This window comes from Peromyscus eremicus, unplaced genomic scaffold, assembly GCF_949786415.1.
Source record: "Peromyscus eremicus unplaced genomic scaffold, PerEre_H2_v1 PerEre#2#chr22_unloc_1, whole genome shotgun sequence".
NCBI lineage: Eukaryota > Metazoa > Chordata > Mammalia > Rodentia > Cricetidae > Peromyscus > Peromyscus eremicus.
In genome coordinates this window covers 4018511-4074959 of record NW_026734286.1, presented here as the reverse complement: position 1 = coordinate 4074959, position 56449 = coordinate 4018511, and the positions used below count along the sequence as shown (strand labels likewise).

The 56449-nt window shown below is 47.3% G+C and overlaps 1 protein-coding gene across 1 annotated transcript; it reads left to right on the top strand.

Moving 5' to 3' along the window:
* Positions 1-29129: 29129 nt before the first annotated feature.
* Positions 29130-54231, top strand: LOC131900598 (ultra-long-chain fatty acid omega-hydroxylase). The gene is made up of 12 exons (XM_059251897.1): positions 29130-29351; positions 32206-32350; positions 40088-40141; positions 40959-41086; positions 41267-41391; positions 43922-44189; positions 47643-47709; positions 47827-47956; positions 50941-51074; positions 52284-52348; positions 52933-53015; positions 53444-54231. Exons 1-12 carry the CDS (start codon positions 29130-29132, stop codon positions 53619-53621), a joined length of 1599 nt encoding a protein of 532 aa, XP_059107880.1. The 3' UTR covers positions 53622-54231.
* Positions 54232-56449: the final 2218 nt, after the last annotated feature.

Genomic DNA, 56449 nt, shown 5'->3' with positions numbered 1-56449 from the left:
CCCCATGCAGTGTATCATAACATTGGTGCCACACGTGTCTTTTGGGCTTTAAGCCCTCTGGCCCCTGCCCCAATGCGATGGCATATGGGGACAGCGGTGCCCACTCAATTCCACTGCCCAAAGCCTTTGGTGGTACGATGGTCCATTGGCTATCTTGCACCATTATCGTTGGCCCTTGCTGACCCTCTGGGACACTGGAGGTCAGTCCGCTGTCCCTTAATAACTCACTGTGGAAAATGCACCTACTCCCTCCTATCCAGGCGCCTCTGGTCCACTCGGAACCAAGCCTCTTCCCCCCTGACAGCCCATAGACTAGCCGCAGAAATGTCTGTTTGCTTGAGTGTATTTCTGCTGCTGCCACTACCACTGCGGCTCATGCTGTTGGGTCAAGTCAGGTGGAGCGTAGCCCCTGCCCCCACCTCGGCCACTCACACCATGCCATAGCCCAAGGGGTCCCTCTCTCCACTAGGCTGCACTGCTACTCTATTTCCCGTTCCCCTCCACAGCCCCGCCTCTGAGCTCCAATGCATTAACTGTAAAAGTTTCCCAAAAAACTTCCCTCCGTCTTCCTTTCACAAAGTCTGTTTCCTATGTGCGGATTGATACGGCCATCTATATTTCTTTCTGACTGACTTTTAAATGCCTCAGTTTATATGTTCCTTATCTTTTCAGTTTATTTTGCAAAACAAAACAAAACAAAAAATACCCCACATGACCATCACAGTCACCACATTTGATAAGGGCTGTTATGTGGTCAGGCAGACGCCATCTTTGCTAAGGTCAAAGGGGGACAGGTCATATGACCTCACCACCATCTTTACTAAGGGCACCAGGAAGTCCCTTCCTGACTCAGTTGTGGGCAGGGGCAGCAAGATCCTATGCCGGGATAATGGGATAATGTAGCAACAATAATGCTTAAGAGATTTTAAATCTTTTTAAAATGCCACATGCTTTATTTTGGGTATTGCAAGAAGACATTCGAGAGATCTTGAACCTTTCCTTGGGAGTAGTCTTTAGGTCTCTTGATAAATGGTTCAGGATATAAATACCAGTTATACATACTTTTTTTTTTTTTAACACAAATCTGTAATTCCGCTAGAACTCAAGGGTATGAGTCTATTTCTACTGTTTTGCAGACACCCATTGTCTGCTCTCCTATGATATGGATTTCAGTACTGATTGATAATACTAATTAATCTAAAACTTTTATTTCTTTTTATAAAATAAGAATTCATATAAACTTCAGAAGATCAAAAGAAGCCATTGGATCCACTTCACAGAGGTCAAACGACCTCCAGATAAATGAGTTTCCTCACGTGTCTATTCCTGAGGATGGTTATTTTCTCCCTCCTGGTCTCCCTTTCCCAATCACTAAGACATGGGACAAAAGGTTCCAAATAAATTCATAAATTTTAACTCTCGGCTCTAGTATATTTCAGCAGGCTGGCAGAAACATTGAAGCAACAGTTGTGGACCACAACATGCAGTGCTTTACCTGCTACAGATGCCAGCAGACACTCTTGTCTATGTGATGCGGACCAGCCCAGACAAACATAATTGTTCCCTGTCTCTACAGCTAGGTCAGATGACCACGTACTTTTGAATAAATATCCCATTTCCTGGGCTCCCTCCTTGCCTTTGACTAGCCAGGGTCCTGAGCACCTGTGCCCTATTTCAGCTTGAAGCAGCTATGGAGGAGAATATGTCATCCTGTACTCCCTGTTCCCAGGGCGGGCTTCAGGGCTAAGTTCAGAATGAAACCCCTGGCATAGGGAACCGAATTAGCTACCTAATGACCATTGATATACCAAGAAACTGGACCCAATATTGCAATAAGATAAGACACTTGACCTTCTTAATGCAGAACAAAAGAGGTATTACATAACTTTGAGAAGTTATTTCTACATAAATTATTCAGGATTATAATCTGGCTGTACTCAAAGATCAGAGCTATGGCTACAGGGCCTTAAAATGTGTAATAGATTCAGATATCATTGCCATCATCTTAAAAAATGTCTCTCCTTGCTCAAGGTCTGTTCAGGCTTAAGAATGTGAGCCTCCCTGTCCTTGCTAACTTCATTAAACTGTAGCTAACTGGGAAACCTGTATATTGAGATTTAAGTCATATATATGCTCTCAAAGTTATAAATACATCTAACAGATTTTATTCCCCCAGTCTTCAAACACCTTTAGAGATCTGAGAATATGACATTTAGTATAAAAGCTTTTATGATAGAGAGACATGTCAGCTCCTGGCAGCATCCTGTATCTTCTCCAAGAAGGTAGATAGATGGTCACGAAGAACTTCCACCTGGAAGCTTATGGCAAGGTCAGCCATGAAGTGAAAAGTTGAGATCCTGTTCAGGTTGTGAATAAGTGGAACAATGGAGGACTGATTGCCCCTTACTGCAAAGTCAAGTGGGTCAGTTTCCCCAAATTTCTACTCCACAGAAAAAAATCTGTCAATCTTCTGGGCCTATCAGCTGAACAACTGCTGCCTTTGGGGCTTCTGTCTCCCAACAACCATGGAGAGACTTGGGATTGCTGCCCAGGTAGCTGGAAAGCTGTCTCACTTCTTAAATTTATCCTTCTCAGATCTGATTGTGTTTGATGGCAAGGGTGGATCAGTTTAATAGCCCCAGTCCCAAGATTACTAGCAGCTCATTAATAAGTTTCCTATTAAAATTACAGACAGGTGGGGCTGGAGAGATGGCTCAGAGGTTAAGAGCACTGGCTGCTCTTCCAGAGGTTCTGAGTTCAATTCCCAGCAACCACATGGTGGCTCACAACCATCTGTAATGAGATCTGGTGCCCTCTTCTGGCCTGTAGGCAATACATGCAGGCAGAACACTGTATGCATAATAAATAAATCTTAAAAAAAAAAATTACAGACAGGTATGCCTCATTCAAAGACTTCATGGTACAGAATAGGCTGGTTTCAGATATAACTTCAGAGGTTCAAAGTTTTAATACTGATAAATGCAGCTTTGATAAACTGATAGAACACTGACTACAAAGAGTTCTTAAGAGTCCTTAAATTTCTATAGATTTTTAACCCCTTGGCTATGATGTAAATTCATTCCAGCTGTCTTACAGATGCCTGTAGGTTCTTGGGAAAAGTTCAGCCACTGAATCAAGAAATCTGGTCTGATGAAAACTTACAGTCTCCAGAGCCCATTTTTGACCCCACCTATTTTTTTTAGCATATTTTGCAGATTCACTGTTCCTGCCTGACCTCCAGAGAAATGGCAGATGCCGTGGCTTCTGTACTCCTGATTTGGCATGCCATTTCCCCCCAGGCTCCTGGAACACCACTGCTGCAACCTGCCTTCCCAGCTTCCTGAGATCTTTCGCCATGCATGACTCCCCGTTCCCCCCTCCCCACTTCACCCCTTGTCAGCTTGAAGAGTCTTGGGAATTCAGTGCCCTTGTTCCCCCCACTTGCTTCCATAACTCACCTCTTTTTATAATAATCAAAATGGAGGAATGTTAATATTCTGACCCACCCCTTGAAATCCCACCCCCTGGGGCCACCCTGAATCCTGACGTAAAAGTCTCATTTTAAGGAACCCCCCTCTTCCTCTCTCTTCTCCTCTCTTTCTTTCTCACCCTGAGGTGTGCACACCTCCTCTTCTCTTCTCTTCTCTTCTCTTCTCTTCTCTTCTCTTCTCTTCTCTTCTCTTCTCTTCTCTTCTCTTCTCTTCTCTTTTCTTCTCTCTCCTCTCCTCTCCTCTTCTCCTCTCTTCCTCTCTCCTTTCTGTCTTTCTGTCTCTTTATCTCTATATTATAATAAACTCTTTCCATGAGGATGCAGCGTCTGGGTTGTGAATGAATGTCTACCACCACCACCACCACCACCACCACCACCGCCGCCCACCGCCCAGCATCTGCCCAGCATCTGCCCAGCATGCCAGCATGCTTTCTTGCCTGCTGTCACTGTGTGCCAGGCAGAAGCAGGAGGGAAATGGTTAGCAGGAAAAGGCACTTGGAGCCCCCTGAGGATCTGGTATCCATATAAGAGTTCATCATCAAAGGCAGTGAGGGCAGGAACTTGCAAGGACAGGAACCTGAGGCAGGAGCTGATGCAGAGGCCATGGAGGGTGCTGCTTATTGATTGCTTTCCATGCCTGGCTCAGCCTGCTTTCTTATAGAAACCGGGACCAGCAGCCCAGGGACGGCACCACCCACAGTGGGCTGGGGCTCTCCCATCAATCACTAATTAAGAAAATGCCCTACAGGCTTGCCTACAGCTGGATCTGTGTTCTCTCTCTCTCTCTCTCTCTCTCTCTCTCTCTCTCTCTCTCTCTCTCTCTCTCTCTCTCTCTCTCTCTCTCTTTGTCTCTCTCAGTAACTGCTGAAGACCCTTGATCCAGGGTCTGGGACTGGTAAAAATAACTCTTAGCTGTTTCTATCCTCCAGGGTGTTTCTTTCTTTCTTTCTTTTTTCTCTTTCTTTTTCAAGACAGGGTTTCTCTGTGTAGCCCTGACCATCCTGGAATTCACTCTACAGACCAGGCTGGCCTCGAACTCAGAGATTCATCTGCCTCTGCTTCCTGAGTGCTGGGATTAAAGGCGCGTGCACCACCACCACCACCACCACCACCACCACCACCACCACCACCACCACCACCACCACCACCCAGTTCAGGGTGTGTTTATTAAGCAGATTTACTTTGTTTCAGTGTTCTGTTTTAATCTATTGTGAAACCCAGGGCTTCATATATACTGTGGAAGTGATCTACCACCAAACCACTCCCCTAGCTCATAATCTTTTAAAAAAGTAATAAATTGAGGGGCTGGAGAGTTGGCTCAGCTGTTAGGAGCACTGGTTACTCTTGCAGAGGACTGGGGCTCCGTTCCCAGCACCCACATGGTGGCTCACAACCATCTGTAACTCCTTCTGGCCTTCTCAGGCACTGCATGCATGTGGTGTACAGACGTACCTGCAGGCAAACACTCATATACATGCAAAATAGATAAAATCTCAAAAGTAATCGAATCGGGCATGGTCTTGCATGTAATGCCTGCACTCGGGAGGCTGAGGCAGGAGGATCATCAGTTCAGGGCCAGTATGGGCTATAAAGTGAGACACTGACTTAAAAAGCAAAATGGTGGGGGCTGAAGAGTTGGTGCAGGGTTAAGAGCATTTGCTGCTCTTGCAGAGGACCTGGTTCAGTTGCCAGCACCCACGTGGTGGTCGCAACTCCAGTTCCAGGGGAATCTGACACCTTCTGAACTCCTCAGGCACCAGGCACGCACACAGTATATAGACTGTGTGCAGGCCCAACACCCGTAAACATAAAATTAGAAAGAAAAAGGACTTAAGCAGGTAAAGTACGTGGCACCAAATCTGATGACTGGAGTCTGGTCCCTGGGAGAGAACCAAGTCCCATGGGTTGTCCTCTGACCTCCATGCACACTTGTGTCTTCTCCCACATACATACATACATACATATATATATATATATATATATATATATATATATATATATATACACACACACATATAGAAATAAATAAATAGATGTAAGAAAAAAAAAAGAGAGAGAGAAACAAGGAGTTTGGAGCTAGATGTAGCAGCACAGGCCTGTATTCCCAGAACTTGGGAGGTGGAGGCAGGAGGGTCAGACATTTAAGACCAGCCTGGACTACATGAGGCACTGTTTCAAAAACCGAAAGAAAAACATATCATTAGTTTTTATGACTGGTTATTGTTCTGGTGAAGCTCCACCTCAGCCCCTGGCACCCTGGCATCCCTATACCCAAAGAGTCTGGAATGTTCTGGTGGAAGATCCACCTCAACTCCCCTCTCCCATCTCTTTCCCCAAACCTGCCCCTTCAAGACCTGCCAAACACAGCTCCTCTCCCAGAGATGCTCAAGACCACTCCCACAGGGTATTTAAGCTGCATTCCCCCAAAACAGACACGTGGTTTTCCAGTCTCTCATCCCCGTCTCCTCTCTAGTGGGCTGGAGAATCATCCGGGAATGCTTTACCCATTAAACCGGGGCTGTTTCTAATTTGATCTGATTTGGGTTGCTGTGTCAGTAGAGAGTTTTATTGGGGTGCAAAAAAACCCTTTCAGTTACTATTCTGCATCCAGATGAGCTGCTTTCCTTTTTTCTTTGATGGGTCACTTAATTTCTCCATCTTTTTATTGATCATGCTTAGTGCTACTATGAGTAGGAAAGTGAACATGTGTTGTCAGTTCTTTGGGGTCTGTACTTAGGAGTGGAATCTCTGAGTGACAGGATAACTCTGTGCTCAACTTCTGGAACCCTTGCTGTACCACTTTCCCTTCCCACCAACAGTGTCAGAGGAGGGCAGACTCTTGTTGTTGTTGTTTTGTTTGTTTGTTTGGAGACAGGGTTTCTCTGTGTAACAGCCCTAACTGTCCTGGAACTAGCTCTGTAGACCAGGCTGGCCTTGAACTCACAGAGATCCGCCTGTGCTGGGATTAAAGGCGCGCGCCACCACAGCCCAGCTGAGGAGGGCAAACTCTTGCTCAGCTTTGGGAGTCCTGGGAAATACCTTCTTCCTTGGTTTTTAAAGTTACATTTATTTACTGGAAGAGGAGTACCATTGTCAGTGTATCGTTGGTTAGAGGACAGCTTGCGGGAGCTGACTCTTTTCTTCGTCATGTGTGTCCTAGTTAGGGTTACTATCGCTATGATGAAGCAACATGACCAAAAGCAAGTTAGGGAGGAAAGGATTTACTTGGCTTACACTTTGGTATTGCTGTTCATTATTAAGGGAAGTCAGGACAGAAACTCAAACAGGGCAGGAACCTGGAGGCAGGAGCTGATTCAGAGGTCATGGCAGGGGTGCTGCCTACTGGCTTGCTCAGCCTGCTTTTTATTTTAAAATAGAACCCAGGACCACCAGCCCAGAGTAGCGCCCTTCCCCATGAATTACTACTTTAGAAAACCTCCTACAAGCTTGACTACAGCCTGATCTTATAGAGGGATTTTCTCAGTGGAGGATTCTTCTTCTCTGATGATTCAAGTTTATGTCAAGTTGACATACACTAGCCAGCATAACGTGGGTCATGGGGATCAAACTCAGGCCTTCAGCCTTGTCAGCGAGTATCTTACCATTGAGCCATCGTTTTTACCTAAAAAAAAAAAAATACTTTTTAAAGATTTTTTTTTTGAGAGAGAGAGAGTCTCTTTATGTAGCCTGCTGACTTAGAATTCACTATCTAGACCAGTCTGCCCTTGCCTCTCACATTTTTAAGATAAAAAATTCTTTAATGATGTTGCTTTGTGGTAGAGTATGTGTGTGCACATGCGTACAGTGCCTGTCAGGTCAGAAGAGGAGCTGAAGTTACAGGTGGTTGTGGGTTGCTTGCACTGAGCGCAGTGAACTGAGCCTGGATCCTCCTCCCGAACTGTGAGTGCTCTTAACTGCTGAGCCATCTCTCCAGATCCTGGAAAGACCTTTTAAAAAATTAATGGTGCTGGGATAGTAGCACAGGCCTTTAATTCCATGGAAGGCAGAGGCAGATGGATCTCTGGGAGTCTGAGGCCAGCCTGGTCTACAGAGTGAGTTTCAGGACAGCCAGGTCTACACAGTGAGACCTTGCCTCAAGCATTATTTTTAAACGAATTCTTTGAACTTCATTCATGTATATACTACACTTTGAGCATATTCATCCCTCCATCTCACTCTCAGCCCTTTCTTCCCAACAGTTTCCCCTCTCACTTTCTTGCTTTTTTATGATATAATAGGGGCTTCTTGTATAAGCCTGGGTCAGGGGGTGTCATTTTCTGGAGCACTGACTGGCCCCTGCTGTGCTCTGCTTCTGGAGTCCACACAGCTGTCCTGAACCATCTCCTAAGTCTAGTGATTGTTTCTGGCTCATCCAGTTCTGTGGTCTTGCTCTCATCCTGTCTCCTTTCTTTTGCCCACCCCCATTCTGTGAAGTGGGAGGTGACCAATGTGAACCCCTCTGTGTTCGTCTGGTGGCTTTCGCATTGGGTTCAACTAAGAGGGAGCCACTGCAGGCTTTAGGGGGAAGGAGAAAAACGAGGGGCCCATGGATCCTTCTGTGACCCGGTGAAGGCCCAGGGTCCTTGTGATAGACCATTCCTGTGATGTCACCTGTCACTGCCTTGCTTAACCTCCGCCCCCAGTCCTGCCTCTGCCTGTCCTCACTGTAAGTGTCACCCACACTCGTCTCTGTGCACAACTCTGTCTTCCCCCTTCACCCAAGTGACCCTCCACCCACTCCCGTGTTGTCTACTTTCACCCCAGTGAGGTGACTCACTCTCACATGCGTCCTGCTGCCTACCTGAACATCCCACGGCCCTTGTGGACTGAAGGTGACGGAGTTAGAGTTTTCCTTAGTACTGCTGACACTTGTGACATTAGTCTCTGTTGCTGGGGGTGTGCTGTGTGTGGTAGGACACTGGATGGCATCTCTGCTCTCCGAAGGATGACATGCCTGTGGCACCTTTTACCCCAGTGTGATGACCAAAAGTATCAGGAGATACTGCCCGTGCCTGCTAAGCTGGCACAAATCGATTCCCAAGCTCAAAGGGCCAGTATTTGCTCCATGCCAGATGCAGGGCTGAACGCTCTGCAAGCATCACCTCATGTCACTGTCCGTTTTATCTGTAGAAGGATGGGTGGCCCAGAGCAGCTGCGTGACTTTCCTAACACCACACAGCCAGGAAGCCTACTGCCGGTGCCTCTGCACCCAGACTGTTAGGTTTATTCCTCTTCCCTGGTGTTCATCTCTCTGTGTCTTCCAGTCCCACATCCAGCCTGTGATGGAGGTGGCTAAAGGTCCTGGGCTTCAGTCCCAGCAACTCCCCTGCCTGCCCCCGCGCCGCCGCCGCCCCCCCACCCCCCAGGTCTCCATTAGCCATTTTCAGCCACTGGAAATATCCTTCTCAAACTCTCTGCCTTTGGAAACTTATGTGTCTTCCATGTCCCCAGTAAGGTCTTCCTTAGCACCGTCAGCAAAACTAAAATCACACAAGTAAAAAGATAAGTAGGTTCTAGTATGTTTTAAAACTAGGCAAGCAGTATGGGGGCACTTTTGCTCAGACACTGTCTGTGACTCCCCATTGCCCACCAGACCAAGCAGCATCCACTGAAATTGACCCTCAAGGCTCCCGGGCCCTTCCAGCCTCTTCAACTCTCACACCCCAGGCCAGGAAAAGCTACCAGCCCCGGGCTGTACCTTCAGGTTTCTTTGTGCCTGAGCCCCACCCCCTCTGGCGAACAGGTTGAAATTCAACCCCTCCCCACAGACCTAGCTCTAATATCACCTGCTTCAGGCCACCTGGTCTGCCCTCCCTTCTGTGGTTTCCAAGCAGAAAGCTTCGATTATTTCTAACTCTTGCTCTTCACTTCGAATCCCCACCTTCCCAGGGCAGAGTGAGAGAGGCTGACTGGAGAGAGAAGGGAATATTTGAAGTGGAGGCCAAGTGTTAGTTAGTTAGTTAGTCTTCAGTTAGTTCTCCCCGCTCTCTGCCAGCGGGCCCACGTCAGCTGCCTGCCCACCCCAGCCATGTGCTCTGTCTCACATCTAAGGGTGGGGCTGACTGGATACCTGTGGGGCAAATGGGCTGGCCAAGGACAACATCCCGGTGCAAGGTCACGGTGCCTGTGAGTGGGCGGGTTGTGCTGAGGTGGGAGCTGAACAGTCTAATGCCTCTGGAGACTCTCCCTTCATCTTTTTTGTTTTCATTTATTCATTTAAAATTTTATACTTTTTAGATTTGTTATTTATTTTATTTTGTATACATGAGTGTTTTTGCCTGCATGCATGTTTGGGCATCATGTGCGTGCCTGGTGCCCTCAAGTTCAGAACAGGGTGCTGGATCGCCCGGAACTGGAATTACAGATGGTTGTGAGCTGTCACGTGGGTGCTGGGAACCCAGCTCGAGTTCTCTGCAAGAGCAACAGATGCTCTTGACGTCTGAGTCATCTCCGCTTTCTATATTTATTTAAGTGCTGTGTGGATCACAGCGGTCTGTGGTGGGCCTGTAGAAGTCAAAGGACAACTTGTGGGAGTTGGTTTTCTCTTTCCATCACGTGGGTCCTGGGGATTGAACTCAAGAAGTCATGCTTGGTGGCAACTGCCTTTAACCGGATGAGTCATCTGGTTGCCCCTTTACCTTTTTTTTTTTTTCTTTTAAAAAATTATTACTCTTACTTACAGATTTTTTTTATCATTTTTGATTGTGTGTGTGTGTGTGTGTGTGTGTGTGTGTGTGTGTGTGTGTCTGCACATGAGTGCAGGGCCTCTGGCCTCCTATGCCCTGGAACTGGATTTACATACAGGCAATAGTGAACAGCCAGTACTTTAAATGTCCGAGCCATCTTTCCAGCACCCCTTTTCTCCAACACTCCCTCCCTTTTATACATATTGCAACAGTTATAAATAAATAAATACCACACACACACACACACACACACACACACACACACACACACACACATTTCGACAGGGTTTCTTTCCTTAAGTTGCTCAGGCTGGTCTGGAATTTGCAGTCCGCCTGTTACCAAGCGGTGCTGGGATAACGGAGATGGTGTTGGGAGGACTGGAAGAAGAGCGGTAGAATCCCACCCAGGAGGGCATGCAGGGCCGGGTCCAGGAAAAGCAGGTAGCCCCTCACCTTGGCCTGATGGAGTCTGAGAACTCTTGAGAGCCCTCAAAGAGCGCTCCTGAGGGACAGTGGCATCTCAGAGGTGATGGTTTAGGGACTCCTCTGCAAGCTTGAGAGCCAGTTCTGCCTTGGGGCTCTGAGGGGTTGGTATGGGAGATGGGTGACCCTGAGTGGTAATAAAGCTCTAATAGGAGTCACAGCCAGGGAGTCTGAAGGGTCCTGGCTGTAAGCTGTCTTAGTGTTCTCATTTCCATCTCTGTCTGTTAAGTTCTTGCTTTTGGCGCCTGTCCCCACCTCCATGTCTTGGGTCTAGTTAGTGCTCTGGATTTCGGGGGCCAGGCTGGCAAGCGGCAGGGCAGGGGTGTTGCCGTATGGGCGTGGCCCCGCCACGGAGAGGAAGGGCTCAGGGCTCAGCCTGGCAGGTTTAAAGGGCTGGGGCTGTCAGACCGCGCTGTCAGAGCCGAGGTGGCTGGCGGCACCTGCAGATCTGGATCTGGATCGAGCTCGGCAGGCTTAGACCCGGGTGAGTGAGCCGGTCCAGCGGCTGTGGCCTGAGCGGGGCGGGGCGGGGCGTGCGTCTGTGGGCGCAGTCAGTTCCAGGACCCTGCAACCAGCGGATGAAGTTGAATGATCAGGAGTGGAGCGAAATGTCGGTGTCTCCCAGACAGTTGTGGGGTTTTTAAATTTTTAGATTTTCTGAGTGCTCCCGGTGTCCTGGAGTAGCTCATTTTTGAGTACCAGTGGTGGAGACAGAGGGAGCTTCTTGGGTCAAAGATTTCTGTTCTGGGACACCTCTTTAGGGGCTGCCTGACATATTGTCTTGAAGAAGAGGCCTGAGCTGGCATGTAGTTCAGTGGTACAAGTTTTTTCAGCATACTTGAAGCTGTTCATCCTATGGGTGAAACCTATCTGCTTGTAATGCTGTGTCCATCCACAGAAGTGTCAGGAGCCCCAAATTCCCTTCTTAAAATAAAATGGTGGCCCAGCCCCTCTGCTTTTGGCTATGAGCTCTGGAAATCAGTCAAAGGGGGTATTTATCCCATAAGTGCTGACTGTTGTCTCTGGGGCCTTTTAGAACTACTGATGGGCTGCCCAGCTTGAGCCTTGCAAGGGGGATCTCTGGCTTGAGGTGAGAGATAGGGAGGGAGAGGCTGCTTTTGGCCTCTGCACGGGCAAGTGTGTGTGTGGGTCCTGACTCATAGTCCCTTTCTTGGTCCATCTGCCTTCCCAGTTCACCATGCCCCCTTTGCCCACAATGAAGTCCTCTCTCCACGTTTTCTCTTCCCTCCCAATCTCTGTGTTTTGAAGCTGACTCCAGCAAGAGCTTGTAACATCTAATGTCTTGAAGATGAAACCCATGAGATCCCTGCCCAGACTCCGATGTGACTGATGGGGACACTGAGGCTTAGAGAAAGGGAATGCATACCTGTGGACACTCAGTGGGCAAGCTGGGATTGGAACAAACAAACCCTGCCTGACCTCAAAACCCTGGGCCGCTTTCTGGTGGCCTCAGCATCTCTGTAGAGCCCAGCTTAGGTTTCTGAGTGGTAACATTAGCCGTGGGCTCATGTCTTGGTGGTGACCAGAGTTGGGAACCACAGAGGGGCTCGGGTGACCTGGGAGATATTCAGAGAATGAGACCTCATCTTTCCTCCATGACCAACTAGCTTGGGGCTTTGTTCTGTAAATCCCAGATGCCCAGGTAGCAGGAATGAATGAATATGTTTACAGTAACAAGTGGTACTATGCCTGATAGTGAATGAACACTTTGAATATTCTATATGATTCTTGTTTTAATTTTTATGTGTGTGTGTGTGTGTGTGTGTGTGTGTGTGTGTGTGTACGGGCACAAGTTTGGAAGTCACAGGACAGCTTCTGGAAGTCTGCTCTCTCCTTCAAGCATGTGGGTGTCAGGGACTGAACCCAGGTTGTGAGGCTCGGCAGCAGGTACTTTTACTCAATGAGCCATCTCGATGACTCATAAATATTTTATATGTCATCATAGCTCTGCGAGGTGGAGAAATATGGCTCCTGTCTAAAGCAACTGAGACTCAGAGAGGCATGGACACCCACCTCAAGTCACACAGCTACAAGGGATAGAGCACTATAAGAATCCCTCGTGTCCTAGTGTGGCCACGTTTGCAATGGTGTGCGGAGGTCATAACATCCCAGGGTGCCAGTGACCTTAGAACTTCTTTTAGGCTGGGCAATGGTGGTGCACGCCTTTAACCCCAGCACTCAGGAAGCAGAGGTAGGTGGATCTCTGTGAGTTTGAGACCAGCCTGGTCTACAGAGTAGGATCCAGGACAACTAGGGCTACACAGAGAAACCCTGTCTCAAAAAACCATAATAAATAAATAAACACTTCTTTTAAAGGCAGGACCTATTGGGGACAAGGAGTCTATGTGCTTAAAATCAACACTCTATTCTTCACTACTTGCTTCGGCAGCTCAGTTCTGTCCTCATTCGTGATAACTGATCCCTAGCTTTCCCTCTGATTTCCAGACATTTGGCATGCTCAGTGTGGAGAAGCAGAGCCAAAAGGCTGTTTTCAACTCAAACCTGGAGTCTGGCCTTTTGGTGGGGGAGAGGAGTCCCTAGGGTGAGGCAGATGTTTTGTGTTGAGAGTCAAGGATAGGCTGGGACAGGAAGCAGATCGCCTTGACTACTGGCTAGGAGAGGGAGACTGGTTTGTGGGGTGATATATTAACTTTGGGGTGTTCCTATGTCAAGCCCTGGCCAGTGCTCGACATTCAGGAAAAGGCATGTATGCAGTACGTGGCCAGGGTACATGTTCTGAGTTCTTTCTTGTGAGCCCACACACCTTGTATAACAAGTCCCTGGCTGGTGGCTTGCCAGCAGAACCTGACAAACCAGTGCTCCCTGGGTGTGGGTTGGGCTAGGCTAGGCTGCAGGGCTGGTTGGTGGCACCACCTCTGCCAGATAAGGCAGCCCCAGCGGAGTGGAAGGGAAGCTGTGACGGGGCAGGCTGGGCATCTTGCTGATCAGGATGACACCTGGGGCTGGTTTAGGGAAGGAATGGCCCTGCCAGCCTCCCACAGCCTTCCTAGGGTGTGGGCTTTGAATCTGTTTCACTTTTTATTTTGATGAGAGAGTGTCCCTTGTAGCCCAGACTGGCCTCAAACTGACTTTGTGGCTGAGGATGATCTTGAACTTCTGATCCACCTGCCTCTACCTCCCAGGTGCAGGGGTGACAGGCACATGACACCACACCTGGTTTTCTGTGATGCTGGGAATCAAACCCAGGACTTCATGTATACTAGGAAAGCACCCCACCAGTCGATCTACACCCTCAGTCCCATTTCCTCCACTTCTGCAGAATATTAATAAGCTGTGGGAATTGGTTCAGGCCTGTCATCCTAGCACTTTAGAGGCTGAGGCAGGAGGATCTTGAGTTCCAGGCCAGCTTGGACTACACAGCAAATTTTGGCCTAACCCGGGCTATGAGACACTATTTCAATCCCAAACCAAAACTCAAATCAAACCTATGAAATAGTGGTCATAGGAATGGTAACATACTATGTGTGTGTGACATGCCCTCACATACCACTGAACTCTCCCCCAACAACTTCAAGAGATAAACCTTGTTGTTGTTATATTGCTATATATTATTAATTCATTTTTTTGGGATAGGGTCTTACTATGTAGCGTTGGCTGGCCTGGAACTCACTTTGTAGACCAGGCTGATCTTGAACTCTCAGAGATCTGCCTGCCCATGCCTCCTGACTGCTGGTATTAAAAGCATGTGCCACCACACCCAACCCCAAATTCTTAAATTTTATCACATTTATTTATAGTGTGTGTGTCGGTAAGCACCTTTACACACTGATCCCTCTTGCTGGACGCTTAAAAAGAAAACAAAACGCAAGTCTTACTGTATAGCTCAGGCTGGCGTCAAACTCTCAGTCATCCTCCTACCTCAGCCTCCCAAATGCTGGGATTGCGGCCTGCATCACCACACTGGCCATTGTGTTGTTTCTCTTTCTCTCTCTCTCTCTCTCTCTCTCTCTCTCTCTCTCTCTCTCTGTCTCTCCCCCTCCCTCCCTCCCTCCCTCCCTCCCTCCCTCCCTTCCTCCCTCCTTCCTTCTTTCTTTGTAATTGTGTGTGCAATCATGTGTATGTGTGGTTTGTGCACATGAGCACAGGTACCTGTGGAGGCCAGAAGCGGGGGTCAGCTCCCCTGGAGCTGGAGTCATAGGCACTTGTGAAATATCTAATGTGGGTGCTGGGAACTGAACTCTGGTCCTCTGGAAGAGCAGAATGTTCTTTTTTTTTTTTAATCTGGCTTCCAGGCATTGAACTGAAGTCATCAGGCTTGTGTGGCAAGCACTTTTACCCACTGAACCACCTTTTGGGCCTCATATGTGTATTTTTTTTTATTGAGGCTTAGCTATTCAGTGTAAAATTAACTCTTTTTTTTATGTTAGGGACTGAATCCATGGCCTTGAACACATTGTCATGCCCTTGCACACACTGTGCTCACACTCTACCACTTAGCTGCATCCCTCCATTGAAACAAACCCTGTTACAGTGCACAGTTTACAGACATTTGATTCTAGCACCTTCAAAATGGAGGGTACCGCCACCTCTTCAGGGTTCCGAAGGAGACCTTATTGCCCGTTAGCAGTCACTGTCCACTCTCCCTCCCCTGTCCCTAACCCTCACTAGTCTGCTTTCCAGCTCTGTGGATTTTTGTATTCTGGACATTTCTTGTCACTAGGGCCACAGATGGTGTGTATGGCCTTCATGTCTTTCTCTTAGAATCATGTTTTCAGGTCTATTCATGTTCCGCCTTTATAACAGCCTCATTCTTCTTCATGTCTGAACAGCATTCTGCTGTGTGAATATGCCATATTTTACCTGTCTTCTCATCTCTGGTGGGCACTTGGAGTTTTCCTCTTTTTGGCAGTTGTGGATCACGCTGGTATGAAAATTCTTTGAATACTTGGTTTTCCAGTCCTTTGGGTATACACCTAAAAATGGAATTGCTTGGTCATGTGATAATTTAAGGTTTAACTTTATGAGAAAGAACCAAATTGTTTCCTGTGGTGGCTGCATCTCAAAACTTTTTTTTTTTTGAGAGGGGATCTCACTATTTTAACTCAGGTTCTCCTGGAACTCACTGTGTAATCCTCGTTGGTCTCAAACTCACAGAGAGCTGCCTCTCAAGTGCTGGGATTAAAGGCCTATGTGAAAGTTTGAAGACTACTTGCAGGAATTAGGTAACAGGGATTGAACTCAGGTTGTCAGGCTTGGCAGCGAGCACCTTTACCTGTGAGCCATCTTGTTGGCCCTCAAAACTTTTTGTAGTGTGTGTGTGTGTGTGTGTGTGTGTGTGTGTGTGTGTGTGTGTGTAAAGTGATCTTCTTGGGGGTCAGAATATACTCAGATGTGGAAAGGGTAAGATTTCTCCATTGCAGGCTGGGAGTGTGGATCGGTGGCAGAGTGCTTGTCCAGCATGTGTGAGGCCCTTAGCTCCCTCCTTAGAACAGAAAAAGAAACAAACAAAATTTTCCGATGTACTATTTATGCAATATTCATTTTTTAAAGTATGTGTGTGTGTGCATGCACACACATGAATACATTTGTAGGTGTGCCATATGGAGTCCAGAGAAAGATCTCATTTTCCAATTTATTCTCTTGAGACAAGGTCTCTCTCGCTGAGTCTGGAGCTCACCACAGTCTCTTCTCCTCCCAGGGGTAGAAGTGGGAGTGTGACCTCAGGTGTGCTAGAGCCCACAGTTGGCACGGGATGAGGTGAGGTGGGCACAGGACTTCAGAACCCTTCTAAACTTGCACAGTGCCCCTTGTGTACACAGCCCCCAGAACTAAAGCCAAGAGTCCTCTAGCCCCGATTCCTTCCTGTGGCAATCCCTTTGTCCACGCCAAGGCCTCAAGCGTGACATGGCTTTTGCTGTGTCTGCCCTGAGCTGTAGTCAGCCTTCCTCCAAAATGTTCCTGGCCAGAGGAAATGAATGACAGGGAAGGCTACAGCCTAGGGCTGGTGCTCACTCATCCTCTGAGAGTGACGGCGGGGTGGAGGCTGACCGGGGGAGAGGAAATAGGCTCTTGACAGGGCTGGGTTTGGCAGTGAGAAGGAGCTGGTGTGGGCAGAGCAGGGAAAGGCATGTGAGTGAAAGGAACAGCATATGCAAAGCTTAGAGGCGAGAACTGGCTTGGCCTGTGGCCAGAGTGGCCTGGAGTTGTCAAAGGAGGAGAGGGCGTGGGAGGCAGTACTACCAGGATAAACAGGGACCAAGGCATACAGGGTGTCACCGTCCAGGCAAGGTGTCTGAATGTCACTCAGAGTGCAATGGGGACTCATGGGATGGTTTGAGCAGGGGAGTTTTATGATCTGATTTAAATTTTGTGGTTTTAAAAACATTTTCATTTTTTGGTATGTGTGTATGTGTGTGTGTTATGGGCCACCCTGGGAGTCCGAGGGGATTGAACTCAGGTTGCCAGGGTTAGCAGCAAGCACCTTTATCCACTGAGCCTTCTTGCTGGCTCCTGATTTTATTTCCAGAAGATGCTTTTAGCTTCTGTGTGTGCCTTGGAAGACTGTGGGAGCAAGGGCAAACCAGTGGGGTACTGCCACTGTGACAGGCAGATGTGGGATGAGAAGATGGACTTGAGGAAGAACTACTCTGCATTACAAAAGAATTCACCAGCATATGGCATTCTTCTGAGGCAGTGATTGTGAAACTTGGGCTTAAAAAAAAAAATTTGTTAACCATTGATGCAACAGGAACTGAACAGGGTTAGTCACTGAATACATTTGTTGAACTGACCCACTCAGAAAAAGGGATTAAAAAGAGTAGTTTGTGGAGGAAGGCCTTTGTAATCTGAAAATCTCCCTCCTTTTCTTTCTATTTAAAACTATATAAAAGCATTTTATTGTGGTGGTGTTTAATATGGAAACTGTATAGCTACACATAACACTTTTTCCCTAGTGTTTTTAAAGATTTATTTTATTTGTGTGTGTGCGCGTGCGTGTGTGTGTGTGTGTGTATGTGCATGTGCATGTGTGTGTGTGTTCTTTAGAGTGCAGGTGTCTTTAGAAGCCAGAGGCTTTGGAATCCCTGGAGTTGGAGTTATATGTGGTTGTGAGCTGGCTGTTGTGGGTGCTGGAAACTGAACTCAGGTCCTCTGCAAGGGCAGCAAGTGCTTTTAACTACGGAGCATCTCTCCACACAGAACATTTCTCCACACAGAGGCATCTCTCCACACAGAGGCATCTCTCCACACAGAACATCTCTCCACACAGAGGCATCTCTCCACACAGAGGCATCTCTCCACACAGAACATCTCTCCACACAGAACATCTCTCCACACAGAACATCTCTCCACACAGAGGCATCTCTCCACACAGAGGCATCTTTCCACACAGAGCATCTCTCCACACAGAACATCTCTCCACACAGATCTCTCCACACAGAGGCATCTCTCCACACAGAACATCTCTCCACACAGAACATCTCTCCACACAGAGCCATCTCTCCACACAGAACATCTCTCCACACAGAACATCTCTCCACACAGAGGCATCTCTCCACACAGAACATCTCTCCACACAGAGGCATCTCTCCACACAGAACATCTCTCCACACAGAGCATCTCTCCACACAGAACATCTCTCCACACAGAACATCTCTCCACACAGAACATCTCTCCACACAGAGCCATCTCTCCAGCCTGGAGATGTTTTTTGTTTTGTTTTGTTTTTTTAACATGTTTACTTTGGATGTAGGAAGGGGGTGAGGAAATTTGAGAGTTTGGAATTCTTCCAAACATATCATGGGGAAACTCTCTGTTTGGTACTGAGGCGTAGGAATCAGCTCTGATATGAGACTGCTGAAGGCCTGGGGGTGGGGTGGAGATCCCAGGGGAAGTGTGCACAAGAAGAAGGGGTGTGGTGATATTTTATTTGTGCTGAAATGTGATATTTTATTTGTATGTTAATAAGTAAAGCAGCTAAGAACCCCCAGCATCTATAACTTTTGTGACAAAGAGGACCCCACACTGGACTGGGGAAAAGGACCCTTGGTGAGAAAGAGAATGGTGGAGGTGGGACCTCCAAAGGGGTTCTGGAGCCAGGTGAAGACAGTGGGGATCCATGGAGGGTGTTAGAGCATGGGACATGGGACCAGCAAGCCTTTAGGAAGCTGGTAATGGTAGGGCTGGTAGATGCTTCAGCTGGTAAGCCTGCAGATCTGAGTTCAGTGCCCAGCACCTACGTGAAAAGCTGGGCATGACAGTGTGAGTCTTCTTCCCCTCTGGGGAAGCAGGCACAGGAGGAGCCATGAGACTTGCTGGCCGGCAAGCTAATCAAACCAGCTGTGGGTTCAGTGAGAGAGAGTGGGGGGAGGGGACAATTGAGAAAGAAGCCTGGCATGGATCGCACAAGCAGGAACACAAAAACTGAGAGAAAGAAAGAAAGAAAGAAAGAAAGAAAGAAAGAAAGAAAGAAAGAAAGAAAGAGAGGAGAAAGCTGTTAATGGTGGTGTATGCCTGTAACCCCAGCATTCAGAAGCTGCGACTGGAGAATCTGCAGTTCAAGGCCAGTTTGGGTTCCACAAAACAAACAAGCAAATAAATAAACGGACCTGGGGCGATGGCCCAGTGGGTGAAGGCACTGGCCACCGAGCCCGACCGCTGGAGTTCAGTACCTAGGACCCACAGAGCGGAAGGGAAACAGTTCTGGAAGGTTGTCTGCTGTCTCCACACATGCACTGTTGGGTACTTGTCTCCTCAATAATAATAATAAATAAATGTAATTTAAAAATAAAACTAAGACAGGAAAATGGGAGGGGGACGGAAGCATGTCCCTCTCCGCCGGGCCGCGCCCCCCCCCCATTCCAGGGATTAGAAACTACACTGGAGAGATGGCTCAACAGGTATACTATAACATTTGATCACCTTAGTTTGACCTCTTGATCCCAAGGAGAGGACCGATTCCTGCAAATGGTCCTCTGACTTCAGCATGGCACCAGGACACACACACACACACACACACACACACACACACACACACACAAATACTCTGTGAGTTCGAGGCCAGCCTGGTCTACAAAGTGAGTTCCAGGACAGCCAGGTGTACACAGAGAAACCCTGTCTCGAAAACAAACAAACAACAACAACAGCAAAATACATGTAAAATTTACTAAAAAAAAAAAAGAAGTCCCTAAATGCCACCCTCCCCACTCCTCACCCCCACCTGCTCCTTGGCAACATCACTAGATACCTTGTACCCAGTTGCATCATTGCCAGGAGTGATCTCCTCCCTCCGGAGCCGGAGCCACGTCTGTCATGTTCACACTTTAATCCCAACGCCCAGAGTTGAGTCACTCACATCGCGGCCTCTTGAAAGTATTTGCCAACCAGCTTTCTGAGGAAAGGCATGCGGAGCACTTAGCGTGGGTGTGGCAGGTGAAGGCCTTTTGAAAAAGGTCTCAATGGACGCCATCAATCACTGGCTGGCTTCCTTGGCCTTGCCAGAGAGGTCTTCCCATCAGCTACTGTTAAATTGTTAAACAAATAAAGAGTTATGGATACTTCTTAGGGTGTGTGTCCCCGGGAGCTGCCCAGGTGAAATGCCATCCATTTTTTTTCTTTTTCTATTTTTAAAGATTTACTTTATGCACGCAAATGTTTCCTGTGTATTTGCCAGTGTATCACATCCGTGACCTGAGGAGGTCAGAAGAGGGCATTGGATCCCCTGGAACTAGATAGTTGTGGATAGTTGGGAACCGCCATGTGGCGCTGAGACTGGAACCCAGGGCCTCTGCAAGAGCAGTCTGTGCTCTTCGAGCCTCTGAACCATCTCTCCAGGCCTCCTTCTAAAGAGTTACTTTTATTACTTAAAAATTATGTGTATGTATGCATGTCTGTGTGTGGGTATGCACTTGCGAATACAGGTCCTGTGGAGGCAGAGGCATTGGATTCCCTGGTTCTGTAGTTACAGGTGGTTGTGAGGTGCTTGACATTTTTGTTGTGCTGGGAGTCCAGTGCAGGTCCTCTGGCAGTAGGGTCCTTAACTTTGTTTTTGTTAGTTTTTTTTTTTTTTTTTTTTTTTTTTTTTTAAATTTTGGAATAGGGTTCATGTAGTTCAGGCTAGCATTTAACATAACGTGTAGCCGAGAATGGTCTTGAAATCCTGCTCTCCCTGCCTCTCCCCTCTGAGTGCTATGATCACAGGCACACACCCCTCCCCCTCCCCTGTGATGCAGTGCTGGGGATAAACCCTAGGGCCTTGTGTACCCTAGGCAAGTGCTCTCTCTACCAATGGCGCTATGCTCTCAACCCTTTTGTTGTTGCTGTTGTTGTTGTTATTTATTTATTTTGATGCAGGGTCTCACTCTGTAAGCCAGGCTGGCCTTGGACTCAGCCTGCTGAGTGCTGACAGTACAGGCGTGAGGCACAGTACAGCTAGTTTGACCACTTTTGAGCATCTGCCTGGGACAGTGCAGACACTGGAGCTGCTGTGCTTCAGTTAGGGAAGCTGTTGACTTCTGTCTCCTGCCCCCACCCCAGGGACACACCTGGTCCTCCTGGCCTACACTTGTGTGCGTGTGTGTGTATGAGTGTGTGTGTGTGTATGTGTGTGTGTGTGCGTATGTGTGTGTGTATGTGTGTGTGCATATGTGTGTGTGTATGTGTGAGTGTGTGTGTGTGTGTGTGTGTGTGTGTGTGTGTGTGCATGAGCCTGTGAGTGCATGTGGAGGCCAGAGGAGGACTTCTGTTGTCCTGCTCTCTACTTTCTTTGCATTTCTTTCCATTGAGGTGGGGGTCTCTCACTGAACCTGGAGCTTGTCATTTTGGGGCTCTAGGAATCTGCCCACTTCCAGCCCTGTGCTTGTCTCTATCCCCCAACACCCTGGTTATAGGTGCACACAGCCACACCAGTTTTTTAAAAATTCTATTTACTTTTAATTTTGTTACATTTTTATTTCATTTATTTATTTATTTATTTATTTATTTATTTATTTATTTATTTATTTATTTATTTATTTATTTTCTGGAGCTGAGGACCGAACCCAGGGCCTTGTGCTTGCTAGGCAAGCGCTCTACCACTGACCAAAATATCTCCAACCCTATTTGTTTTCTATTATCAGCTTGATACAGTACAAATTCTTATCCTAATAGTGAAATGTTTCACTGAAGCTTGCCCGGTGATTGAGTAAAACCAAAACTTATTATAAGCCACAGTCATCCTAGGGTCTCTTCTGCTATGTAGCCTCCCTGGTTCTGTGGGTTGCAGTCTGATTGTTCTTTGCTTTATATCTAGAATCTACTTATGAGTGAGTACATACCATGTTTGTCCTTCTGGGTTTGGGTTACCTCACCAAGGATGATATTTTCTAGTTCCACCTATTTGCCTGCAAATGTCATGCTGTCATTGTTTTTCTCTGCTGAGTAGTACTCCATTGTGTATATGTACCACATTTTCTTAATCCATTCTTCAGTAGACAGGCATCTAGGTTGTTTCCAGGTTCTGACTATTACAAATAGTGCTGCTATGAACATAGTTGAGCATGTATCTTTGTGGTATGATTGAGCATTCCTTGGGTATATGCCCAAGAGTGGTATGGCTGGGACTTGAGGTAGATCAATTCCCAACTCTTTTTTTTTTTTTTCTGAGACAGGGTTTCTCTGTGTAGCTTTGCGCCTTTCCTGGAACTCACTTTGGAGACCAGGCTGGCTTCAAACTCACAGAGATCCACCTGCTCTGCCTCCCGAGTGCTGGGATTAAAGGTGTGCGCCACCACCGCCTGGCAGATTCCCAACTTTTTGAGAAACCGCTATACTGATTTCCACAGTGGTTGTACAAGTTTGCACTCCCACCAACAGTGGAGGAGTGTTCCCTTTGCTCCACATCCTCTCCAACATAGACTGTCATTAGTGTTTTTGATCATAGCCATTCTGACAGGTGTAAGGTAGCATCTCAGAGTTGTTTTGATTTACATTTCTCTATGACTAAGGATGTTGAGCATTTCTTTAAATGTCTTTCAGTCATTTGAGATCCTTCTTTTGAGAATTCTCTGTTTAGCTCTTTAGTACATTTTTAAATTGGATTGTTCAGTATTTTGATGTCTAGTTTCTTCAGTTCTTTATATACTTTGGAGATCAGTCCTCTGTGAGATGTGGGGTTGGCAAAGGTCTTTTCCCATTCTGTAGGTTGTCATTTTGTCTTATTGACTGTGTCTTTTGTCCTACAAAAGCTTCTTAGTTTCAAGAGATCCCATTTATTAATTGTTGTTCTCAGTGTCTGTGCTACTGATGTTATATTTAGGGAGTGATCTCCTGTGCCCATGCGTTCAAGAGTACTTCCTACTTTCTCTTCTATCAAGTTCAGTGTAACTAGATTTATGTTGAAGTCTTTGATCCACTTGGACTTGAGTTTTGTGCATGGTGACAGATATGGATCTATTTGTAATCTTTTACATATTGACATCCAGTTATGCCAGCACCATTTGTTGAAGATACTTTTTCTTTTCCATTGTATAGTTTTGGCTTCTTTGTCAAAAATCATGTGTTCATAGGTGTGTAGATTAATGTCAGGGTCTTCAATTTGATTCCAATGGTCTGTATGTCAGTTTTTATGCCAGTATCAAGTTGTTTTTTATTACTATAGCTATAGTAGAGCTTGAGGTCAGGGATCGTGATGCCTCCAGAGGTTGCTTTATTATGTAGGATTCTTTTAGCTATCCTGGGTCTTTTGTTTTTCCATATGAAGTTGAATATTGTTCTTTCCAAGTCTGTGAAGAATTGTGTTGGGATTTTGGTGGGGATTGCATTGAATTGGAGATTGCTTTTGGTAAGATTGCCATTTTTACTATGTTAATCCTACCTATCCATGAGCATGGGAGATCCTTCCATTTTCTGATATCTTCTTCAATTCCTTTCTTTAGAGACTTAAAGTTCTTATCAAACAGGCCCTTCATTTGTTTAGTTAGTGTTATCCCAAGGTATTTTATATCATTTCTGGCTATTGTAAAGGGTGATGTTTCTCTGACTTCTTTCTCATCCCTTTTATCATTTGTATATAGGAGGGCTACTGATTTTTTTGAGTTGATCTTGTATCCTGCCACTTTACTGAAGGAGTTTATCAGCTGTAGAGGTTCCCTGGTAGAATTTTTGGGGTCACTTATGTATACTATCATATCATCTGCAAATAGTGAAAGTGCAAATAGGAATCTGCCCTCTTCCAGCCCTGTGCTTGTCTCTGTCCCCCAACACCCTGGTTACACGTGCACACAGTCACACCAGTTTTTTAAAAATTCTATTTACTTTTAATTTTGTTACATTTATTTTGTGTATGTGCATTTATCCATGGCTCCTGTGTGGAAAGTCAGTGGACTAGAGCCGGCGTGGTGGCCCATGCCTTTGATTCCAGCACTCAAGAGGCAGAGGCAGGCAGATCTCTGAGTTTGAGGCCAGTCTGGTCTACAGAGTGAGTTCCAGGACAGCTAGGGCTGTTACACAGAGAAACCCCATCTCACCAAAAAAAAAACAAAACAAAAAAAAAACAACAAACAAACCCAAAAACCAAAAACCAAAAACCAAATAACAAACAAAACAAAACAACAACAAAAGATCAGAGGACAACTTGCTGGGGTCAGTTCTCTTCTTCCACCACGGGATCCGGGGGTCAAACTCAGGCCGTCAGACTTTCAACGCAACACTTCCCCCACTGACCCATCTCGCAGGCCCAGTAAACAGCTTTAACTGTAGTAGAATAGAGGCCACAGAAGTTTTCCCATCGGAAGTGTTTGGAGCATAACTCAGCAACACAGAGCTCCTTCATCATGTGGCACAGCCACCTGTCTGTTTCCACACTGTGGAAACTGTCCCAGTACACACTCAGTACATGGCTCCCCCTTGCCCTTAGAATCTCTGATGCTGCTTCCCGTATCCACACCTCCAACGGCTCTAGGACCTTAATAAATAGAGCAGCACTGCTGGTCTGGCTTTCCATTTCTTTTTTCTTTTTCTTGTTTTGTTTTTACAAGACAGAGACTCACTATATAGCCCAGGCTGGCCTTGAATGCACAATCCTCCTGTCTCAGCCTCCTGAATGCTGGAGTTATATTCATGAGCTACCATGTCTAGGTAACACTGAACTTTTTACATTGGGCTTATTTCACTGAGCGTAATGACCTCAAGATTTATCTGTATCACGGCACATGCCTGACTTCTCCTTTCTTGTCTTCGCTGAGTAATGTTCTGCAGTAAGCACATGGCATCTTTTACCCATCCACTCACCTGTCTGTGGACAGTATGGCGGTTTGTGCTTTTCGGCTGCTGTGAATATTGCTGCTATTGGACAAGCTGTACAAATATCTCTTTGGGATCTTTCATCTGGAAATGCATCCAGAGGTGGGCTTGCTGATCATATGTTATTCTAGGTTTATATTAGTTTATTTATTTACATTTACTTATTGATTGATTTTTCTGTGTGGATGTGTGTGTACATGCCATGGCATACACGTAGAAGTCATAGGACAACGTACAGGAGTTGACTCTTTCCTTCTACCACGTGGGTCCCAGGAATCAAAACTCAAGTCATCAGACTTGATGTCGAGTGTCTTCACCCATGGAACCATCTCTTTGGCCCTTTGTGTGTGTGTGTGTGTGTGTGTGTGTGTGTGTGTGTGTGTGTGTGTTTAAAAACATGAGATCTCATGTAGCTCAGGCTAGACTTAAACTCACTGTGTAGCTGAGGATGGCCTTGAATTCCTGTTCCTCCTGCTTCCGTCTCTGAGTGCTGAAAAGTGCAGGCAGCACACACCTGTTTAATTCTCACAGGGATAATTAGCATGCTTTGCAAAGTGGTTGAACCATTCACATTTTTCTCAGTGGTGCACACAGGTTCCAGTTTATCCAGTTTCTCACCAAAACCTTATTTTATTTGATTCTTTCTTTCTTTCTTTCTTTCTTTCTTTCTTTCTTTCTTTCTTTCTTTCTTTCTTTCTTTCTCTCTTTTGCTAGGATGAACCTGAGGGCTTTGGGCATGCTGAGCCAGTGTTCTGCCCATGAGTCACGTCTTCGCCCCTCAGTGAAGGATTCTAGGCAGGCACTCTGCAGCTGACACATGCCCCTGGTACTCATTCATTACTTCTTCGAATTGGAGGAACTGAGCTGAGATTTAACCTCCTGGTCTGGAAAATGAATAGTGTCACAACCTGCTGTCTGAGATTACCTGAGACGGAGGCTTCACATCCCTGTGGCGTGTGGCGCCATGCATGGGGAGCACTGTGTCCCTGCTCACGCTTCAATTCATGCCACTGCTTTACTTCTTTCAGGAGCTGACCCCAAGTCAAGGATCTGAGTACCAGTAACTGGGCGATTTCAGCAAATACCGGTAAAGAAAGAAGAAAGTCGAGAGAATTGAAAGCAGGTACCCAAAGGAGTACGTATAGGCACATGCTCAGAGTAGCACATTTCCCCATTCCCAGAGATGGAAACAGCCCAAATATCTATCAAGAGATGAGAGGCTAAACCCGACAGTGGGGGGTGCACGCCTTTAATCCCAGCACTTGGGAGGCAGAAGCAGGCAGATCTCTGTGAATTTAAGGTTAGCCTGGTTTATAAAGCAAGTTCCAGGACAGCCAGGGCTACACAGAGAAACCCTGTCTCGAAAAACTAAAACAAAACAAACAAAAAAAATGAGTGGCGGAACCAAAGTGTGGCATGTCCAGATAATGGAGTATTACTCAGCCGTACAAAGATCATAGCGATGATCCTTGCCAACGTGGCTGAATTTGGAACAGGTAGAGGAATAAGTCAGGTAAGAATGGTGCCATTTGTATGAAAGAGAAGAAAACCCACAGAAACACAAAGAAGATCAGACACTGAGTAAACTGGATGTGTTGGCCTACCATGTCATCCCAGCACTTGGGAGGTAGTGCCCTGCAAGAGGATCAGCAAGTCTGAGCTAGCCTGCACTAACTACATGAGGCTATGTCTGTCTTAAAATTTTTTCAAAAAGGAAAAGAGAAAAGAAGAAAGAGAGGGCAGTAGAGGCCAAGATTTGTATGAAAGGAAGACCGGGGGAGTGGTTGCTGATGGACATGGGGTAGTGTTCTGATCACAGTGTTCTAGGTAGAGGCAATGGTTGCACAGTGTTGTGAAAATGCTAAATGCCAGTGAAACGTTTACTTCCTTATTAATTTCATAATATTTATTAATTATTTTTGTGACAGGATCTACTCTGAGGCAGTTCTGGCTCAGAATGTACTCTGTAGCCCAGACTGGCCTCTGCTTGAGCCTCTCAGATGCTGAGATTTCAGGCACACACCACCACCCTTGGCTTCCAGACTGATTACTTTCTTTTCATTTTGAGACAGAGTCTCACTAAGTTGTTGGTCTGACCTGGACTTTATTGTGTGATCTGAACAAACCTTGGATGTAATTTTTTTCTTTTACTTTGTGTGTGTGTGTGTGTGTGTGTGTGTGTGTGTGTATGTGTGTGTGTGTGCATGTGTGGATGTATGGGTGTATGCACAAGTACATAGGTACCCCAGGAAGCCAGGAGGGGGTATCAGATCCTCTGGAGCTGGAGTTACAGGTGGTTGTGAGCTGCCTGAGGTGGTGTGTTGTGAACAAAACTCGGGTCCTCTGGAAGAGCATAAAGTGTTCTTAACCATTGAGCCATCTCTTCTGCCCTCCACCCCCCCACTTTTTTCTTGTTTTTTAGAGACAAGGTTTCTCTATGTAGCCCCGGCTACCCTGGAACTCACAGAGATCAGCCTGCCTCTGCCTCTCAAGTGCTGGCATTAAAGGTGTGCGCCACCACAACCAGGCTGGCCTTGGATGTTTTCAGCCCCCTTGTCTCCATTTTCTGAGTAGCAGAATTGTCTGCTTGTGATTCCTGGCCCAGGTTTCTTCCCAGACTCTAAATAATCACTATTATATCTCAATGGACTTTAAAAAAAAAAGTACTCATATATGAGAGAGAACTGATATTCCTTTCCTGCCAGCTTCTCTCATCTGAGAAAATCTAGCTTTGCAGCCCAGGCTAGTCTCACTTGTGATCCTCCTGCCTCTGCTTCCTGAGTACTGGGAGTATAAACATGTGCCTGCACGTTTGGCCTGCCATCTATTTTTCTGTGTTTGACTTATTTCCCTTGCCCTGCATGGTTGCACAAACCTGCAGTCCCAGCCCCTCAGGAGGCTGAAGCAGAATATCACTTCACACCGGGAGTTAAAGGTCAGCCTGAACTACAGAACAAGACGCCATTTCAACCAGTCAATCAATGAAAGAGGTTGAGTGACTTATGTTACTTAACATGATGTCTTCCGGTGCCTTTTTGGCCAAAAACAACAGGCTATTCTGTTTTGTGGCCAAACAATAGTCTATTGTAGGAGTTGCTCTTTTAAAAATGGCATTTTAGGGCCTAGGAAGATGCCTCAGTGGTTAAGAGTTACTCTTACAGAGGAGGGAGTTCTGTTCACAGCACCCGTGGTAGGTGACTCACAACTGCCCCAAATTCCAGTCCCAGGGGCATCCATTGCTTCTGGCCTCCGAAGACACCTGCACATGAGAGCACATACCCACACACAGACACACACACACAGTTAAACACTTAATATCCAGAAATTAAGAAAAATGATGTTGTACATTATGTGAATCTTCACTTTAGTTGAAAAAAGAAAGAAGGAAAGGAAGAGGTGAGACAGGGAAGGGGGAAAACCAATCAGGAAAGTTCTTGCTTTGGGCTGCTGGAGTTAATCTTGCTGGAAAACCCTGCGTAGAGTACATGTCTTGGTGTTATTTCACACATACACACATACACACATACACACACACACACACACACACAAATTGAGAGAGAGAGAGAGAGAGAGAGAGAGAGAGAGAGAGAGAGAGAGAGAGAAGTAGAGTGTTGATTTATCGAGACTGTAGGGCCATTGGTTGAGAGCTACTTTGTGTGCATGTGTGCATGGTGTGTGTGTGTGTGTGTGTGTGTGTGTGTGTGTGTGTGTGTTGCTTCCCCGGACTCTGACTATCTATGCTCAAGCAGAGAAAGTCCTATGACAGGAGGGTCCAGAGGGTGTCTTGGGACTGGGGACATGGAGGGAAGGTAGACGACCTGTTGGGTATAGCATCTCCATCGAGTACTGCAAACATAAGCAAACAAACAGTTAAATAAATAGAAAAGAAAGAAAATAAGTGTGAGGGGGAGTGGGGCTGGAGAGATGGATCAGCAGTGAAAAGCATTGGCTTCTCTTCCAGAGGACTCGCGTTTGAGGCCCCCAGCACCCATTTCAGGATGCCCATAACTCCTTATAACTCCAAACCCTGTTCTAGCCTCCACAAGCACTACACTCACAAGCGCACCTCCTTCACCCCTGTTATACACATCATTAAAAATAAGCCCTTTTTAAAAGTTGCTTTTGTCTTTTAAAGAAAGACGTGTGTGCCGGCAAAGTGAAGGACCCTCCTGTGTGTGGCTGCGCTGATTGGTCCCCGTGTGTCTTCTAGGATGCTGCCCATCACGGACTATCTGTTGCAGCTGCTGGGGCTGGAGAAGACAGCCTTTCGAGTGTATGCTGTGTCGGCTCTGCTGCTATTCCTCCTCTTCTTCCTCTTCCGCCTGCTACTGCAGGTATTCAAACTATGTTGGGACTTCCGCACCCTTTGTCGCAGGCTGAGCTGCTTCCCAGAGCCGCCTGGCCGCCACTGGCTGCTGGGCCACGTGAGCATGGTGAGTGCGCAGGGGCAGACCTGGTGGCGGGGTGGGTTTAAGGTTAGACACAGATTCCCTGTGTGGAGTAGGAGACCAGACCTCAGAGAGGGCAAGCAGTTTGCCCAGGGTCACACCGTTGGGAGGAGGCAGAGCTGACTATAAAGTCAAGTTCGTACCCCGTGCTGGCTAGCTTTCCTAGTCCTGGAAGCTGCATCAGTGGTCTTACTCAGAGCTGAATGTTACAATAAAGACCTGCCAGGCAAGATGTACCTACTGGCACACTAGTGACATTACAGTGACAGGGGTAACCGATTGTCATTTAAAGACAATGATCCATGCCCAGAACAAAAACAACAACAACAACAATAATAATAGTTCTTTCTATAGTTCTATAGCTACCAATGTAGCAGGGAGGTACTGATGCCCATAAAATTTGGGGTCTGGAGCCTAGAGTGGGAGCAAGGAGGGGGCTCCTGGAGATTGTGTTTCTCTAGCCTTACCTGTCAGGGTGATTCTAGTCTTGCTCTTTTGCTTGTTTTGTTTTGAAACAAGGTTTCTATGTATCCCTGGCTTCCTAGAACTTGCTATGTAGACCAGGCTGGCCTTGAACTCACAGAGATCTGCTTGCCTCTGTCTCTCAAGTGCTGGGATTAAAGACGTGCTCCACCATACCTAACTACTCTCATTATTGGAATGCTATGATACTACACTGAGATTCTAACTCTTTCCTTGCATTAGATTTTTTTTTATTTTTTATTTTATTTTATTTTAATTTAATTTTATTTTTCGAGACAGGGTTTCTCTGTGTAGCTTTGCGCCTTTCCTGGAACTCACTTGGTAGCCCAGGCTGGCCTCAAACTCACAGAGATCTGCCTGGCTCTGCCTCCCGAGTGCTGGGATTAAAGGCGTGCGCCACCACCGCCCGGCTGATTTTTTTTTAAAACAAAGTCTTGTCATGTAGGCCACGCTGGCCTCAAACTCATAACCCTTCAACCTCAGCCTCTTGAATGCTGGGGTTACAGACATAGGTCAGCATGCCTGACTCATCTATTTTTTGTTTTTGTTTTGAGACAAGGTCTCACTCTGCAGCTCAGCCTGGCTTGGAATTCGTATGTAGCTCAGGCTAGCCTCAAGCTCACAGCAAATCCTCTTGCCTCAGCCTCATGAGTGTTGAGGTTACAGTTGTGAGCAACCATACCTGAGACAGTAAGAGTCTCTTTAGAAAGATGGGGCACTAAATGTGAATTGAGTGCCCCAGCTTAGGGACACACACACACACACACCATTCAAGACATAAAGATTAGTTTGCATGGCGACACAAACCACTCGTCCCAGTTACTCAGGCTGATTGAGAAGGATTATCTGAACACAGAAGTTCATCTTGGGCAGCATAGGAAGACCTTGTCTTTGGTGTTCTAGGCTGGCCTTGAAATTGCCATTTTCTAGCTTTCCTGAGAAATTCTGGATTCCAATCATTCCAACCCTTTCCTGCTCATACACCACCATGGCTCCCCATGACAGTCTAGAGGAAGGATAGGGTTCAAAGCCTGCTGGACTGGGAACCCCAACCTCCTGACTTGTCCTATCATCCCCCTACAGTCTCCAGAACTCACTTCCTGTTTCTGAAGCTGGCCTTTGTCAACTCTCTGGTCCTTCGTCCAATTGTGTTCTCTGTCAGAATATCTTTTTCTGCTGGATGAATTTTCACGCTAATCTCCAAGTGCATATCGGCAGGAAGCCATCTCTGCTTTCGGGCTTCGTTTGTTTTCCTGAGGAAAGGGTCTCAGTATGTAACCCAGGCTTCTACAACTGTCTATCTTCCTTAGTGCTGGGATCGCAGGCACTCACTACCAGGCCCAGCTCCTCTCTCTCTCTCTCTCTCTCTCTCTCTCTCTCTCTGCAGGGAACTCAAATCGCACAATCTGGTCTCAAACCTATTATGTAGCTAAAGATGATAGTGAACTTTTGATCCTCCTGCCCTCTACCTGTTGAGTGCTGAGATAGCAGACATTTGCCACTATAAGTGGTTTAATTGTATTATTTATTTATTTATTTATTTATTTATTTATTTATCTATCTATCTATCTATCTATCTATCTATCTATCTATCTATCTATCTAGTTATTTATTTTTACTAACATTGTATTCTACTTTGCTTTTCTGTGGCTATGATAAAACACCCTGACTCAAAGCAGCTTAGGGGAGGAAAGGATTTATTTCACTTACACTTCCAGGTCACAGTCCATCACTGGGTAAGTCAGGGCAGTCATAGAAAACCATGGGGGTGCACTGCTTACTGGCTTGCTCCCCCTGGCTTGGGGAGCTTTTGGGGAGCTTTCTTATACAAACTCAGGATCACCTGCCCATGGGTGGTACTGACCACAGTGGGCTGGACCCTCCTACATCAGTTACCAGTAAAGACAATTCCCCACACACATAGTTACAGGCCAGTCAGATCTGGGCAATCCCTCGATTCTCCTCGGATGTCCCGGTGACAAAACTAAACAGGACATACAGCAAATATCTGATAAATGCCAGCTCTTACCGTTGCTGTGCCTGCTACTCTCTGTCTCTCTCTGTGTCTCTCTCTCCCTCCCTTCCCCCCCTCTCCCTCCCTCCCTTCCTTTCTCCCCCTGCTATGCTATCTTTGGAATCCACCTTCTCACGAATCCCAGGCAAGAGTTCTACCCCTGAGCCAGGCTTCCATGCCCATTGCTCTTAATTTATTTTTAGAGGAGGGGGAGACTCAGAGAAAGGCAGCAAGAGACCCGTGGTCTGCAGTGTTCTGCAGGAGAGAGGCAGTGGTGGGAGGGGGCGGGGGCAGATTAAGCTGAGTTGTCACATCTTCGTTGTCCCTTTCTGTCTGCCATAGTATCTTCCCAATGAGAAGGGCCTTCAGAATGAGAAGAAAGTGCTGGATACCATGCACCACATCGTCCTGGCATGGGTTGGACCTTTCCTGCCTCTCTTGGTGCTTGTCCATCCTGATTACATGAAGTCTGTGTTGGGTGCCTCAGGTAGGCAGGTTGGGCCTCGGGGGGATGAGTGAACTTCCAATTCCCAGAACCTTCCTGGGATTTATAGACATGAGGGTGCCCCAGAGGAAGGGTTACTTGAGTAGGGATTTGAGGGATGAACAGAAGTTCACCAAAGAAGGCAATACAGGCTGTGAGAACAACATGGGCAAAGTTGTTGTTACATGTGACAGTGTGTAAGAGTCTCAGGAACTTTGCAAGGCTGGGCACCTGCTGGAAGTCACATCCAAGCTATTCATTCATCCAAATTGTTCATCCAGGTTTGGGTAAGTAAGTGTTGCTCAATCCTGGGCCTTGGTATTCTCCTCATTAAGACTGTGACCTGCTCACCATGGCCAAGCATTTCAGTCATCCAGTGGACAGCTGGCTGGCAGGGAGGCAGATGTGGATCCTTCTATCTGCTGTCCCTACTTACCTTCCAAGTGTGCTTGGTGAGTTCTCACTCATTCTCAGCACCCAGCTCCAAGGGCCCCCTCCTCCAGGAAGTCCTTCCCAAATCCTCCAGGGGTCTCTGTCTTCTAGACATCCTCAGTCCTAATCCTTTAGGGTGAGTGAGTCTGGCCAACTCTATTCCCCTTAAAGTGGATCCTCAGAATGACCTTGCCTGGAGCTGGTTGTCTTCATAGCCCCGAGGGGACTGGTTTGGTATTTAGAGACAGGGTCTCTCTGTGTAGCTTAGGCTGGCTCACACCAAAGATCCTCTCAGATGTGTGCCACCACTCTGCTCTCTTGTGCCTTAAAAACAGTTTATTATTACATTTTACTGTGTGTGTGTGCCTGTATGCGTGTGTACATGCATATATGCATAAAATCACGGGAGTCAGTCAGTTCTCACCTCCCAAATAGGTCCTGAGGGTGGAGCTGAAGCCTTCAGCCTTGGCAGCACCCTCTGAGACACCTCCCATTTTTTCTTCTCTCTCTTCTACTGATTTTCTTCTTCTCTTTCTCTTTCCCTTCCTCTCCAATCCTTTTCTTCCTCCTCCTCCTCTCATTGTCAGGTTCCTGGGCTGGTTTGAGTTCTCCAGACAGAGTGTCAGCTGTGCTCAGGCACTTGGCAAACAGGCCTGGTTCCCGCCGCACTCTCTCTCCACCCTCTCCATGTGGAGGTGCAGGATGGAGAGCTGAGAGCGACTGAGTCAACCTGGAGCGAGGTGTGGGGTCCCAGAGCGTCTCGCCCTCCTGCTCCTCCCTGTGGGCCTGCCCACCTGCCACTGCCACTGTTGCCCAGGCTGGACCCCTTCCCCCTCGCTGTGTTCTTTTCTTATTGAGGCAGAACTGGCCCAGAGTGCAGTGCATTATTCTTAGGTGAACCATCACCGATGGTTTGGTGTGTTCACAAGGTGGGGCAACAACTCACTCTCTCTAGTTTCGAAGGTTTTCATCATTCCCTCAAGTAGCTCGCACTTGCGGCGGTCTTGCCTCTGGTTCCTCCCTGCTGAATCTCCTGGCTCCCAGAACCTGGTTTCTGTCTAGATGGACTTGCTGCTTCCAGACCTTATTGTGTCTGGTTTCTCTTAGTCGTCCTCCTGTCTTCCCGGTCCATCCACACTATTGTACAGATTGGCCCTATGCTCTTTTTATGATTCATTGTGTAGATGGATCCAACTCTGCTTATTCACCTACCTGCTGGCTGTTGTGAACAATGAATGTTACAGTGAACATTCATGCACAGGGTTGTGCTCTCACAGACACCTCCCCTCCACCCCTCACCTTTTGTCCCTTTATTCCTTCCTTTTTTAAAAAAAATAAGATTTATTTTTATTTGTGTGTGTGTATGTGTGTGTGTGTGTGTGTGTGTGTGTGTGTGTGTGTGTGTATGTGTGTAGGTCAGAGGACAACGTGTGGGAATCAATTCTCCTTCTACCACGGAGGTCCCAGGGACAAAACTCAGGCTGCTTGGCCTGTGTAGCAGGTGCCTTTAAGCCACTGAACCATCTTGCTGGCCCCCCTCCACCCTTCTCTCCCTGATACTGGGCATGGAACTCAGGGCCTTGAGCACAGTAGGGAAACACTCTGCTACTGAGCCCTGTCTCTTAGTCCTGTATTTGACTTTTTAAAAAGGTTTTATTATTTTTATTCGTGTATGAGTACGGGGCTTGAAAGCAAGCATCCTTAACTGCTGAGTCATCTTTGGGGTGCAGAGTCTCTCATTCATTGCTCTTGGCCAGGGATCTTCACCTGTTCCCACCTTCCATCTCACTGTAGGGGTACTTCCCTGTGTGGTCTTAAACAGCTCCAGGAGATCCGAACCCAGGTCCTCACACTTGTGAGGCAAGTGTTTTACCTACTGAGCCATACTCCCCAGCCTTATATTTTACTTTCTAGGGAATTCTCTTGCTGTTTTTCACAGTGGCTGTGCATTAATTGTTCATTAACAGGCTTCCCAAGTATTCAATTCACAAGTGTTTGCTGCCAATAAGCGATAATTGTAATCAGAGTAACGAATCAGCCGACAGAGGAGCTTGTCAGTCCAGAGGTACAGATGTGGGAGGGTGCTAGGGGAATTCAGGTGCTTTGATTGGATGGAGTAGAGGGGATGTGCTTGGGGGAGTAGGAAATAAGACTGAGAGTTAAGATGAAGCTGGACAAAGAAGCAGATGGGTTTGCACTTTATCCTGGGGTGCTAGGGCCAATGGCAGGTGTGTGAGCCAGGCAGCGATGGGCCAAATCTGAGTATCAGTAAGACTCCTGACTAGTTTAGCCTGGATTCCACAGAGAAAGGTGACGGTCCTGCCATCTTGCTTTCAGTGCCACTTCCGCTCGGAAGCCTCTTTGGCCTTCTGGTAGCCCTTCCTCTGTGGCTTTCTTAGCATCTGGCACACTCTTGGCCATTTTGATAATTGGCTGGTGTGGGCCTCTCCTTCCCTTTCCCACCCCACCCAGGAGCTCCTGCAGGCAGGGAGTGGAGCTGAGCCATCCTTGGATCACTGGCATCACCTTGCATGGGTTGGGCACAGAAAGGCAACAGAAGGGGTGACTGATGAAGGATGACTGTGCATGCGGTTTGCCAATGCAGGGAAGTGTGCGTTGGTGGCTGAGTCACGCTGGGTGTACAAACATCCTTGGGTGCCTGTTCACTCGAACCTTTCTATAGTGCATAGTTTTTTTTTGGTGTGTGTGTGTGTGTGTGTGTGTGTGTGTGTGTGTGTGTGTGTGTATGTGTGTGTTTTAACTCTTTTGGGGCCTGCCACCCAGCTCCCAAATAAATACATGGAGACTTATTCTTACTTACAAATGCCTGACTTTAGCTTGGCTTGTTTCTAGCCAGCTTTTCTAACTGAAATTATCCCAATTCTCCTTAACTACATTTTGCTTCTAGGCTTTTTACCTTTCCTTATTCTATATATCTTTCTTTCCTTCTTACTCTGTGGCTGGTTGTGTGGCTGGGTGGCTGGCTCCTGGTGTCCTCCTCTCCTCCTTTTCTTGCTCCTTGCTCTTCTCTCTCCTAAATTTCTCCTCCTATTTATTCTCTCTGCCTGATAGTCTGCCTGTCCCTCTCCTGCCCAGCTATTAGCTGTTCAGCTCTTTTAAGACCCATCTGGGGTTTTAGGCAGGCAAAGTGACATAGCTTTATAGAGTTAAACAAATGCAACATAAAAGAATGCAACACACCTTTGCATCATTAAACAAATATTCCACAACATAAACAAATGTAACACATCTTAAACTAATATTCCACAGCAATGGTGTACAAGGGGGATGGTATTCATTAATCCATCCATCTATCCATCCCTCCCTCCCTCTGGCCATCCATACATCTGTCTACATATTCATCCACTCATCTGTACATCCACTTACCCAGTCACCCAACCATACATCCATGCATGCATACATGCAATTTTCCACGTATTCGTTTATTTACCCATCCAACCACCTTGCACCTATCCATCCACACATATGCTTTCATCCATCCATCCATCCATCCATCCATCCATCCATCCATCCATCCATGCATCCATCCATCCACTCACTTACCTACTCACCCATCTATCTGCTTACCCATTTTCCCATTTATGCACCAATCTGTCTATTTACACATCCAATTACCCGCCCAATCATCCTTTCATCCACTTACCCATACTACCTACCAACCCATTCATCTGCCTACACATTCATCCACCCACCCACTCATCCATCCATCTATTCACTAAATATCTACCCACCCAATCACTAAATTATCCATCTATCTACCATTCACCTACCACCCACTCATTTACCTATCCCTTTTCCCATTCATCCATCCATCAATCCACCCATTCACTCACCCATCCACTCACCAACCCCACCCACCTATCCATTCATCCAACTATTCATTTCTCCTTTCCTTCCTTCCTTTTCTTTATTCTTTTAAAATTAAAAACAAGTGTACATACATGTGTGTCTGTGTGTGTATATGCACACTTGTAGTTCAAGGAACAAGTCCTTAATGAACCTGAGACTTGACATTTTCAGCTGGACTGGTGGTCTGTGAGTCTCAGAGATTCTGTTCTCACTGTCCAGCGCTGGGGTCACAGGTGCGTGCAGCCATGCCTGACTTGTTTTTTTTTTAATAGCGTTTTTGTTCATTGATTTTGTATGTGTGTTAGGGTAGGTGTGAGCCACAGCATGTGTGCAGAGGGGAGAGAACAACTTGCAAGAGTCTGTTCTCTCCTTCAACCATGGGGGTTCCGAGGGGCTAACTTGGGTCTTTAGGCTTCGCGATGAGCATCTTTACCCACTGAAGCAGCTCTCTGGGCCCCGACTTTTTCCCTGGGTTTTGGGGATCGACACTCAGCCCTTATGCTTGTACAACAAGTGCTCTTACTTTCAGATCCACTTTTCCAGCTCCTATTTTTCCTCTGATCCACTCACCCTTTGATCCATTCATTCATTCATTTACTGAATGGAAAAGGTTCTTTTTTCTTCTTTTGAGGCAGAGTCTCTGGTGTCTCAAGCTGGCTTTGAACTCACTGTGTAGCCCAAGGTGATCCTGAACTTCTGAACTTCCTGCCTCCTCCTGGGATTGCAGACATGTGCCACCACGCCCAGCTCATTGCGTCAGCTTTGATTTCTCTGAGTTTCCTCGGTTAGCAGTCTTTGCAACATCATCTACAAAGATCTGGGATCCACACCTGATATTCTTAACCTCATAGTGCCAAATAGCACCCCCATCTCTGAAGGTCTTGGGGACCTGGTGTCCCACAGTGACATGGGGTTCCTTCCTAGATCTCATTGCAAAGCTTATGACTTGCCAGCTCACAAAAATAAACATAAGTATAATACCAGGCCTGATGGTATTACTGATGGCCCACAGCCATCGGTAGCAGGAAGTTCACCCTGGCATGCGGTTGCTGTAGGACACCCTGGAGTCTCTTCCCTCGAAGAACTGCTGGTGTACACACACACACACACACACACACACACACACACACACACACACCCCGCCCCTCGGCCCCATGACCTGCCTCATTAGTGCAGGCTCACTCAAAGCTGCCGTGTTCTCTTCCCTGGAGCTTCTTGGTCATCACGGCAGCCAGATCCAGCCATGACGGATGGTTATCATGGTAGATGCAGGTTAAAAAAGGAGAATGGGACCTTCCAAATCCCCTAATTTGTGACTTGGCAGTATCCAGCTTTTGTGTGTGTGTGTGTGTGTGTGTGTGTGTGTGTGTGTGCGTGTTGGTCTGGGAGCATGTGTATATACATGTGCACAAGTGGGAACCTGAGGACAACCCTAGCTGTCATTCCTAGGTGCCTCCCATCTTTTTTTTTGAGACAGGATCTCTCACTAGCCTGGAGCTTGCCAAGGCTGGCTGGCCGGTGAGCCCCAGACATTCACTTCTCTTCAGCCCCACATTGCTGGGATTGTAAGTGCAATTTAAAAAATTAAATTAGCCGGGCGGTGGTGGCGCACGCCTTTAATCCCAGCACTCGGGAGGCAGAGACAGGCGGATCTCTGTGAGTTCGAGGCCAGCCTGGGCTACAGAGTGAGTTCCAGGAAAGGCGCAAAGCTACACAGAGAAACCCTGTCTCGAAAAACCAAAAAAAAAAAAAAAAAAAAAAAAAAATTAAATTAAATTTTTGTCTTGTATGTGGGGAGGGCAGAGGAGGCACTAAAGGGCCATAGCTCACGTGAAGAGGTCAGAGAACAACCCAGAGGGGTTGGTTCTCTCCACCTTGTGGGACCCAAGATCAGAAGGAAAGTGTTCAGGATTGACTATAAACTCCTTTACCCACTGAGTCATCTCATTGGCCCACTCACCATCTTATCAGCTTCGTCGTTTAAATGTGGGTTCTGGGGACCAAACTCAGGCTGTCTTGTTTGCAAGGCAAGTACTTCACTAGCTGGCTTTTGGTTTAATCAGAAAGAGCCTCACACAAGCTGTATCACAAGCTGACTTAAAACGTTGGCCTCAGCATCTGACCTTTGGGGAACACAGATATGCTCCCCAACAACAAGGGGCACCTGACATTGTTTAGGAGCAGAGAGGTCCTGTGTGATGGAGTGACAAGAGCTGGAGGATAGAGATGTCTGTTCGGGGCAACGTCTGGACCAGGGCTGATCACCGATGGCTTTGAAAATGAGCCCTGTCCAGGTGCCGGCGGGTGATGGCTGGGTGCAGCGGCAGAGGCTCTTGTCACTGTCAGCAGGCCAGCATGTCAGACAGACAGGAAGGTGAGGCTGGCTGTGGGATTATAGCTGTGATTCAGATGCCGGGCCAGAGCTGATAGCTGGGAGGGTTAGGGCGTGTCGTCCTTCCTATGGGAACGTGGCCTGGCGGTGAGTGATGCTGTGCTATGAGATTGTTGAAGGATTGGGCGGAAGAGTCTGGATGCAGGACCGAATGCGTCAGAGCCGTCAGCGGGAGGCTGAGCATGGATTATTATTATTATTATTTTTATTATTTTAATATAAGAAAGTCCGGCATTCAGGCCCAATGAGATGGCTCCTCGGGTAAAGGCAATTGTTGACAAGCCTGACAAACTGAATTTAATCTCTGAGACCCAGATGGAAGGGGAGTACTGACTCCTACAAGTTGTCCTTTGACCTCCATACAAGTGCCAGGGCACGAGTGTGCCTACACATGCCGCACATATATAAATAAATACATATTTTCTTTCTAAAGCTTGGGTTTCTTTTATATTTAGTTTTAGTGTGTGCACATGTGTGTGAGTCTGCCCTGCATTATGTATGTGGATGTCAGAGCACAAGTTGTGGGGGGAGTCAGTTTTCTCCTTCCTTCTGAGTCCCAGGGATTAAACTCAGGTCATCAGCCTTGGCAGGAAGCACCCTTATACACAGAGACATCTTGCAGGTCCAAGTTATTTATTATCTATCTATCTATCTATCTATCTATCTATCTATCTATCTATCTATTTATTTAGAAAAGCTATTAGTACACAGCAGCCCAGATTGGTCTAGAACTCACTATGTATATAGCTAATGCTATCCTGAAATTTACAGTAATCTTCCTGATTTAGTATCTCAGCTACTGGGATTACAAGCATAAAACACCATGCCCAACCCAAAAGCTCTTTTACAAGATTAATGGGGAGCCATGGGAGGTGTGTGAGCAGGAGAGACTCGAGTTCAGATCAGCATGTTGTAAGATTTCTCAAGTGATAGGTGTGAAGGTGGGGTGAGATGGGAGGCAGGAACCTAGAGAAGAGGCCCAAGAAAGTCCTAGGCGGAGGTCAGAACTCGGTCTGGAATGCCCATTGCCTCCTCTTTATCCACAGCTGCCATTGCGCCCAAGGATGAGTTTTTCTACAGCTTCCTGAAGCCGTGGTTAGGTAAGTGCTGAAGAAAGGATGCTGGTCTTCCTTTCATAAGAGTACAGGATACTCAGAGTAGTAAAAGTAAACCTGTTTATTTTACAACTTTGGAAAGCTGGCTGTTAGCACAGAGAATAGGCAAAATGGCTGTCCACCCACTCAGTTTGATCCCAAACTGGTTTTTATATTTCTTTTTTAAAAAATTTATTTATTTTTAGTGCATTGGTGTTTTTCCTGCATGCATATCTGTATGAAGGTGTCAGATCCCCTGGAACTGGAGTTACAGACAGTTGTGAGATGACATGTGGGTGCTGGGAATTGAACCTAGGTCCTTTGGAAGAGCAGCCAGTGCTTTTAACTGCTGAGCCATCTCTCCAGCCCCTGGTTTTTATATTTCTAACATTTCTCTGCCCTTTGGATTTCTCATTGGCTGAGATCTTCAGTGAGTAGTGTCTAGCCCTGTCCCCTCCCCAGATTCCCATCCCATTAGTTCAGGACGCAAAGCCTCATGTGATGTGTGTCTTGGGTCTGAAGATTCCCTCCATTTCCGACACATGGCCTTAGGCTTCCTGTAGCTTTCAATCTTAGGATGAACTGAGATCACGTGAAGCAGGCACCAGTTGGCAGATGGGGAAGAAGTGGGTGTGGGGTGGGGTGTGTGTGGCTCCTGTTTATCTGTGAATCTCCAATGGCCTCTAAACACACCTCATACTGAACATGGAGCCAAAATGATTGCCTTTTACACGAAATCAGAGAAGGGTATGGGGTTTCTTGGAGCGCTTCAGCGCGGGGCGGGGAGAGGAGAGGCCAGTAGCCCTTGGTTTTCTGGGTTCAGGGGATGGACTTTTGCTCAGCAAAGGGAACAAATGGAGCCGGCATCGCCGTCTGCTGACACCCGCCTTCCACTTTGACATCCTGAAGCCCTACATGAAGATCTTCAACCAGTGCACGGACATCATGCACGTGAGTCCTGAGGCTGAGTGGGGAGGAGGTTGGCCTCATCTGGGAAGGCCTCAGAGCGGAGGCGGGCAGCGTCCCTTGCTACGCCTGAACTGGATTGGCGGTGAGGATCCTGCCTGCTCCCGTCTGACCAGCTTGTGGTCTGTGGTCTTCATGCCTGGTTGCCTTGGGTCTCCCTTCCAGGCTAAATGGCGGCGGCATCTGGCAGAGGGCTCGGCGGCCTCCTTTGACATGTTCGAGCACGTCAGCCTCCTGACCCTGGACAGCCTTCAGAAATGTGTGTTCAGTTACAACAGTGACTGCCAGGAGTGAGTGTGGCCCCTAGGGTAGGTGGGGGTGGGAGGAGAGAGGGACCCTCCCTGCTGTGATGCAAGCCGGGCTGTGCACCCACAGCCTTGTTTTCTTTCTTTTTCTTCCTGGGTGGCCCCCCCGAGATGACACCACCTCGCTGAGCCTCAGTTCTCTTATAAAAAGGATTAAACGAGATTTTGGCTGGGTGTGGTAGTTCACACCCATGATCCTAGCATTAGAGAGGTTGAGGCAAGAGGATCTTGAGTTTGAGTTCAGCCTGGACAGCTTAGAAAACCCCATAGAGCATCGTGGTGGTGGCTTTTAATCTCAGCACTCCGGACTCAGAGGCAGGCAGATCGCTTTGAGTCAAGGCCAGCTTGCCTAGTGAGTTCTAGGGTAGCCTGGGCTATATCTTCAGAACTGGTATCAAAAGCAAGCAAGCAAGCAAGCAAAACCCCCATATAAATACATAATTAAGTAAGTAAAACGATGTCAGCCAGTGTCTTGGCACTTAGTAGATGCTCAGGAAACACTACTCTCCCTCATTCCTCCACAGAGAGGGTACAGCCCGGAAATGCTCACCTCCTTCTTTAGTTCCTCCCTCTCCTTCCTCTTTCCTCTTCTCTTTCCTCCTCTTGTCCTTCTTATCCTTTTTCTTCCCTCTTATCCCCTCTTCTTCCTTCTCTTCTTTTTCTTCATCTCCTTCCTGTATTGTTATTTTTTCACCCCCATCCTCCCTCCTTCTCCTTCCTCATCTTCACTTTCTTTTCCTCCTTTAAAAATATGTATTAAAAGCTTGTCTGTCATTAAACATTATGCCTACGTGTCTGTGCAGGGGTATGTGCACATGAATGCAGGTGTCCCCACAGCCTAGAGGTGTCAGATGCCCTGGAGCTGGAGTCACAGGCAAGCTGTGAACTGTCCACCATGAGTGCTGGGAATCAACCTTGATTCCTCTGGGAGAGTAGCACGTGCTCTTTACTGCTGGCTCAGGCCTCCATCCCGTCCTACAGGCGTTCACTCTGTACCCAGGGTGGCCTCTTGATCCTCCCTGGTTCCATCTCCTTAGTGTTGGTATTGCAGGAGTGAGCCGCTGCCCCCACACGCCAGTCCTCTGCTACACAAAGATGAGAATACCTGACTTTGAGAAACGCTCTAAGGATAAAATAATGTGGCAGCTTCCCTGACTGAACTTGAGTTCATTCACTCCCCAGGTATTTGTTATGACTGGCTGTGAAGCTCTGAGGTGGAGGGCCCCATGTAGGAGGCCCTCGGCTCCATTTCTAGTCTTGTGCGATAAAATAAAATAAGCCAGGTACAGGGCTTAAGAGACGAACCAGTGGTTAAAAGCACATAGTGCTCTTGCAGAGGACCAGAATTTGGTTCTAAGCACAAATGATGGGCAGTTAACAAACCACCTATAGCTCCAGTTCTGGGGGAATCTGGTACCTTCTTCTGGGCTCCTAGGCATCCTGCATGCAGGTGGTGAACACACATACATTCAGACCTCCCCCCAAGACATAATTAAAACTGAAAATACGGGCTGAAGAGATGGCTCAGTGATTAAGAGCACTTGATGGTATTGTGTAGGGTCCAGCTTTGATTCCCTAACACCTATCTGACAGTTCACCACCACCTCTGACTCCAGTTCCAGGGGATCTAGCACCCTCTTCTGACTTCTGAGGGCACCAGGGACACATATGTGGTGCACAGATGTGCAAGCAAAGCACTCATATACATAAAATAAAAATAAAAGAATAACAAAACAAGACAAAGCCCTTTAAATAAAATAAGTCATGTGTGGTGGTGCATGCCTGTAATCCAAGCACTTGATGGGCAAAAAGACAGGGAAAATCAGAAGCTCTAGGTCAGTCTTTGCTACATAGTGAGTTTGACTCCATCCTGGGCAACAAGAGACCCTGTCTCAAAAACACAAAAAGGCTGGCGATATAGCTCAGTTGGTAAAGTGCTGGCCTAGCATATGCAAAGCCTTGCAGTCCACCTCCAGACAGACAGACAGACAGACACACAGATGGGGGAGGAAGTGGGGGAGAGATAGAGAGGGAGAGGAAGTGGAGGAGAGGGAGAGGAAGAGGAAGAGGGAGAGGGAGAGGGAGAGGGAGAGGGAGAGAGATTGAGAGAGAGAGAGAGAGAGAGAGAGAGAGAGAGAGAGAGAGAGAGAGAGAGAGAGAGAGAATATAGATTAAACGAAAATGCAGGGGCTGGAGAGATGGCCCAGCTATTAAGAGCACTTGCTGCTTTGGGGGAGCTCATCATTCAGTTCCAAACACCCACGTGGCAGCTAACAATCATCTGTAACTCCGGCCCCAGTAGATCAGACTCCCTTTTGGTCCCTTCAGGCACTGCACACAGTTGGTGCACAGACATACACGCTGGCAAACACACACAAACATAAAATAAAAAATAATTAAAGAAAATAACAAAATACGGTTAATACAGGACCTCTGTCTGTCATCATGCAACAGAGGCTGGACCCCATGCATGCCTCTGGGCCGCGCGGGTGGCTGACTGCCCTTCTTTCTGCAGGAGAATGAGCGATTACATCTCTTCCATCATCGAACTGAGCGCTCTGGTGGTGAAACGCCAATACCGCCTGCATCACTACCTGGATTTCATCTACTACCTCACGGCCGACGGGCGGCGCTTCCGTCAGGCCTGCGACACCGTGCACAAGTTCACCACCGAAGTCATCCAGGAGCGGCGGCGGGCGCTGCGCCAGCAGGGTGCCGAGGCGTGGCTGAAGGCCAAGCAAGGCAAAACCTTGGACTTCATCGATGTGCTGCTGATGGCCAAGGTAAGGCTGGGTGGAAGCGGGCTTCTGCCCCTAGAGCCCGGCATGGGAATTGCACCCACTGCTGAAAAAAGATGCTCAAACTCTTGGGGATTACAGGAAGGAGCCAGGTGTAGGGGCACAATGTGGGTGGGTTCATTCAGATGTCACAACAGAGTACTTCGGTCTTTTTAATTTAAATGAGCCCCATTATAGTCTAGAGTGTGGTCTGTTCTGTGGAACATTCCTGTAAACTTAAGTAGGCTATGAGTCTGGCTCAGACAGCTGATGTTAATACATTGAGTGAGGTCTATATTGGATACATGCACAGCTTTTTTTCTTTTGAAACAAAAAATTTTAATTATAGTCATTGACCAGGCAAGTGGTGCACGCCTTTAATATCAGCACCCAGGAAGCAGAGGCAGGCAGATTGCTGTGAGTTTGAAGCCAGTGGGGGTCTATAAAGCAAGATCAAGGACCACCAGGGCTACATACTGAGATTCTGTCTCAAAAAACAGTGTGTGTGTGTGTGTGTGTGTGTGTGTGTGTGTGTGTGTGTGTGTGTGTGTGTGCATGCTAGGGAGCTTTTATGGAGATCAGAAGACAACTTGTGGAGCTGGTTTTCTCCTTCAACCATGCGGGTCTGGTTCCAGGGTTCAAACTCGGGCCTATCACGCTTGGTGGCTAAGTGCCTTCACTTGCGGATCCATCTTTCCAGCTTAATCTATTCATCCTCACCCCCTTCCTCTTCCTCTCCCTCAGCAATTCCCAGGTTGGCCTCAAACTCACAGTCTATAATCCTCCTTCGCAGCTTCCTTTGTGGTGAGATCATAGGTATATGCCATCATGCCCAGCTATTCTGTTACCTACAGGTGACTTAAAGTAGACAGGAAGATGATTATAGGTTCTGTGCAAACACTCTTAATTTTAACCATGCGTCTATGCATGGGTATGTGCGCACAAGTACACATGCCCAGGGCAGTCAGAAGAGGGCATTGGGTAGCCTGGAGCTAGGGAAGCTCCCTGACACAGGTGCTTGGAACTGAACTGGGCTCGTTAGAAGAGCAGCAAGTGCTTGTAACCACCGAACAAACTTCCAGTCAAAACACTCTTGTTTTTATTATCGTTGGCGCTCTGAGAATTGAACCCAGGGCATAAAGAATACTATGCAAGTGCCCTATCATTCAGCTACGGCTCATCCTTCTGTGGATTTTTGTGTATGTGAATGTGTGGGTGTGAGTGCCTATACATGCACATTTGGATTCAGCAGCCAGCGTAGGAAGTGTGGTATCTTCCTCTACTGCTTTCTGACTTAATGCCTTGAGTCACGGTCTCTCTTGGGATTGGAATCTTGCCATTTCATCTAGTCTGGTTGTCCAGTCAGCAATAGAGATCTGCTTGTCTTTGTCCCCAATGCACACAAAGCTATGGCATATATATATATATATATATATATATATATATATATATATATATATATATAATATGTGTTGGAGATCTAAACTAGGTCTTAGTGTTTGTGCAGCAAGTACTCTTACCCACTGAGCATCCCGCCAGCCTGCTGTTTTTACATTTATTTCACTCTTAAACATGTGTGCATGTGTATGTGTGAGTACAAGTGCCCTTAGGGTCCAGAAGAGGGTCAGACTCCTTGGAGCTGGAGTTACAGGCAGTTGTGAGCTGCCTGATGTGGCTGCTGAGTGCTGGACACCAAACCCAGATCTTCTACAAGAGCAGCAAGTGCTCTTAACTACTGAACTATTTCCCCAGTCATTCTTGTTTGTTGCCTTTTTTTTTCCTTTTGAGGCAGTGTCCAGTTTAGCCAATACTAACCTCAAAGTCCTTGTATAGCTGAGGATGACTCTGAATTTCTGATCCTCCTGCCTCTGTCTCCCTAGTGCTGGTATCACAGGGGTGTGTGCCTAGCCTCTTGTGTGGAATTTTTGATACAGTTCTGGATTCCAGCTATGGCTCTGCCACTCAGAGGGTATATGATTGAGATCACCATACCCATCTCTTGTATCCTGGTGCTCATAAGACCTGATGACAAACTTGTTGGTTATCCAGCAGGATAAATGGCTGCCAGGAGCTACTCAGTAAATGCGGGTGTGCAGCATGAGACAGTAAACAGCGGTGTGCAGAGATGATGATGGCCCTTGTGTGGGTTGAGTCATCTTAGGTAACTTAGAACAGCTGGGTCTGGTGACACATAATCCCAGAACGTGGAAGGTTGAAGCAGGAGGATTGTGAGTTTGAGACTACTCTGGGCTACATAACCTGTGAAGAAATGGAAAGGATCAAAATGAAGAAAGAGGAAAGAAAAGAGGAGAAGGGCTGGCAAGGTGGCTAGGTGGGTAAAGAGGCTTGTCAGCAAGTCTGATGACGAGTTCGATCCCCAGAACTCACATGATGTATCATGACCTATGAAAATTGTTCTCTGACCCCAGATAGTATCTCCCAGGAGAGGCTTGAGAGGCAGGTTTGCCTAGGAAATGCACATCCCTGACTCCATCTGCAACAACACACACACACACACACACACACACACACACACACACACACACACACCTAATCACTTAGTGAAATTGTATCTGTTGGCTTATGTAAATGGTGAAATTGCCTAATGCATTTTCCCCTCCTCTTCTTTTTGCATTTATTTATTTATTCATTCATTCATTTATTTATTTTGTTAGTCCATGAAGGTGTGTGAGCATGCATGTGCCACAGCATGAATGTGGAGGTCAGAGGGCAAATTATGGGAGTTGATTCTTTCACACCAAGTGGGTTCTGGGAATTGAATTCAGACTGTCAGGATGGGCAGGAGACGCCTTTACATACTGATTCATCTTTTTGTCTCCATTCGTTTTTTGAACTGTAACATAATTGTCAAGTGATGCTTGTATGAACTCCCTTTGACATTCTTTCCCCCTTTCATCTCTTTTATAGTACATTGCATCCTTCCCTCTGCTAGGAGTATTTATACCCAGTGTAGTTTAGGAGAGGGGTGGATGGAAAGCCAGGCACAGTGGTGCACACCTGTAACTCCAGCCCTTGGGAGACTGAGATGAGTCTGGGGTGCATATGGAGTCTCCGGGAGAGTGGGGTAGAAGGGATGAGCTGAGAATATGGCTCAGCAGGTAAAGACACTTGCTGCAAAGACTGATGACCTGAGTTCAATCCCTGGGACCCACATGTTCAAAGAAGAGAAATGATCTTAGCAAGTTGTCCTGGTTCTCACATGTGCAGCATAGCATATGCAGGAATGCATGCATGCACGCACACACAGACTAAATAAATAAATGTGTGCATACACTAAATAAATAAAAGTAAAAAAATAGAAGTGGGAAGAAAGGAAGAAAGAAAAGAAAAAGTCAAATGGGAAAATAGATAGATAAATAGGTAGATTTGACTTTGGGGAACCTCTAGGATGTAGGAAGTGGGGTAAAATGGGCTCAGCATCCTCCACCACCATTGCAGGATGAAGAGGGAAAGGAATTGTCTGATGAGGACATCCGAGCTGAGGCAGACACGTTCATGTTTGAAGGTAAGGATGCTGAGTGAGGCCGAGAAGAAGTGCCGCTGTCCTCCTGGTGTGGGGAACACCTCAGGGAACACTAATCTGCCTGGAGGTAGTAGCTCCACTACACCTGTCTGCCCGTAGGTCACGATACAACATCTAGTGGGCTGTCGTGGGCGCTGTTCAACCTGGCGAAGTATCCCGAGTACCAGGAGAAGTGCCGGGAAGAGATCCAAGAAGTCATGAAGGGCCGGGAGCTGGAAGAGCTGGACTGGTCAGTTGGGAGGGTCGGGAGGATTGCAGGGAGAAAACTGAAGCCAGGGTCTTGAGTGTGAGTCTCTGCGCTACGACATTCTGATTATGTGTCCTTAGACAAGTCCCTTAAGCTTTCGGAATTCCAGTTCTTGAGACTAGCTGAGATGCCTATCCCTTCTTCAGCAGTTCTCAGAACCACTCCATCACCAACTCTTGTGGTCCCACCACATGACAAACATCCCTCAAATCCAGTGGCTTGTGGCAAGCATTTAGTTATCGCTTTTACCCACACACGATTTTGTGTGTGTGTGTGTGTGTGTGTGTGTGTGTGTGTGTGTGTGTGACCACTGGGTCAGTTGTGTGGAGTGGGGCTGCTTCCAAATCATTGGCTGGGTTCAGGTCTCTTCCAGGTATCTCCTAACTCTTCTATGATCTGGGGTTACTCTGGGGCCTGTTCTTCTCAATGCAGATTCCAGAAGAGTAAAAAAAAGTTCTGTGTGCACTGGCACACTATGGAGGAGGCGAGTCATCAACAAGTGGGCAGGAAGGGCCCCCTGGCCGCAGAGTAATGCCTGCAGACACAACGCCCTCTGGGATACGATGTTTCAATTGGGTGGAAATGGCATGCCAGGGTGATCACGATGCAGAGACAAAGTGCAGAACAGAGAATAGGAAGACAGTCTTGAGATGGGAGCTGACTCTGAGTGATACAGAGAGCACAGCCCTGTAGCCAGGCATGGTGGCACACCTGCCATTCCAACTTTCAAAGGCTGAAGCCGGAAGCATTCAAGGTCAGCCTTGTCTACATATTGTGTTTGAGGCCAGCCTGGGTTATATGAATCATTGTTTCCAAAACAGGATCTCTGAGGGAGATGCCTCAGTTGGCAAAATGTTGCCTTTCAAACATGAAAGAAAATTCATGTTACAAAATAAAAGCTAGCGTCTTGGTCAGTGTTCTGTTGCTATAAAGAGACGCCATGACCACAGCAGCTCTTATAAAAGAAAGCATTTAATTGGGGCTTGCTTACAGTTTCAGACGTTTAGTTCATTTTCATCACTGCAGGAAGTGTGGTGGCATGCAGGCAGACATGGTGCTGGAGAAGTAGCTTAGAACTCTACACCTGGATCTACAGCCATCAGGAAGAGAGAGATACTGGGCCTGGCTTGGCCCTTGAAACCTCAAAGGTCACTCTCAGTGACATACTTCCACCAACCAGGCTCCACCTCCTCATCCTTTCACATAATGCCACTCCCTGATGATGAAACATTCAAATATAGGCTCCTATGGGGGCCATTCTTATTCATAACCAGTTGGATATGGTGGCAAACTCTTATAATCCCAATTCTGGGAAGGCAGAGACAAACAGGTTTCTGGGCTCACCGGGCAGCCAGTCTAGCCTAATCAGGGAATTCTAGGCCCATGAGAGACCCTGTCAAAAAAAAAAAAAAAAAAAAAAAAAAGTAGACGGTGCATGGTGCCTGAGGAGTGACATTGGAGCATTGGAGGTTCTGGCCTCCACACATATGCATACATATTTGGATAAACGCCCCAATGCATGCACCCCATCACACATCAACAAATGCATACACACACACACACACACACACACACACACACACACACACACACACGAAAATGTCTTGATTTTGAAAAATGAACTAATAGTTATAACTAGTCCATTTTGGGTTTCTGAGTACAATAAACTATTCTGAAATCAGCAATAAAACAGAAAATGCAACAAATGAAACCTGGAAAGGATGCATACAAGCTAGTAACTTGCTGCAGCTCTGAGGCTCCTAGCTGCCCTGGTACCTCCCGTGATGGCACAACGATTCACCAACTCACCAATAGGTGAGCGCTGGGCCCAGCAGCAGCCCCATTGCTTGCTGTCTTCATTTGTCACGATTGTGATTGGTTGATGGTCAGATAGTTTTGTCTGAACCTAGGGCCTCACGTATACCAACCCATTGGACCACCACTGAACTACATTCCCAGTCGTCTTTTGCTTTTTTGTTTCTATTACATTTCTTTATTTATCTATTGTGTGTGTGTGTGCATGCACGTGTGTCCCACTGCATGCATGTGTGTACTACTGCATGCATGTGGAGGTTAGAGGACAACCTGCAGGACGAGTTGGTTCTCTCCTTCTTCAGGGATTGAGCCCAGATAGCCAGGCTTGGAAGCAAGCTCCTCAACTCACTGAGCCATCTCACTGCCTTCTTCTGGTTTTTTGTTTGTTTGTTTGTTTGTTTTTGTTGTTGTTTTGTTTTAGCACTGGGCCTCACACAGTTGCTTAAGTTGACTTTGAACTCACTCTCTAGCACAGCCTCCCGGGTAACTGGAATATAGGCCTGGCTGGTGGTCAGATATTCTGCATCCTAAGTTTGTTATGGGCTTGAGGTCACAGCCCATGCTTGCAACAAACCAGGTTCAGTAGCCCATTCTCCATTCATTACTCAGTTCAAACAGCCAAATTACTAACGGAAAACAGAAAAGGGAGATCTGTTCAATGTGGCCACATCGGGAAGGGGCAGACGACAAAGAGTAACAGTGACTCTTTCCAAAGTCCATCTTTGGGGTCCTGGAATGGGGTTAAGGTTTAAGTAGAGACCCAAGTTATGTGTGTGCAAGCAGCCCTGTCAAGGTGTGGTCCCACCCCGATCGGCTCATCATCATATGCTCTGTAAAGTGGTCCAATCGTAAGTCTCTTTCTGGGAGAGTTTCCCTTCTGGGTGGCCTAGCCTTTACGTTTTCCCTTCCTGGCATTAGATTCCTGGGGGAATTCCAGTTTCTAGGACTCCATGGCTTCAGCAGTCTGAGGGTCAGAATGAGTGGTGCAGTCCTTTTAGAACATCTTCACTCCTTTCTGGTCAGCCACACTCAGGACACCCGGCCTGGGACATCTGTACGTTGCAGAAGCCGTGGGGCCATTCTGGATCTTTTGAACTGGTCTTACAAAACTATTCCCATGTGTGCGTGAGTCACAATGCCTTTCTTTTCAGGGATGACCTGACTCAGCTGCCCTTCACCACCATGTGTATCAAAGAGAGCCTCCGACAGTTCCCACCTGTGACTCTCATATCTCGCCGATGCACCGAGGACATCAAGCTGCCAGACGGGCGCATCATTCCCAAAGGTGCCTGTTCTGTGCCCTCCACTGCTGCGGCGTGGTTTACAGGGGTCGGGCCAGGCCTGCTGTGGGTGCAGGATCCCTGTGAGGGGGAAAAATTCCTGTGTGTCTGCTGCTAGTGTTGAGGACATCTTACTTTCATTTCCTGTCAATGTGACAATATAACCTGACAAAAGCAATTTTAGGGGTAAAGTGTTTATTTGGCGATAGTCTATCATGGTAGATGGGTCAGGGTGGTAGGGATTTGAAACAGCTAGTTGTATTGCAGCCACAGACAAGAGCACAGAGCAGTGAATGACTCTGCGCACGCCAGTGTTCAATTCTCTCCTTTTTATTCTGTCCAGGTCCTAGCCCATGAAATGGTGCCACTCACATTCAGTGTGTCTTCCCACCTTAAATAATCCAATTAAAAAAATCTTTTATGGGGGTTGGAGAGACGGCTCAGTACTTTAAGAGCACTGGCTCCCAGAACCCATATGGTGGCTCACACTATCTGTAACTCCAGTTCTAGGGAATCTGATACCCTGTTCTTAACTCTACATGCACCAGGCTGGCATGTGGTATGAATACATACATGCAGGTAAAATACTCATGTACACAATAAATAAATAAACCTAAAAAAAAAAAAGCACTTGCTATTCTTGTAGATAACTGAGTTTAGTTCCGAGCACCTGGTTGGGCAGTTCACAACTACCTGTAACTTTAGAACCAGAGGATCTGACACTCACTTATGGCCTCTGTGGGCACCCACACACATAAATCATGTATGCACACACACACAGAGTACATATAAAATAAAAACAAATATTGAAAAAGAAAATTTCTTACTGGCATGCGTACAGACCAATTTAATTAGGCAATCCCTCATTAAGACTCCTTTTCCAAGTGATCAACTTGACTGTATCAAGTTGATATAGCTAGTCATTATGGAGGGAAATCTAGGTGTGTGTGAAGGAGGCAGATGTGTCTGTATCCATAGTGGAAAGGAAGGGGTGGGTGAGGCAGGGCTGGATCTGAGGGTACTGATGGTAGAGGGTCAGTTTCTTTAAAACAAATTATTATTGTCAGTATTATTATTATTACTACTACTATCCCCTTATTATTATAACTATCCCCCCCCCCCGTGTGTGTGTGTGTGTGTGTGTGTGTGTGTGTGTGTGTGTGTGTGTTTCCAAAGACTCCCTTGGGTCCCACTGATTCCAAATGTCCCTACAGGTATTATCTGCTTGCTCAGCATCTATGGGACACACTACAACCCTTTAGTGTGGCCTGACTCCAAGGTAAGCTCCTACCTTTGCCTTCCTATGGCTCTGGCTCCTTCTCAGGGCTGCTTGTAGGGACTGGCCCTCCTGCTCCACTGTTCCATCCAGTCCTTGTTAACTCAGGAAGTCAACAAATAGTCACTGAGTGCTCTGCTCAGCACTGGTAACCTACAATGACACCGTCTTTGCCCTCATGGACCTGGAAGTCAAACTCAGGGCGACAGGCCAATAGAGAAGATCATTTTGGGAATTGCTAAATGCTTTAAGGAAGTGAAAACAGATAGGGTGGGGGCATTCAGTTCAGAGGATCAGGAGAGGCCTTGAAGACAAGATGATGTTTGAGCTGAGACCTAATGAGTATGAAGAACAGGGAGAGTCCTGTTCCAGGCTCAGGAAACATCAAGTGCAAAGGACTTGAGGTAGAAAAAAGCCCGGTGCCGGACAACAGAAGGAGACAGGCATGGCTAAGCTGTAGTGTGTGAGATAGACTGGAACAGATGGCCCCGAGGTGTTCCAGCTGCAGGAGCCCTTAGAGGTAGAGGTGCAGGCTAGGGTGTATGGTTGGGCCAGAACCCTGACTCACCCAGACAATTCCTATCTAGGTGTACAATCCTTATCGCTTTGACCCAGACACCCCACAGCAGCGCTCCCCGCTGGCCTACGTACCTTTCTCAGCAGGTCCCAGGTAAGGCCTCTACTAAGCCCAGACATCATCACAAGCGGGAGGGACTTGGCCAGTGTCAGGTCAGGGATGTGCCCTCAAGGAAGCAGAGACCAAGTCTCACCCACAGGTAATTTCTGGCAACCCAAGTCCCCTTTGTACCCTTGACGGAACCAAGGGTTCAGCATCAGATTGTAATTCCGTCCTCGATAAGAGGGTACCCCTCCTGTATGTTAGACCCCGGCTTCTGGGCTCACACACTTCTAACAGCTCTGTGATGTGGTCTTCGTTCGGTTCTATGGAAGCGGGAACTGAGGCTCAGACAAGGGCCGTCATCCATCAGGCCCTACTGATAGTAGCAGGCTGTGCTAGGATTTGAACGTTCGACTCCAGGGTCATGTCCAGAGACCTGTCCTAAGGATCCTTGCCTCTCGTTTGAACCCTTCCTGCAGGAACTGCATTGGGCAGAGCTTTGCCATGGCAGAGATGCGAGTGGTCGTGGCGCTGACTCTGCTGCGCTTCCGCCTGAGCGTGGACCGCACGCGCAAGGTGCGGCGGAAGCCGGAGCTCATTCTGCGCACCGAGAACGGCATCTGGCTCAACGTGGAGCCTCTGACCCCGCGGGCCTGAACGCGCCAGGCCCTGAGGATCCCCGGGTTCAGGCTCCGCCCACTCAGGCCTAGACCACGCCTCCAAGGGCCTGGGTCCGCCTCCAAGATCCTGAAGGAGTAGACCATGCTCCTCCAAAGTACAAGAGGATAAAGCTTTGTGGAGGAGCATCTTGTTGGTGCCGACCACGCCCCTCAGGACAAGGCCCAGCCCCTTGGGATCTGATTCCACCCCTTGAGGTCAAAGTCCCGCCTTAAATTACCCTCAGGGCCCTTCAGCGTGTGAGAGTCAGGTTAGGCCCCGCCCCCTAGGGCTTGGGCCCCGCCCCCAAGGCAAGGCAGCTCACCCTAGTCCTGTGGATTCGGGTTCCTCGGCCCGACCCACAGAACCTTCCCTGGACCTAAGACTCAACGCTGGGACTGGATCCTCGCCTTCCCTCTGGCTACGCCCAGGTTAGCTTCTAAACTGAGGATTTAGAAGCTGGAGTCTGAATCTTCAACATCACCTTTCCGAGACGCGCAACTACACTGAAGGACTGCATAAGCTGAATCTCAGGACTTTGGCTGTTTGCTTTGTTGTTGTTGTTGTTTTGTAAACCCGGACCCTTGCAAGCCATTTCCTCCTTGGTCACCGTCCCTCTGCTGAGTTTTCTCATTTTTTTTTTTTTAAAGAGTAAAAGCAAGGAGATGCAGATACCTTCCGCCTCATCCCATCCCAGATCTGGAGCCCAAGCTGGGGAGGAGGGGCTCTTGGCAGTTGGGAAGCGACTAGGGGGAAGCTGTTTGTTCTTGAACTAAACTCAGATTTTTGGAGACAGTTTGTGCACTGTTTATTTGGTCAACAGATTGCATATTAATTCAGTGTCTACTGTCATGGGGCCAGGAGCACAAACCAGCCTAGTTCCTACCCTCCTCAGGGAGAAGCAGGTGCTGAACTAACAATTACACACGGCAATGATTATTTGAAACGGAAGACAGGTGCTTCAAACATGAGACCCCTGGTTCTGGGTGATATGACAGAGGTGTGGGGAGTGGAGTGTCAGGGGAACGTTGATGCTGAAGCGTGGAAGCTGAGTGGATGATCAGGAGGGAAGAGTGTGGCTGGTAGAGGAACAGTGTCAGCAAAGGCCCGGGTTGGAGAAGAGCGTGAAGAGCTTTAGAAACTCACAGCAGGCAGAGGTGTTTGCGTCTGGGTGGTGGGAGCGGAGCGGAGGAAGGGTAGTAGACCGGAGCAGACAGCAGCAGGGATCCATGGAAGGGGTTGTCAGCAGCAGGGGCAGGGAAGGGTTAGATCAGGCTTAGAATGAAGGGGGCTTGTGGGGGCCGTACTGTGGGTCAGGGTCCTGGGAAAGATGGAAATTAGACCCAGGGAGGATGGCTCTGGACAGGGGTAGTTAGCTAGCTGTGGAGAGTAAAAGGAGGGAGGAAACCAGGTCTGGCTCAGGGAGCCAGGCTGACACGCAGAATATTAGAGTTGGGGCAATGATGATACTGGCCGTATCAGTTCATCCAATATTAATAGGCATCTGCTGGGAGCCATGCTTACTTTGGGCCTTTGCATAGGTGACATCTAAGGGCAAGATGATAAATGACAATAGATGTGTAAAGAAATCAGCAAATTCACTAATCACGCTGGAGGATACTATACAGATGTTAACTTCTCTTGTGAGAAAAAATGGGGAGTTATGGAGGGGCCCAAAGAATGGTGGGTGACAACAGCTGCTGTGTTGAATGGAGGCATTCATTCTGTGTTCATAAGGCAAAGGGGTCAGGTGGTCCTGATGATGGCTGAATCAAGATGATGCCATAGGTGCGATGAAGGTGACAGATTCCAGGGAGTTCTGGCAGGTTTGCCTTATGTGGGGTTCAGGAGAAGGGGAGGGCTCTAGCTTTGTCTCAATCTCTTGACAAGGTGGACCTGCCACAGGCAGACACGGGGGTGGTGGTGGTGCAGAGTGGAGGAGATGGTAGTGGTGAGATCAGGATGTCAGATTTTGAGACGTAAAACAGGATCCCAGAAGGATGGTATGCAGTGTGGGGATCAAATCTAGGGTCCTGTGCGTGCTAGGCAAACACTCTACCACTGAGCTGTACCCCTGTTGAATAGTTCTTGAGCTTGGATGTGGATTCCAGGCTGGAACACACATTTTGGAAGTCTAAGTGTTTAGATAGCATTTAAAGACTTAGGGAACCAGGCTTGGTGGTGCATATCTTTAATCCAAGCACTCTGGAGGCAGAGGCAGGTGAGCTCAAGGCCAGCTTGGTCTGTATAGGGAGCTCCAGGACAGCCAGGACTACATAGAAAGAGTGTCTCAGAAAAAAAAAAAGTCAAGAAAGGCTAAAGGGTTTCAGGGCTGGGGTGGGGGTGGTGGAGGGAATATAGCTCATCTGGTAGAGCATCACACTTGAATTTGATGCCTACATTACAAGAAACAGCAACCCCCCCAATGAAGACTGCATGCCCCAGTATGTGTGTGTCCTTACATTTGTGTGTGCATGTGTGTGTGTCCTTACATTTGTGTGTGCATGTGTGTGTGTCCTTACATTTGTGTGTGCATGTGTGTGTCCTTACATTTGTGTGTGCATGTGTGTGTCCTTACATTTGTGTGTGTATGTGTGTGTGTCCTTACATTTGTGTGTGTATGTGTGTCCTTACATTTGTGTGTGCATGTGTGTGTCCTTTCATTTGTGTGTGCATGTGTGTTTCCTTACATTTGTGTGTGCATGTGAGTGTGCATGTATGTGTGTCCTTACATTTGTGTGTGCATGTGAGTGTGTCCTTACATTTGTGTGTGCATGTGTGTGTGTCCTTACATTTGTGTGTGCATGTGTGTGTGTCCTTACATTTGT

Excerpts from the sequence above, each read along its gene's own strand:
- LOC131900598 (XM_059251897.1), top strand. The coding sequence starts at position 29,130 with ATGCTGCCCATCACGGACTATCTGTTGCAGCTGCTGGGGCTGGAGAAG. Across the intron at positions 52,349-52,932 it reads TAGTGTGGCCTGACTCCAAG|GTGTACAATCCTTATCGCTT; the intron begins GTAAGCTCCTAC and ends ATTCCTATCTAG. Across the intron at positions 53,016-53,443 it reads CCTTTCTCAGCAGGTCCCAG|GAACTGCATTGGGCAGAGCT; the intron begins GTAAGGCCTCTA and ends CCCTTCCTGCAG.